Raw genomic sequence first — 60,948 nt, 5'->3', positions numbered from 1 at the left:
GAAGCTACAAGCAAGTCTGTAGGACAGTTCTCACATCCAAATCAATGATTTTCTTGACTGTGCACAAATCAGCCTTATCCTAGAGAAGATTACTCTTATCATGTCAGCCTTACATAAAATGAGGTCATTTTTGAAAGAGTTTGCTGATAAAATGAGAGAATCAAAAACTCTAATGACTTTAAATGACTTTAAATTATTTCTCAAGTTTGAGACAGGTCATATTTCATGAATTTTATAAGCAGTTCTTACAACAGGCCATGCTTTGTCCTTATGTGGCAACATGTACCTAGACAAAAAGACTAGAAATGGAAACCCCATTGGAAAACCAGATTATACAAATGTTGGCATCTTCAAGAATTCTAGAAAAGACTTTCTTAAAAAAGACAAATTGGGAGATGTTCAAAGAGCATTAGAACCATGGCTGATCTGAGTGACCAAGGGGAGAATCCATGAATAAACTTCAGAGCTTAAGCAGGAACTTGGTGGGGGAAGGGAGAGTAGGCAGTAATTATTAAAATACATAAGACTGTTCCAGTTTAAAAAACATTTTGATCCTCAAGTCTTCGCAAATCAGTATAAATTTAGCCTTATTTTACAGAAGAGAAAATTTGTATTGAAATATATTGAAAAATTCTTAAAGCTGCTTCAATGTTTATGTTCAATGTTTATGTTCAATGTTCCTTCAATGTTTATCAGCACTAACATGGATAAGAGTCACTGAACTACAAACAGCTAGGTTTCAAGCATTAAACATTTACTATCCTATTTTTATGCACACAATTTTTGCCCTAATTTCTAGGTATAGTTGAGAAATTCATTTTAATTATCTCTGTTCTCCTTTCTGTTGTTCTCAGCCCCATGCTACTCTGCGGTGTGAAACTGATAATGAGCAGAAAGCTGATAAAACATGTGGGAGCAGAAGCTGAAGATGGTGAACTCAAGATGGTGAACTCTTTCTGCAGACAAAATAACAATATAAATTTTAGCAAATTTGGGTTTGTTTTATTTTTAAGATTTTTTAAAAATAAATTTCTGTTCACGTTAGAACCAAAACACAGAACCATAATGAGATAACAGTCAAATCTGAACCAACAAGAGCTGCAGTTCAATGGGAGTCAATAAATACGGCATCTTGCTGCCCCTACCTGGTTACCATGGCAGGTTGTGCCTAAAATTGCCTGGAAAGATGTGCTGTCTTACACAAATTTGAAACAAAATCTTCTACACAACTTAACCCCCAAATATAAGCATCATCTTTACGTCAAGTTCACGATTTCTCTTGGGCACATTTTTTTTCAGTTTTTGTTTAAGCCCAGACCCTAGAAATTGACGAAACTAAGGGCTGGATTCCACCCCTGAGGCATATGATAAAAAGCTCTCCTGGAAGAGGAGAAAGGGTTAACATGAATTATTCTGGGGGTCCTCCAGAGTCTGCCACAGTTCAACAGTCCAGATATGTGTGTGGCAGGATCATTTTTTTTTATATTAACATATCTTCCCAAGTATATTTCCCCTATTTGGCTTTCAAACTATCCCACACACTCCACACACTTTCAAGCAGTTAGGTTACTTCCGTATGACGGTCTTAGTCCGTCCAGGCTACTATAATAGAATACCGTAGACTGGGGGTGGCTTGTAAACAGCAGTCCAGTATTTCATAACTCTGGAGGCTGAGAAGTTCAAGATCAAGGCACCAGCAGATTTGGTGTCTTGGGAAGGCCTGCTTCCTGGCTTACAGGTGGTCATCTTCTCACTGTGTGCTCAAAGAGCAGAAGAGATGAGGGAACCCTTTGGGGTCCCTTTAATAAGGGCACTAATGCTATTTGTGACGCCTCCATCTTCATGAGCTAATCACCTCCTAACAGCCCCACCTCTTAATACTATCACACTGGGGATTAGGATTTCAACATATGAACTTTGGAGGGAGATAAACATTCAGTCCATTGTAATGATTGTCTCAGAAGCAAAGTATGTCAAGGCAGAAAGTCTGAGCAAGTCTTCCTGGTTTTGATTTCCAAAAGGAAAATGAAGAGAACTTGGGACTTAGGCCAAACTTTTGAGAAAAATTGAAGATTAGAGACAGTGAAACTTACCTTTAAGTCTCCACAATATTCACCCAGGCTGGGAAGGGAATTGGGAGAAAGCAACAGGAAGAGAGGTAATGGAAATAAATATATTAGAGAGATTGGAGGATGGAGAAACCACTAAAGCAAAGGAGTACTCAGAAAGGCATATTCAAGCAACCAGGAGTTGTGCAGGACAAGTAAGTCATCATATCCATACCTTCAGTTGCTACATGACTGAGTGTGAATGTAACAGATAACTGACCTTCTCATCGGCCTTCTGATGGGAAGTCCCTCTGGTAACAGCCAGTATTTCACCAGCAGGAGCAACACCATCCATGACTTGAGAGTTGCCCAGTTTCTATCCAACTTATTCTACATGAACTAAACACTAAATATGTGCTTTGGTATAGACCAGAACAGAGTAAATCAGAGAGAGAGGAGGGTGGTGTCCTAGATACATAATGATCTGGTGAAGGGACTGTTATAGAAAATATCACTAGATACTTGTCTGGTAGGAACAGGGTCTAGAAAGAATAAGCTCCATTCTCCCTAGACTAGGATCCCTGACAACACTACTTGTCCTCTCAAACCATTCCTATCCCCTCTCCCCTCCCTGCCTTTGCTTACCTGTTGTGCAAGAAAAAATGTTATAACAACCAACATTTATTATGCTTTATAGTATACAAAAGGCTGTCTCACATGTAACTTCATTCATCTTCAAACAATTCTGTGAGATTGGCAGGTCAATTCCCATTGTTATCCCCAATTTACTGATGAGTGAGACTGAGGCTCTGAGAGGTTATGTAAGCTACCCAAGAGCACACAGGAACTAGAAGGTGGCAATAGTCCCAGTCTGTTCATTATCTGTGGTTCTATTGTTCCTTCACTACCATTTTGGCCCTGCTCCGAGGTAGAGCAAGCTGCTCGCTACAGTTTAAGGGGCCCTGAAGCCCTTCCCTCATGAAATGTTTCTTCCCGGACCTTCTTAAGTTCCAGAATACCCTGCCTTAGAGACATTACTCTAAGTTTAGGCAAGGTCTCCAGGAGGCCGTTGGTAAAATGAGACATTCAACCTGGGCTCCCTTAACTGAGACGTCTATGGGCCAGAACTACTGTTTAAGAAACTTAAATGAAAGAACAGCCAAGTGACTATCATGGAGTAAAGGCTCAATAAATAGTGGGTTTCTTTTTTCTAGTTAAAAAAATTTTCGGGAACTTTTTAACACCCATGACATAATTCCTCTGCTTTCCAAGTAAACAAATAAATAACATAGCCATGAATAATATAACTTCATGTAATTCCAATGGTAAAATAAAATCTCAGAAAGTTTTTTTTTTAAATCTCAACGAATCTTTCTGAAAATAATGAGCCCCCAAAATCATCATCCCGAAGGAAAACAGTTTGCTTACCTCTACTCTGAGTCGTAAAATACTCAAAATTATTTTCACAAAAATTACTGAATTTATCAGTTCCCCTAGCTCTGTGGCATACGAGCATAAAGAATAATACACCCTGGGACTATGTAAAAGCCTAGATTAATATTGAATGAACAGCTAAGGATAAACAGGACTCTCTGCTCTGCTCTCACTGAAGACAAACACAAACAGTAAGCAGAGAATCAGGCACGGATCAAGCCCATGAACGCACGCATTGGTTACTGCAATACCAACAGGGCTTTTAAAATGTCAAAGGAAAAATATACTTTAATAAAAATACATGAAAACTGTGTTGAAAAATTAATGTAGCACACTGTGTACGAATAAACCCCTACATGAATAGAAAGTTGAGATTATCTCCATGCATCAGTAAACCTCAGGTGAAAAATCACTGGTGACAATTTCTCCCCCCCTTTCAAATACGGTTAGGGGTCTTTGGGGGATTGTCGATGCATAACTGGGGTCAAAGATTTTAACTCAAACAACCTGGATATGCAGAGAAAATGTTTTGTTGTTGTTGTTTACGGTTTTCCACATGAGCCCCCATCCTCTGGTTAGAGCTAAAATTTTTAAATGAATATCTAACCCAGTTTAGACCTAGACTGATTTGACAGCTTAAATGGTCCTTTCAGGCAATATTCTCCCTAGGAGTGGGGAGGGAAGTCACTCAGATTTCTTCTGCCTCTCTCTACTCATCTCTGAAAGAAGGCAGTTGGGTGTATACGTGGGGAGAGAAGGAGAGGAGTGTGAAATGGGGAGATGAGTGACCTTGAGGGTGGTGTTCTGGTCTTCTAGTTGGTGTTGTCTTAATGCTGTCTTGGCATTCATGGCTGGAGTCTGTAACTGATCTCATTCTCCCAATTTGGTCATAACCCAGTTCATTCTCTGGCCAATTCGGTCTCACTTGGGCACCTCCTGGCTCCAAAACCCCGAGACTCCCTGCCAGCCTCCAAGGCCAACTCTGAGGTCAGCCCCCCATCTCCTTGGGAACTGATGGTGGTTCAGGAAAGCTAACCCTAGGAGGTTCTGGCTCCCCAACACCACCACACAACCAAAGGGATGGAGGTGTGTTCAGGGCTGGAAAAGTTAGAAAAGGTCTCTCTTCACAGAGCCCAAAAAGGGAGTCAGGGCCTATAGCCTTCTCCCTTCACCTCCTCGCAGCCCACACCCTGAATCTACCCTCACCGTCCGCCGAGGGGAAGCGGGGGCACACATCCAGTCAATGTGCTCCTTCCTTCTCTTCCTCTCTGGCCTCTCCCCATCCTCTTCCTCCAGAGTTGGGAATGAGGTGGGCTTTGCACTTTCTTCTACATTCTGTATCCATTAGGCACAGGGCTTTGCTATCATGGATGGAGGGGTACCTTCTCTGCGGGGGATCTTCCCGGTTTAGTACCTGATATGTTAGATATGTTAGACGGAAAAATAAAGAGATCTGGAAAAGGGTCTCTCAAGATCATAGTCTGGGTTATAATGCTTTTATTTCACTTTGTCCCTGTTTTTCATGTCAGAAGCTCTATATTATTCAATTTTCCTCTTCATCATTTTTACAGTAAATTCACTTCCCCTATCAGGCAGATGGTTGCTCAGATTGACTTGGGCAAAATCATGGACATTAGTAATTTCTAAAATCTTACCACTCACTCCCTTGTGCATATATATATGGTCCACTGTTCCTATACATTATATGTTTAAATCAGTGTAGATGAGTGTGCAAAGCTATCCCTTCACATAAACATTCTGTTACATGGCACTTATCAAAACACATTTATTTTTGTTATTTGTTTGTTTGTCTCTAACATAAAATATCTACTGGGGATTATTTCGATGACTATTATTTCTGTGGCATTACCACATAGAAAGATAAATTCCTAACTTTATGGCAAACGTGATAAATCCTGTGTTAACAAACATTTGTTTTACAGATAATTGGAGTAAATAGAATCATTTATCCTGATGTAGCAAACGTTGGGGCTGGAAGAATATGTATGAGGGAACAACATAGCTGCTGCCTTCAGATACATAGTGGTTTAGAAGTGGAAACCAAGTCTGATCCATGTGACTCCAAGGGGCAAAATTAAGATTATGGAAAGAGTTAATGGGAAAGGAAATTTGGTTTAGCTTTCTAATAATCAAAGCTGTCTAAATATGGAGTGGGTTGACACCTCAAGATTCAATGATTATTTCCTAACTGGGTTTATTCAAGCTGGGCCACGTGACCACTTAATACGGATGTCATGTTGATTATTTAAAGGTGTTAAGCATGCTGAGTTTCTATATTTCTTAAAGTCTTTAAGCTGAAGGTTTCAGATATTCAAGTACCTGATAAAAGATAAAGAACCATAGTAACATAGTAGTGCTGGCAGGAAAATCGTCCATGGCCATTTTTTGATGTTAATCACTGAGCTATTAAATAGGAAAAATTCAAATTACCTATCTGTGGTATAATCAGAGTTGAAAGCACAGTTTATGACAAAACTGGTGAAAATAAGGCCATAGGAGGGAGACCAGAAAGTTCTGGCAAAGGATGCTTCAAAGAATTAGAGGGAAATAAAGACCACTCTGGTTTGGTTAAGTAAGAGAGAAAAGCATCATTACAGTGATTCTATAAATAGGGGAAAAAAAGATATAAGGTATAAATGCTGAACTGGTGGTGGTGGTGGTGTTAAACTTAAGATGATGACATTTTTGAAGATTTAAATTATTTAATGAGTCCCAAGCAACCTCAGATTACATCTTTATTGATTCTTTCCTTCCCTTCTTTAGCATTTTGCCAAGAGTGGTAACAGGAGACAGTATGGCTGGGTACTGATTAACTGTTAACAGGCAATTAATAACAGGTATAGGAAAGAAAGGAGGAAGCAGAGAACACTTAGAAGGATGCAGATAGGGGCTGCATCACTGGTCATCCTTGTCATAATGTCATGACCCACAAACCCATATTCATTAAGGAAATGGCAGGGAAAGTGATAGAGTCAAACTAGACAAAAGGGGGTCTGCAGTGCCTGGAAAGTCAGTGCAGGATGAAGCAGACATGTCTCTGGGAGTGGAAGTCAGAAGAAAGGAGGTATATAGGCATTAAATGTGTACTAGGTGCCAGCCACTGCCATACGCACTTCATATCCTGTTAACTCATTCATTCTTCACTTCTACCCTCATAGGAAAGTATTCATAATCTCTTTTCACATTTAATGAAAATGAAAATGAGACTCAAATAGATTGCATACCCCAGGTCACACAGCCAGTTACGGGTTGCTGGGATTTAAAATCCCAAAGCTTATGGTCTTTCCATTACATCACACTAGCAAAATGTGCTCAGGCATGAGCAGATAAAGATAAGTGACAAGTGATGCCAGAGACTGGAGCCAGGTGGCAAAAATAAATCAAGCAGGAATGGATACATCAAGCAGATGGGGGGAGGGGCTTGGGGAATGCATGGGGAAGGCTGGGGGTGTCTAAGATTCACAGCCAGACTGTCCATTTGAATAAGCCAGAAATCCAGGAGCTAGAAAGATATCAAACACAGAAGAGGACAAGGGCATTCTCAAGAAAACACCCCAGACAAAATACTCCAAAACTTTTGGGTACTCTTACTACAATCTTGTCTTTTATTCTTCTTTCTTCTTTATTAGGGTTTTCCATCCCCTGAACAGAGGGGAAGAGGGAACTTTTGCTTTCCTCATTTCATTCTTCATTCTTACTTCACCAATGCTGTAAACTGTGATTATGAGCCAGCCAAGGTAAAGCTGTGTCAAGAGGTAAAGACTGAACTGAAAAGACTCAAGAGAGATTTTAGAAAGAAGTCACCACTCTGTTTCTTGTTGTCAAATTTTGGGGGATTCATTTTTCCAAAGAATCCATGAATCTCCTTACCGTGTGTGATCCACGAGTCATCAGTATCATCAGAACAAGTATAAAGGGAGAAAGAAGACAAAGTGAGCAAGGGGAATAAGCCTGCCACTTTACAGACTGCAGCTTGCATGGTCAGATTTAGCAATTTTTAATCAACTGAAAGCCCATTTTGCATTTGGACAAAAGCCCTATTTTGTAATTTTCCAAGTGAAAGCATGAAAAAAAATGTCTTGCAACTAAACAAGTGAAAGGATATACTATGTAAGACACTCTCAAAGAATACAGTAATTACCACAAATATAATGTATAGAAATATAATTGTGTCTCAGAAATAGATCTATTCAAAGAAGGCTTTCATATGTGTGATTATGCATGAGAGCCTAATGAAGCAGACATTAGCAAGGTTTGTCAATATGCAAATACTATTTCTACCAGTCCATTCTGATATGGTTTATCAAATGGCATTAAATATCTCAAAAGAAATGGACTTCTTGGGGCTTCCCTGGTGGCGCAGTGGTTGCGAGTCCGCCTGCCGATGCAGGGAACATGGGTTCGTGCCCCGGTCTGGGAAGATCCCACATGCCACGGAGCAGCTGGGCCCGTGAGCCATGGCCACTGAGCCTGCGTGTCCGGAGCCTGTGCTCCGCAACGGGAGAGGCCACAACAGTGAGAGGCCTGCATACCGAAAAAAAAACCCAGAAAGACACAGACATCTTTTATTTCCCTAACACATAGCAAACACCTCTTTTTCCATACATGTGAAGTAGTCTCTTCATCTATTGTAACACATTGCTCCCAATAATTAGACTTAATGTTCTTTGGATTCTGTTAAGGGTGAAATTTTTCACAGTTACTGTATGTTATTATAATCTAGGTAAAACTCATTTAAATGATTTGTGTTACTGAGAGAATAATAACACCCATTAGAAACTGTTTTGCTTGCCCAGGGAGTTAAAATACAATATAGTCTCAGACGTGCGATCAACATGCTCCTTGCCTTTTTAAGGCCACATTAACTCCTGAAATGAAAACATCTAGGTAAATGTGTATGTGCAAATACACACATACATCCACACCCACACATTTTCTCTCTCAGGAAATCCAGAGCATCTTTTACTAGGTTTCATTATAACTGAATGGCATATGATTGAAATATAAAGTTACCATTGCAAAGACCTCTCACAGACATCCTTCTAAGCTCCAGCATAAGGGTCCTGTGGCATATTTGTGCAGATCTACTCTGCTGGCTTTTCACAAATGGCTCTGTCAAAGCATAACATGTGACTTCCATAATTGAATGTTATTTACATCAGAATGAAAACAGACTGCGTAACTATTAGTGTGAGGTTCATGATTTTGGCGCTACAGACTGGAGAAATATCTTCTGTTTCCAGGAAAATCATTTCCTAATTTGTCCTACATTTGGTTAGTAATCTTACTCAGAGGCAGAGAGAGTCAGAGAGCCTTCGCTGCGCCCAGGCACGTTCAGCACTTAGCAAGCCCGGGAAGAAAAAAGACTGGGGCTTGGGCCTTGGCGACTTCAGCAACCCACTCTCAACACGGAGGGGCAGGGACCGCACTGAGAGAGCTCTCAAGGTGAGACCCCCTGCACAGGGCCAGGAATAGGAGAATAGGATCTTTGAAGTAGCATGGCGTCATATAGTGACTGCTTGTCAATGGGCACAAAAGAAAATTTCATCTGGAGCCTGTAGACTCCCACCTCCCAGATTTCCAGACTCAACTTGAGCACACAGGGCCAACACAAGAGGAAATCTCATTTAAAAAAAAAAAAAAAGAAAGAAAACCAACCTGAAGAATCTTAAAGGAACAACTCCCTCAAGTTCACAGGGGACCTCAAGATCTTCTAGGGGGAGCTCAAGTTGCCCAGAATTTGGAATATTACTCAAAGACAGGAACTGCAGCTTCTTAGTAGTCGTTAGTATGCCGCAGCAAATTAGAAAGTGTGTGTTTGTTTCAGAACCTCCCTGGAGCATCCTCCTTTGCATTATCCACTATACCTCTCTGTGTCTGCCTCCCAGTTTAACTCAACAAGTGTTTGTGAAACACCTACTATGTTCATGTCTCTGTGCTTGTTATTACAAGAACATGCCAGATGAAAAAAAAAAAATCTAGTCTCTGGCTTCGAAGAGTAGGTGGCCTGGTAAGAGAGACAGTCCTGCAAAGAACCTGTCTATCCAGTCTAGTAAAGGAGAGAGAGATTGTACAACTACTTATAGTAGAATAAGAAGCAGCTTGATTGACAGGCAATAGACAATGGAAATAGACCTCAGATTCCTGGCTCCATCACTGATGTGTTATTAGGGAAAATCACTAATATTTCTGGATTGTTTCTTTTTCTCTGAAATAGGAATGATCACACCTACCTTCCCCTTCCCAGTGTTGCCTTTGGAATCAAATGAAATGTATGGACAGAGTCTTTAGAGACTGGATGGTGATTCGTAGGTCTAACAGCTAGTAAGAGCTAATATTAATTAAATAGTCTGTGCCAAGCACTGTGTTAAGTCATGTAAATATTTTCTTTTTGAATCCTCATAACAACCCTGGAAGGTTAGGGGACATGCCTGAGATCACAGACTGACTCCTCACTACACTGTCATACTGTTAATTCTCTGCCACTTACAAGCTCAGTGACTTTAGACAAGTCCTTTAATCCCTTTTGATCCTCCATGTTTTCATCAGTAAAATTAAGGTGGTCTCAATGAAATTTGTTTTAATTGTGGTAACATACAACACGAGATCTATTCCCTTGACACAATTTTAAGTGCAAGGTACAGAATTGTTCACTAAAGACACAATGTGGTACAGCAGGTCTCTAGAACTTTTTCATCTGCCCGTTGATCATCAGCTCCCCATTGTCCCCTCTCTGCAGCCCCTGGCCGCCATCATTCCACCCTGATTCTATGAATTTGACTATTTTAGAGACCTCATATAAGTGGAATCATGCAGTATTTGTCCTTCTGTGACTGGTTAACTTCACTTAGCATAAGGTTCACTCTTGTTATGCATAGGGCGGGATTTCCTTTCTTAAGCCTGAATAATATTCCATTGTGTATATATAGCACACTTTCAATGAAATGTCTTGGACCAAACAGTCCAAAATGCTATAACAGAAGTATGAACACTTTCGAGAGCACAGAGGAGAAGTCATTAATCCCCAGTAGTCAGGAATTTATTGATGTGGAATAAGCTCCAACACATTACCCAACTTCCGGTGTGCCTGCTTCATCAGGTCAACTTTTTGTATTTTTATTCATACAAACTCTTAGTCCTACTGGCAACTGAGGCTTATTCATTTTTATCATCTTTCTGAGACCCTTACAAATGTTTGTAGAAATGACTGGATGGATGAGTGGATGGACGGCTCTTATCTGATAAGCTGGGCCAATATTGGTCTTCATTATCTTCCATCTTCTGATCACTTTCTTAGGTCCCCAAACTTCTGGACCAGGTCAAATCTCAATCCTATGTATCCCCATAACTTCCTCTACATGATTGTGATTGTCTGTGGATGTCTGCCTTCCCCATCAGGTTTTCAGTTTACTGCAATGAACACTATTTGTCTTGTTCACCACTGTGCCTCCAATTCCTAGCTCATAGCAGGTGACCATTAAATATTTAAAGAAGGGTGAATGACTGAATGAGTTTACTAAAGCCTCTGTTTGTCAATGACCTAGTTTTGGACCATCCAAAGATAAATTCTGCTCCTGAGAAACCTTACTGACCTGGCATTGCTGCTCTATTTAAGTTAAAACACTCAGTGTATTTGATTCAATAGTTGTAAATAGCAAAACACTATGTATGTATTATCCTTTTAATATATATTCATAAGATAACAGACAAGCATACACATGCGCACATACACAGCCTGATAAAAGGATGGTTTTTAAAAACTGCCTCAAAGCTCCCTCCAGAATAGGAATCATATTTAGTTATTCCATCTATAAATTCCATTTTAATATCAAGGTCCTAGATACCCTGAGAAATACTACAAGAATCTAAAACATCAAAAAGAGTAAACAAATGTAGTCTTACTAATGTAGGAGAAGAGAAAGAGATATTTCAGAAAGATTTCTAAAGATTTGAGTGTTTTCTGGTTACCCTTGAGTTATGCAGAATGAATCTGAACTTACTTCAGTATTCATCAAGCTTTATGCTTTGACTAAAGAAACCCAAGTAGCATTAAATATTTGAATCATACAACCAATTTCCCTTTATCTCATTCCCTGCCTGCTCTAGCATTCAAGATTCATCCAGGAAAACAGAAGACAGTACAAAGTACTTCATGGAGAAAATTGGTTATACAGATGTTGATGAGGAAAATACAGGGATTAGCAACATCAGGAAGCTACAAACACCATTGGGCTAGAAGGACAAGGGGAAGAGGGAGTGTTACTGGAGCCTACGCATCCAGCGCACTTGATGGAGAGCTAGGCAGGAGACTCAGCCACCACCAAAGAAGTCACCTAAGGCAGAGATGGATGAGAAAACATACACCACATTTCTTTCCTTCTGTCCTCAAATCTGAGGGGCACAGATGACAGGAATTAGCTCCCTGTGATACAGAGAAGATGAAGGGAAGGCAAGGAACCGATGTGAAGTGTGAGAGCACACAGGCCCAGCATCAGTATACCTACCTACCAGCCTACTGATCTGCCTACCCACGTAGCTTCAGGGTCACTGAAGCAAGTATCTGACTGTTTCGAAAGAGTCACAGATGTAGAAAACAAACTTATGGTAACGGGGGGGAGTAAGGGGAGGGGAGGGATAAATTGGGAGATTGGGATTGACATATGCACACTACTATATATAAAATAGATAACTGATAAGGACCTACTGTATATATAGCACAGGGAACTCTACTCAATACTCTGTAGTGACCTATATGGGAAAAGAATCTAAAAAAGAGTAGTTATATGTGTATGTATAACTGACTCACTTTGCTGTACACCTGAAACTAACACAATATTGTAAATCAACTCTACTCCAATAAAAATATTTTTTAAAGTATCTGACTGTTTTGAAAGCTTATTTCTTATTGGATGTTAATAAATTGATGTTCTGATTTAAAATATTTTATTGTTTTAAAAAACCTCTTCTAAAGTTGCTGTTCTTAGGTTCTACTATTTTATATTCATTTCACATTTAAAGTTTCTGTTTCAAAAGATAACGCTAACCAGTATGTTATTATTATGTAAAAGACATGTTATAAAAAAAATAAATACTCAGTGTTAAGGATTATTCAAAATAATAGTTAACAGCCAAGGAATTAGTGTTGCTTGTCATTTTGCTTCTTCAAAGTGAGAAGTGTGGGCAAAACTAAGATCTAAGGGAAGAATAAACAAAGGAGATGCATAATAAGACTCAAATGGTAGAATGCTAAAAAATTTTCAGATGAATCTCTGATGTCAAATAAGAATCCTTTTGGAAAACAATTTTTTTAAAAGCATGCCTAAAATCACTGTTGTCAGAAAAGTCTTACAGGAATTTAAATCCCTTGATTTTTCAGAAAATATATCTTGGAATATACAACATGCACAGAACCTGCCCAGCTCTCATGAAATATTCATTTTCATTGACCAACTCAGTCACTCCACTACAAAGCCCTGACTTGCCCACGGCGTTATTTCTTTGGTCCGTGACCTCATCAGATGGTGCAGGCCAAATAACCTCCAGGTGTGACCATTATTGTTTGGATGGAGCCTTTTCTACCTGTGGTAAATAATGGTATAGGAATTTGATACTACAGTAAGTGTGAGACAAACAGATGTGGTTTTCATGCTTTGTCCTTCCCCACTACAGCTGATCCTTCCAATATCAGGGGTCATTTTCTTTTCAAAACATCAGACAGCCTATGTTGTCATTAAAATCACCAAGAAGCCCTCTTAGGCATGCCTGGTACTGACTCTCTGCTGAGACAAGCCCAGTCTTGTGAGACATGTGAAATTCAGAGTTCTAACCACTAGTGCCCATTAAGGATCCTCCAGCAATTTTCATATGATTAGAAACAGCCAAAGTGTAATGGGGAAAAGTACATTCCTACGGCCTCCACACCCCCTGCAGTTTTAAATACATTTGATCTCTCCTGCTTTTCCTGCTTTAAAAAGGTAAATTAAGTAGTGCAGTTGGGCACTACTAACCAGCTACCGTGTTCCTTCCCAGGAGGGCAGACTTGAGGGGGAAGAGTCTCATTAATACAGCACAATCTTTAGACATGAATTGTCCCTAAACTAACCCAACAAACCAAGGAACAATGTTTACCTCCTTAGGAATATTTAACTCATTCTCCAGAAATTTTGAATACATAGATGAGGTCAGGGACAAATCAATTTTTCTCTAAGGTGTCTTATAATGCCTCTCACAGTCTTGCTACTTAGTATATTTTTAAACAGAAGAAGTGAGAAATGGATACTGTGGGATGGAAAGTACTCAAGTATAATAAAATTTCAACCTTGAGACTAATTTTAAAATGCCAACCCGGGCAGATGAGGAAGAGAAAATAGAATTGGAAGGAAGAATGAAATACTTAACTCTAGAAGTAAATATAGATGTGCCTATCACATGTCTTTATCTCTACTAGTTTCTGAATAATCCCTAAAATTTTCCACAAAACTGCTCCCATTTTTCTACTTTGGAAAAAAAAAGACTTAAAATTTGTACTTACCTCATGGTTACAAATGATATCTCATTTGTGGTATCAAACAACATTAAATTGCTTGAAACTAAGGTAGTTTCAAAAGAGCCAAAACTCAGGGTATAAAATGGAGAAACCCTCAGATCTCATACATTTTTAGTTCTTATGCTACCTGAAATGTCATTGACCAACAATTCTTTGCCCTAATTTCTCGATTAGAAATGTCCCAAATTGCATCATCGTACATTTTTCTCTATTTTAAGTGTCAATTCTAACATTTCCTGACTTAGCTATATACATTTATAACTATGTCCTTAGACACATAAACATTTTTTAAATATTACATTGATGCCATCCTTTGTATAAACCAAGCCATAGCACAATACAGACTTATTTTTAATTGTTTAAAATCTAAATGTACATTTAGTAAAGGTTCCATTTCTCCTTAGGATGTAGAAAACCACAAGACAGCATCACTCCTGACCTAAAACATAAAAAAGATCTACAAGATTATAACTTTTCCTAAACCCATCAGATGGTTGAGGTTGAAAGGCAAATATAGTAAATTTATTCGATGGACTACATTAATAATTACAAAGAGGGGGAAAACACTGATATACATAACATGGAAAAATCTGAAAATCATTATGCTGAGTGAAAAAAGTCAGACATAGAAGAATACATGCAGTATTTTTTTTTTAACATTTACATAGCCTTCTAGAAAGTTGTGGACTAATCTAGAGAGACAAAAATAGATCAGTGTTTGCCTGGGGTCTGTGTGAAGGGAAAGACGGACTGCAAAGGGGCACAGAAATCTAGAGTGATGGAAATGTTCTGTGTCATAATTGCAACAATTACCTCACATGTGTGTACATCTGTAAAAGCTCATCAAATTATAAATTTTAAATGGATTTATTTTACATAAATTGTACCTCAATAAAAATGACTTTTATGAAACCTCATTTTCATGGGAGGCTTAAGTCAATGCAATTAACTCAAAGTCTCCCAAGAAGTTTCTAAGCTTTCATTCTAATCAGATTTATCTTTCCTCAGTAGGGAGGACATCACAGGATCAACACCCCAAAAGCTAATAATCCAACTGCTATTTACATAAAGGATTCACTAACAAAGAGCAATAGCTCTTAATGAAAGCAATAGTCACTTCTGCTGGAGCAGGAGAACAAAAGCAGCAGGAAAGTCTAGTAGCATATCTTCTGATGGTCCTGACAGGGCAGCAACCCTCAAGAACTCCCAGGAGCACCTGAAATTGTCCCTGAGTCCCTCAGCTCAGCATTGCTACTATATATATATATATATATATATATATATATATATATATATATATATACACACACATATATATATTCTTCTTCAGATTCTCTTCCCTTGTAAGGTTATTACAAAATATTGAGTATAGTTCCCTACTGTGCTATACAATACGTCCTTATTGGTTATCTATTTTATATATAGTCGTGTGTATATGTTAATCTCAAGCTCCTAATTTATCCCTCCCCTCACTCTTTTTTGATACAGGACTATCTCTCAAACATACAAACAGGCCAGCCTAGAATTGCAGTATACTGCCATCATTTCACTTTGGAATGGTTTAAATAGAACTGGAAAAAGTCCAAAATTTATCTTCTAAAATACCCACCAAGTCAATTCCTAGATATTTTCTTGGGCCTCACAGATTCACCATACTTATATTCAAATTAACTAATCTCTTTTTAGATGAAAAATCACAAAAGAAAATTTAGTGCAGAGGTATCCTCAAAGTTTTCTTTTTCACTGAAATTAGGATGACATTTTTTTAAAAACAGCTTTTTTATTTTTATTTTTTTAAATCATTTCATGTTTTATTTTTTTAATGAAACTGTTGGATTATATTGAAGTCTGTGTGTGTGTTGGGGGGTGTGGATGTATGTGGAGAGGGTGGTATTTAAGTACACTGTTGTTTTATGGCTACCCATTTGTGATATAATTTGCTGATAGACTATAAAAAAGACCAAAAGGAATTCAACCTCACCTTGAAGACAGTGCATGCTTCTTTTTTTCTAGAGAATTTATGTTAGTATTATTTTGCTGTATCTGTTTGTCATTTAAAACATGAGATTCATGTAAAGTTTTATTGCTAGTGGCCTACTGTCAGCTCTCACAAAACTGGATGTACTGTGCTATTGCAAGCCTTGTATAGGTGAGAACTTTACAAAAGTAATTAACAAAGCACATTGAGTATAATAATCAATGCTAACAACAGTCATGTAAATAAAATTATTTGCATAAACAAAATATCTTAATTAGTATGAATTCTTTCTTGATGAAGCATGAGAACTATAGATGATAACCTTTTCAATATCTTTAATTCTCTGAAGCACTTCTAGTTCTGGTAATAGTTTCAGAAATGTCATAGCAACTACTTCGGGAGATTAACATCTCTAATGCCTTCTTTGTACTGGTAATGTTAAGTTTTCAATAACCATCTTTTGGATGGTTGCCACTTAACTCTATACTGCATGGAAATTTTTGTCAGTGTCTTTTAGATTGCTAATTCATTCAAAAAATATGAATGCATACTATATGTATCTACACATCAGAGATATAGCAGTGTTTTTTTTGTTTTGTTTTTCTTACTGTGCATAGTTTATTTTTATATATGCATTAGCAATATTTTAAAAACTGCTTTTAAAAGTGAACTGCCTACCTTTGGAGAAGAAACTATGAAATTTAGCTTTTTCATCTTCATGGTCTTTACAGAACCAAAACACCCTGATAGGGAATGAAGGAATTAGTTATTCAACTACTGACACAAAGCTTCTAGAATTTTTTCCAAATATCCCAAATTCTGTTATCCTAAAAGAGGAAGAATCTTTTAAATGATTTATTTTCACTTTAAGAAAAAAGTGATTTATTTTCCCTTTAAAAGCAGCTTTAGGATATTATGGATATCATCATGGAGCAGGATATGGCCTTAGTGAAATGCTCCATGTTTTAGAGCGTCTTCCTCCAGGATGTAACCTACAGTGTGGTTGGTTTTTCTAATTGCTCTGTCTGTCATAGTGATAACTCTCTCCTTCACTGCTTCCAAATGTGACCACCAGCATGGCTGAAATAACAATGAGTTTGAAACAGTCTATTGTATGCAGGAGCCCATGTTGAAAATTTCATAATTCATCTAAATTTTAGGTTAAATAAAAATGATTTCAGGGCTTCCCTGGTGGCGCAGTGGTTGAGAATCCGCCTGCCAACGCAGGGGACACGGGTTTGAGCCCTGGTCTAGGAAGTTCCCACATGTCGCCGAGCAACGAAGCCCGTGCACTACAACTACTGAGCCTGCGCTCTAGAGCCCGTGAGCCACAACTACTGAGCCCATGAACCACAACTACTGAAGCCTGAGCACCTAGAGCCCATGCTCCACAACAAGAGAAGCCACCGCAATGAGAGAAGCCCACACACAGCAAAGAAGAGTAGCCCCTGCTCACCACAACTAGGGAAAGCCCGCGCGCAGCAACAAAGACCCAACACAGCCAAAAATAAATAAATAAATAAAATTGATTCTTAAAAAAAAAAAAAAGAAATGACTTAAACCTTCAAATGGTTTTCTTCATAACTGTTTGAGGCTCAAACTCTAATAGACTATAAAATAATTAAGGGGAAAAATGCTAAAGGAAGCACACATTTTCTAAGAGGGAGAAAGGTGGAGAGATTGGATTGTACACACCAACAGGATCAAGGAAGGATGCTAAGTGATGGTAATGAATCTGCGTGCCTTATTCCTGCTTCCAAAGAAATTAAGTGTAAAAGGAAAGGGTTTCAATTAGAAATTCACATGATATCACCTAAGTAGACTTAAGACAAGGTATCCTTATCATACCAAAAAAATGGAAAAAAGAATATAAAAGTCTATTAAATGAAAATGTTTTGACAGACAGAGAGCAAGAAATGGTGCTTTTGCAATTCCAGAATGTTTGAATTATTCATCTTCTCCTTGAAAATGTGTCAATTGTAATAAAGTTTGCCAGAGCTTTCCACACGAAAATAATTTATGGGGCATTACACTGAGAACAAAAAGCAAAATAATATCCTTTATACAAAAGTATTTTTCCTTTAAATTGCTTTAAAAAACCAAAAATTATGCTTTTTAAATTAATAATTCTAACTTCTTTAACAACTTAGGCGCCAATATAGCTAAGAATTATCACTCTATCAGCAGTTTTTTAATAAAACATGGAAGTGAACATGCTGTCTAATAACAAACTGATAAGAATCTAAGTGGAAACGCATCAACTAGACTGCAAATGAATAGCATAAATCTAAACATGTCCCCCTGAAAAATTCAGAAACTGGCAAAACATCTGTTGGGCTGGCTGGCAGTCATCCTAAGTGATGATGCATGCCTTTTACTTCCTGGAGAAATAATTAAGCAGTAAGTTTAACAGTTTCTTCCAGCTCCTTCAAGAATTGGAAGTGCCAAGGACTCAGAAGTTTATTACCAAAAAAATTTTAACCTGGGACCTTGGGTATCCAGGCTGCTCAGACCAAAACAAGGCAGAAATGTGGGTGTGGTATAGAGCCCTGCTCAGTGAGTTAGGGCTCCCATTTTGGTGTTTTGGTTGTCACAAAGCCCTGAGTCCTGCAAAGATGACCCAGCATGCCAGGCTTCTCTCCAGCCTCTCAACTTCTCTCCTCCAAAGGGACCTGGAGGAAGCAGAGACCTGGATGGACCAGTCCTGACTCTGTGAGGTCCAGTTCCCTCTATGAATACATGTATTAGGAATACATGTATTCCTCTATGAATACAAAACATGTATTCAAACTACATGAGCTGAAGAAGCAAGAAGAGAACATTTGTCTCTTTTGCTTAGATTGCCCTAATTGACAAGACAAAACACACCTAAATAGCTCTAGTTCATGAGGAAGGCAAAGGAAAGGAATGGCACTTTTCTATGGTACCAAATCAAGTTTTTTAGTGGATAAATAGATAAAGTATCCTATCTCTGCTAGGCGCTAATATATTGGGCAGGGGGACACTCCATTAATGCACAATGTAAAAACAGAATTAAACCTATTAGGTGAAGGATTTATTCTACATTATCATTTAATTACCAACATGTCTCTATATTAAATTATAGTGCTATGGTTTCATTAGGCACTTTCACTGAGATTTTCTAATTAAAACCCTCCCAGGTAACTGATGCTCAGTAGATTTGATTAGCATTTTTATCTTTCTTTTTCTCATTGAAAGTAAAATAATCTATCTTTGCACTTACGTCAAAAACAGCAGCTTCTTCCCTAGGTCTCCTTTGCACAGACACTAGTCACAATTTCCTGCCAGATGCCTCAGGGGAGAATTTCACCTTGCACAATTCTACTGGAAGATGCTATGGCTTCCTATTGAACAGAATATTGAGTCTCCCTGCACTGATACAGTTTAGGAATTAAAAGACTTTGGAGTCATTAACCTGGTTTCAAACTTCGGCTCCTCTACTAACTAGTTGCACCTCTGGCAAATTACTTGACCTCTGTGACTATTTCGCATTCGCAAAACGGGGACTGTTATGAGGCATAAATGACAAAATGAGTGAAGTGTTTAACACAGCATCTGGCACGTAGTAAGTGGTAATTGTTACTGTCACTATTGTCATCTTTGCTGTTGCTGTTACAGGGTGTGGATAAGGAAGATATTTAATTAAGGTATGTGTTCCCAGGCAAGTTAGTTACTGGAGGCTGTGTCATAAGCATAGTTCTCCAGAGACTGGTCGGCATCCATCATTTAATATTAAGGTTTGAGAACGTTTCTAATTCTGCTTATTCTCTGATTGTACTGCCCATTCTGTTCTCTGCCCTTCCAAGTTCAGTTTTGTGTCATGACGGACTGTCCCACGCAGACTATCATCTGTGCTCTCCTGTTCTCTGGCTTCTGGTTGGACTTAGCCAATGGGAGGCATCACCAGGAAATCTGAGCATGAGAGAAGACAGGTCAGGAATATCTCGCTCACTGCCACTTGCTTTGGGGCCATAATTCTGGCAGTGGTCAGATGTCTCTGCAGCTACCCTGGAAGTCCCTTCACACCTCCAGCTTTCACTGGACTCTGTTAACAAGTCTATTTTCTCCCCTCATCCCTTCAGGCCTAGGAGTGGCATTAGCTTCTTTTGCTGGTAGCTAGAGCCTGAACATCCTTCATTGGTTTGCTTAACCATACTTTGTAAATAGTCCCTTCTCTAACTACTCATCAGAATTTCGTCTAAGTGCATCTCTGTTTCCCATTGGGACCATGAGTAATGTACCCCTTCAGATCAATATGTTTCCCTGTAGCCACCTGGGTTAATGTTTGTTTTACAATTTTTATTGAGTCCTTACTATGCACTAAACACTGGACTAAGTGCAAAGTGCAAGGGAAAAAAATTATATATATATGTATTTAAATACGTATACATGCCCTTCTCTTCAAAGATGTCAGTCTTTCAGTGTGACCTCAAATAAGAGGAGAAATTTAAGAGGCAGAAATGTAAGGAAGTGGCATTTCAAGCATAGAAGAGAATGTTTAAAAGTCATGATGACCTGAAGATACACAGTATATTTAGTGAACAGCAAAGTCATTCGGGGTAAGGAGAACATAACGCTAAGATTAGAATGGTGATGAGATGGGAGGATGCCATCATGAGGTATCGTTAAGTGGCTGGAGATTGGCCAGGTTTGGAAGGACATTACTGGAACTTGTGTAAAAGGGTTCATGCTGTGGAATGATTTTATACTAACTCAATTTTGACAGGTATTTATGGCAGCAACAATATTAGGGTGACCAGTTCAATGGATTGCAAGAATACAGAAGAAATACAAAAACAGTTGTTATTGGAGTTGAAAGCAGGGGACATACTCAACAAATATTTCACAGAGAATTATCAAGACTTCAAGACTTTTGAATATAGGAGTTGGAGGAGTATTAGCTATGGGTTCAATTTGAGGTGTCTGTTTAGACTACATCATAAATGGTGACTCTGTTAACTGAAACACGAAATAGAGGGAAGGGAGCAGATCGGGTAGGGGTAGATGAATTCCTTTTTGAAAAAAAACATCTGACCTGTTGGTGTTACAATAATTGGCTTAAAAAAGAGACCTGATCATCATTTTGAGAAAAGAGGAAATAATCTCATGATTAAAAAAAAATAAAATTCATGCTAGAACAGCACCAGATGATTAAAATTAGTGAGGCCCCTTAAATGTAAGAAATTTCAAAAGTAAATGCTTCAGAAGTTTCAAGTTGGACATTCGTATCTACTTTGGTGTCCTCCCTATATCACCAAGCACAGTTAGTGTCTGCCTATACTGCATTTCCACAGCATCACCTCTCTATTGTCTTGTTCATTACCTGTCTCTGTCTCCCTAACTTACTTTGACATATATCCATAATGACCTATACAGTGCTTGGCATGTGATAAGTGTACTTAATAATCAGTTTTTAGTATCATAAATTGGTGAAATGCCAAAATTATGAGACCACTTCTCTGCTTCAATATTCGATTCCAAAATAACAGGAGATGTGTTACTTTTTTTCTCATCAACTGTTTTAGTCGTTGTTTTTTTTAACCTGCAAGGATGCTTCCTCTCACTCATCACAAAAATAATTCAGATATCAGACAGATACTGTACTCAAGTACAATCAAGCTTTTATTTTTTACATCATTATTGTAGTATAATTGCTTTACAATGGTGTGTTAGTTTCTGCTTTACAACAAAGTGAATCAGTTATACATATACATATATATATATATATATATATGTATATGTATATGTATTCTCTTCCCTCTTGGGTCTCCCTCCCTCCCACCCTCCCTATCCCACCCCTCTAGGTGGTCACAAAGGACTGAGCTGAACTCCCTGTGCTATGCGGCTGCTTCCTACTAGCTATTTATTTTACGCTTGGTAGTGTATATATGTCCATGCCACTCTCTCACTTCGTCCCAGCTTACCCTTCCCCCTCCTCGTGTCCTCAAGCCCCTTAATTTTCTACATCTGCATCTTTATTCCTGTCCTGCCCCTAGGTTCTTCAGAACCTTTTTTTTTTTTTTTTAGATTCCATATATACGTGTTAGCGTACGGTATTTGTTTTTCTCTTTCTGACTTACTTCACTCTGTATGACAGACTCTAGGTCCATCCACCTTACTACAAATAATGCAATTTCGTTTCTTTTTATGGCTGAGTAATATTCCATTGTATATATGTGCCACATCTTCTTTATCCATTCATCTGTCAATGGACACTTAGGTTGCTTCCATGTCCTGGTTATTGTAAATAGTGCTGCAATGAACATTGTGTTACATGACTCTTTTTGAATTATGGTTTTCTCAGGGTATATGCCCAGTAGGGGATTGCTGGGTTGTATGGTAGTTCTATTTTTAGTTTTCTGAGGAATCTTCATACTGTTCTCTTTAGTGGCTGTATCAATTTACATTCCCACCAACAGTGCAAGAGGGCTCCCTTTACTCTTCACTCTCTCCTCCATTTATTGTTTGTAGATTTTCTGGTGATGCTCCTTCTGACTGGTGTGAGGTGATACCTCATTGTAGTTTTGATTTGCATTTCTCTAATGATTAGTGATGTTGAGCATCCTTTCATGTGTTTGTTGGCAATCTGTATATCTTCCTTGGAGAAATGTCAATTTAGGTCTTCTGCCCATTTTTGGGTTGGGTTGTTTGTTTTTTTGATATGGAGGTGCAAGGGCTGCTTGTGTATTTTGGAGATTAATCCTTTGTCAGTTGCTTCATTTGCAAATATTTTCTCCCATTCTGAAGGTTGTCTTTTGGTCTTGTTTATGGTTTCCTTTGCTATGCAAAAGCATTTAAGTTTCCTTAGGTCCCGTTTGTTTATTTTTGTTTTTATTTCCAATTCTCTAGGAGATGGGTCAAAAAGGATCTTGCTGTGATTTATGTCATAGAATGTTCTGCCTATGTTTTCCTCTAAGAGTTTTATAGTGTCTGGTCTTACATTTAGGTCTTTAATCCATTTTGAGTTTATTTTTGTGTATGGTGTTAGGGAGTGTTCTCATTTCATGCTTTTACATTTCCCAGCACCACTTATTGAAGAGGCTGCCTTTTCTTGATTGTATATTCTTGCCTCCTTTATCAAAGTTAAGGTTACCATATGTGCGTGGGTTTATTTCTGGGCTTTCTATCCATTGATCTATATTTCTGTTTTTGTGCCAGTACCATACTGTCTTGATTACTGTAGCTTTGTAGTGTCTGAAGTCCGGAAGCCTGATTCTTCCAGCTCCGTTTTTCTTTCTCAAGATTGCTTTGGCTATTCAGGGTCTTTTGTGTTTCCATACAAATTGTGAAATTTTTTGTTCTAGTTCTGTGAAAAATGCCCGTGGTAGCTTGATAGGGATTGCATTGAATCTGTAGATTGCTTTGGGTAGTATAGTCATTTTCACGATGTTGATTCTTCCAAACCAAGAACATGGTATATCTCTCCATCTGTTTGTATCATCTTTAATTACTTTCAACAGTGTCTTATAGTTTTCTTCATATACATCTTTTGTCTCCTTAGGTAGGTTTATTCCTAGGTATTTTATTCTTTTTTTTGCAATGGTAAATGGGAGTGGTTCTTTAATTTCTATTCCAGATTTCTTATATTTAGTGTACAGGAATGCAAGAGATTTCTATGCATCAATTTTGTATCCTGCTACTTTACCAAATTCATTGATTAGCTCTAGTAGTTTTCTGGGAGCATCTTTAGGATTCTCTATGTATAGTATCATGTCATCTGCAAACAGTGACAGATTTACTTCTTCTTTTCTGAGTTGGATTCCTTTTATTTCTTTTTCTTCTCTGGTTGATGTGGCTAAAACTTCCAAAACTATGTTGAATAACAATGGTGAGAATGGACAACCTTGTCTTCTACCTGATCTTAGAGGAAATGGTTTCAGTCTTTCACCATTGAGAACAATGTTGGCTGTGGGTTTGTCATATATGGCCTTTATTATGTTGAGGTAAGTTCCCTCTATGCCTACTTTCTGGAGAGTTTTTATCGTAAATAGGTGTTGAATTTTATTGAAAGCTTTTTCTGCATCTATTGAGATGATCGTATGGTTTTTATCCTTCAGTGTGTTAATATGGTTTATCACATTGATTGATTTGCATATATTAAAGAATCCTTGCATTCCTGGGATAAACCCCACTGATCATGGTGTATGAACCTTTTAATGTGCTGTTGGATTCTGTTTGTTGGTATCTTGTTGAGGATTTTGTTTTGTTTTGTTTTTGGTTTTTTTTTTTTGCAGTACGCGGGCCTCTCACTGTTGTGGCCTCTCCCGTTGCAGAACACAGGCTCCAGACACGCAGGCTCAGCAGCCATGGCTCACGGGCCCAGCCACTCCGCTGCATGTGGGATCTTCCCGGACCGGGGCACGAACCCGTGTCCCCTGCGTCGGCAGGCGAACTCTCAACAACTGCGCCACCAGGGAAGCACTTTTGCATCTATGTTCATCAGTGATATTGGCCTGTAGTTTTCTTTCTTTGTGACATCTTTGTCTGGTTTTGGTATCAGGGTGATGGTGGCCTCGTAGAATGGGTTTTGGAGTGTTCCTCCCTCTGCTATATTTTGGAAGAGTTTGAGAAGGATAGGTGTTAACTCTTTCTAAATATTTGATAGAATTCACCTGTGACCCATCTGGTCCTGGGCTTTTGTTTGTTGGAAGATTTTTAATCACGGTTTCAATTTCAGTGCTTGTGATTGGTCTGTATATATTTTCTATTTTTACCTTGTTCAATCTCAGAAGGTTGTGCTTTTCTAAGAATTTGTCCATTTCTTCCAGGTTGTCCATTTTATTGGCATAGAGTTTCTTCTAGTAATCTCTCATGATCCTTTGTATTTCTGCAGTATCAGCTTTTACTTTTCCTTTTCAATTTCTAATTCTCTTGATTTGCATCTTCTCCCTTTTTTTCTTAATGAGTCTGGCTAGTGGTTTATCAATTTTGTTTATCTTCTCAAAGAACCAGCTATTGGTCTTATTGATCTTTGCTTTTGTTTCCTTCATCTCTTTTTCATTTATTTCTGATCTGATCTTTATGATTTCTTTCTTTCTGCTAACTTTGGGGGTTTTTGTTCTTCTTTCTCTAATTGCTTTAGATGTAAGGTTAGGTTGTTTATTTGAGAGGTTTCTTGTTTCTTGAGGTAGGATCATATTGCTATAAACTTCCCTCTTAGAACTGCTTTTGCTGCATCCAATAGGTTTTGGGTCATCGTGTTTTCATTGTCATTTGTTTCTAGGTATTTTTTGATTTTCTCTTTGATTTCTTCAGTGATCACTTCGTTATTAAGTAGTGTATTGTTTAGCCTCCATGTGTTTGTATTTTTTACAGATTTTTTCCTCCAATTGATATCTAGTCTCATAGCACTGTTGTCAGAAAAGATACTTGATACAGTTTCAATTTTCTTAAATTTCTTCAGGCTTGATTTGTGACCCAAGATATGATCTATCCTGGAGAATGTTCCATGCGCACTTGAGAAGAAAGTGTATTTTGTTGTTTTGGGATGGAATGTCCTGTAAATAACAATTAAGTCCATCTTGTTTAATGTAGCATTTAAAGCTTGTGTTTCCTTGTTTGTTTTCAATTTGGATGATCTATCTATTGGTGCAAATGGGGTTTAAAGTCCTCTACTATGATTGTGTTACTGTGAATTTCCCCTTTTATAAGTGTTAACATTTGTGTTATGTATTGAGGTGCTCCTATGTTGAGTGCATAAATATTTACAATTGTTATATCTTCTTCTTAGATTGATCCCTTGATCATTATGTAGTGTCCTTCTCTGTCTCTTATAATAGTCTTTATTTTAAAGTCTATTTTGTCTGATATGAGAATTGCTACTCCTGCTTTCTTCTGATATCCATTTGCATGGAATATATTTTTCTATCCCATCACTTTCAGTCTGTATATGTACATAGGTCTGAAGTGAGTCTCTTGTAGACAGTATATATACAGGTCTTGTTTTTGTATCCATTTAGCCAGTCTATATCTTTTGGTTGGAGCATTTAATCCATTTACATTTAAGGTAGTTATCGATATGTATGTTCCTTTTACCATTTTCTTAATTGTTTTGGGTTTGCTTTTGTAGGTCTTTTCCTTCTCTTGTGTTTTTCCTACTTAGAGAAGTTCCTTTAGCACTTGTTGTAAAGCTGGTTTGGTGGTGCTGAATTGTCTTAGCTTTTGCTTGTCTGTAAAGTTTTAATTTCTCCGTCAAATCTGAATGAGATCCTTGCTGGGTACAGTAATCTTGGTTTTAGGTTTTTCCCCTTCATCACTTTAAATATGTCCTGCCACTCCCTTCTGGCTTGCAGAGTTTCTGCTGAAAGATCAGCTGTTAACCTTATGGGGATTCCCTTGTATGTTATTTGTTGTTTTTCCCTTGCAGCATTTAATATTTTTTCTTTGTATTTAATTTTTGATAGTTTGATTAATATGTGTCTTGGCATGTTTCTCCTTGGATTTATCTTGTATGGGACTCCCTGTGCTTCATGGAGTTGATTAACTATTTCCTTTCTCATATTAGGGAAGTTTTCAACTATAATCTCTTCAAATATTTTCTCCATCCCTTTCTTTTTCTCTTCTTCTTCTGGGACCCCTATAATTCGAATGTTGGTGCATTTAATGTTGTCCCAGAGGTCTCTGAGACTGCCCTCAACTATTTTCATTCTTTTTTCTTTATTTTGCTCTGTGGTAATTATTTCCACTATTTATCTTCCAGGTCACTTACCCGTTCTTCTGCCTCAGTTATTCTGCTATTTATTCCTTCTAGAGAATTTTTAATTTCATTTATTGTGTTGTTCATCATTGTTTGTTTGCTCTTTAGTTCTTCTAGGTCCTTTTTAAACATTTCTTGTATTTTCTCCATTCTATATCCAAGATTATTTTAGATCATCTTTTCTATCATTCTTTTTCAGGTAGACTGCCTATTTCCTCTTCATTTATTTGGTCTGGTGGGCTTTTACCTTGCTCCTTCATCTGCTGTTTCTTCAGCAGCTTGTAGTTCTGCTTGTTGTGTTTGCCCTGCAGGACCAGCTTCTCAAAGTACACATAGGCCATGGGTACTGTCACAGGGTCCAAAACACACTCCTGGGACAAGTTCTGCCTCTCTCATTTTCAACTCCTAATCTTGCTCAGCATCAGCTTGATGTGCGGGAACTTCTCCCAGAAGGTCTCCTTCATGTCCTTCTTGAGGTGGGAGAGCTTCACATACTCTATCACTGTGGTCATGTAGGATGCGAAGATGAGGACGTACTTGTGCTTGCCACAGGGTCACTGAGGGTCAGCCAGGAGGTTGGGATTGTACTACAGGGAATCCCCTGCATCGGCCACTAGTTCTGAGCCAGCTAGCACCACCCTGGGCAGGACAGGTTTGCATCTGGACCCCAGCAGAGCACAGGGCACTCTGAGTCATGGCTGAGGCAGTGGGCCAGCTTGAGCATGACCAGAGTGTTGGTGGGGTACAGGATCTTGGTAAGACACAACCTTTCCATCCTCCCCCAGCTCAACGTCTTCCAACTGGAAGACCATCTCAGAAGATATGGAAACATCGCCAGATGGATGCCTCTGCTTCTGACTGTCCACCCTCAGGTCACTCACGCACAGGCCTTCTCCACAGGGCAAGACAGAGAAGGCCACACACACGGATTGCTTGGCTCAGATGAGCATGATCCTGCTGTTCCTGGAGTCGTACTGCCTCATATTATTGATGAAGTGAGTCTTCTTCAGGCCTTTGTGTCTTGGGGATCCAGATGTATGTTTGGTTCTTTGAAGGGAGGCACATCCCACCGTGTCTTCCAGAAACTCGAAGGAAGTCCATCCAGGGAGATGTTGTTGAGGAAGAAGAGCACGGCCTGGCGGCGCTGCGAGTCCCCTCACCTCTGCAGTGGCTGCGATGCAGCCCAGACAGCAGGGCCAGGGGACTGGCCCAGGGATCCACCCGCCATGGCCGCGGCCATCCTCTGACTGAGCCCTACGACCACCAGCCACCCACAATCAAGCTTTTAAAAACAGGATCACTTATGACAAAAATGCTCAACCTGAAAACCCAACATTTTGCTCAAATAGTTCCTTAGTAAAATTCTTTGCAGCTACAACTGTCAGACATTAGGATCTCCACACATTATAATTATTGTTTTCTCCCCTCAGATTACCATGTTAAGAAATATCTTTGAATTTTTGAGACTGACAACATGAACGTTAAACCTCACTGTATTCTAGTGAATAGTGGTGAAGAATGTGTACACACACACACACACACACACACACACACAGATACACACACTCTCCAATATATTCCAACATAGCAACCACATCACCATGCTTTGGATCTTACACAGATATCCAGGGCTTTACTGCCAGGTGTCAGAAGGGTGTTATCACTAATAAATCTTAATTCTTCTAGTGTTTTCAAACACAATCAGACCTAATCAAGGGATCTACACGATGGAAATTTTGATTGCTAAATCAGGATAATACATCACTTCTCTAAGGGGATCTATAGAAGACAAAAAAAGCTAAGTGGACTCAGTAGGCTTGGTTCTTCTTAGTCTTTTAATTAAAACAAATACCAAAAACAAAATTATTCTTGACCCATTTTTGCCATCAAATTCCTTCACAGGTTTACTTTCTTATTTTCCTATTTAAAAGAGTCTAAACATTCTGTTTTTGTGACATCTTACTGAAGGAATTGAATTTGGTGTTCAAAAACCTACATTCACTTGAAAAAGAAGAGCAACAGTGAGGCAAGGGGATTGCTGGCCCAATTAGATATATAAGCATATCCTAAGGTCTCTATAATCAACACAGTGTGATCTTGGCATATGAGTAGCCAGGCAGGTCAATAAGAAAGAATAGAGAATCCAGAAATATATGCAATTGCTGGTAGTATTCAACAAAGGTGAAGTCACAAATCAAGTGGGAAATATGGGCATTTTAATAAATGGTGCTGGGATAACTGGATAAGTACATGAAAATAATAGATATTGAATTCATTTCTGACACCAGAAATCAGTGAAAATTCTAAAGGAATTAGAAATTTAAATATAAAAAATGAATTTACACAAGTACAAACATTTGTGAATACCCTTATAACTGAGAGGCAAGGAAAATTCTCTTCCTGCTCAAAATATTGAAGCAGTAGGGAAAATCATTAGTAAATTTGACTACATAAAGATTAAACATGCATGGCAGGGACTTCCCTGGTGGTCCAGTGGTTAGGACTCTGCACTTACACTGTGGGGGGCAAGGGTTCGACCCCTGGTAGAGGAACTAAGATCCCACATGCTGCATGGTGGCACAGCCAAAGAAAAAAAAGCATGGCAAATACAACTTCATAAACAAAATTAAAATAACAACAATGCTATTTATAAAACAGGCCAGACAGGGCATGGAAGCAACCTAAGTGTCCATCGACAGATGAATGGATAAAGAAGATGTGGCACATATATACAATGGGATATTACTCAGCCATAAAAAAAAATGAAATTGAGTTATCTGTAGTGAGGTGGATGGACCTAGAGTCTGTCATACAGAGTGAAGTCAGAAAGAGAAAAACAAATACCGTATGCTAACACGTATATATGGAATCTAAAAAAAAAAGGTTCTGAAGAACCTAGGGGCAGGACAGGAATAAAGATGCAGATGTAGAGAATGGACTTGAGGACACAGAGAGGGGGAAGGGTAAGCTGGGACGAAGTGAGAGAGTGGCATGGACATATATACACTACCAAATGTAAAATAGATAGCTAGTGGGAAGCAGCCACATAGCGCAGGGAGATCAGCTCAGTGCTTTGTGGCCACCTAGAGGGGTGGGATAGGGAGGGAGACGCAAGAAGGGGGAGATATGGGGATATATGTATATGTATAGCTGATTCACTTTGTTATAAAGCAGAAATTAACACACCATTGTAAAGCAATTATACTCCAATAAAGATGTTAAAAAAAAAAAAGAAAAACAGGCTAGAGATGTGAGTAGAAAAGGCAATACAGGCAATGCAGTTTCTCATACGTTTAGGACTCTATATGTCTCATAATTTAAAAAATAGTTCATAATAAGAGAAATACAAATTAATATTACACAGATATATCTTATTTATCACACTGACAAAAAATCAAGAGTGTGATCACACATTTAGTTGGTAAGACTAAGAGGAAACAGGCACATATGTGTTTCTAAAAAGAATGCAAAATGTTATGAACTCAATGGAGGGCAATTTGGCATTATTTAATGATTTTACATATGTTTTTATGTTTTGCCCTTCTCTAGGAATCTATCTAAAAGATAAACATGAAAATATGTATACACATGGATATTTACTGCATGATTTAAAAAGGTAAAAACCAGAAACAACCTAAATGTCCATTAATATATGATGAATTGAATTAACTTTGAGATACTTACTATGGAGCACCATACAGCTGGTTAAAAAAAAAAAAAAAAGAGTGCTTTCTAATATGTGATCTCCAGGATATATTGTTAAATGAAAACAACAAGTAGTATAAGCAACATGTATACTATATATTGTATTACCATTTATCTGAAAAAGGGAGTCTGTGTGTGTATATGTGTGTGTGTATATATGCACATACAATGGGAGATTAAGCTATATTTAAATAAAATTATTACTTATATGTGATGAGAGGTAACATGTAAAGGAGACAGATATAAAAGTCAGGGGCAGGCAATTTACAAGATGAATCTTAGTATTTTGTCATTCCAGAAAACAAGGAAGTTATCAAAAATTATTGGAATAGTGTCAAAAGGACTCATGAAACATCTTAAAGTGGCTCCCACTGCACAAAGATGAGTCATCCTCAGCACCAATAAGAGTAAAACCATCAGTGGGTTGAAATCAATAAAATACGTAAAAAATCCAGGAATTCCAATGATCATGTTTTAAAAAAAGATCACCTTTGGAGGATGCTAGGAAACCAACTCCTTGTTCTAAAAACTGATAAATAAAGGGAAAGAATCATACAGATTACTTGTTTTTATAGTAAAAACTATACCTCAGGGTATTCAAAAGTTGATGAGAAAAAATTCTTTCTATGGAGGTATTCCAACTACCATATAAAGATGTAATTACATAATTGGAATATTACCATTTTGCAAACCCCAAAGTAAACTCTGGACCTGGGAAATGATCCTCAGTGGCACCTAACGCCACAGCAGTAGATAACTGGACATTATGCCTCTCGATGGAAGTTTAGAACACCATTTATGAAGTAGTCTTGCCAAAAATGTAACCTAAATATGGATCCAGCCTCTTGATCTAACCACCAGTACAGGAAATACACGGGGAATAGAGAAAGAGGTTTTCTTTAAAAAATGAGAGTACAATCAGCGATATCCAGAAAGCAGGAAAGGTCACAAGACAAATTACTCAATTTTTTCAACAGATCAATCTCAAAATTTTTTTAATATAAGTTAAGGTAGCCTATGAAATTAAAATATCCATGAGACGTACTAACAGAATGCATTGGTGCACCCTGTTGGAATCCCAATTAGAACAAACCAGCAACATAATGTCTATAAACAAACAAAAATGAAATAAAACATGTATGAGAAAATACTGACTAGATATTTGATGATGTAAGACATAACTAGGTAAAGAAGATGTGGCACATATATACAATGGAATATTACTCAGCCATAAAAAGAAACGAAATTGAGCTATTTGTAATGAGGTGGATAGACCTAGAGTCTGTCATACAGAGTGAAGTAAGTCAGAAAGAAAAAGACAAATACCGTATGCTAACACATATATATGGAATTTAAGAAAAAAAATGTCATGAAGAACCTAGGGGTAAGGCAGGAATAAAGACGCAGACCTACTAGAGAAAGGACTTGAGGTTATGGGGAGGAGGAAGGGTGAGCTGTGACAGGGCGAGAGAGAGTCATGGACATATACACACTAACAAACGTAGTAAGGTAGATAGCTAGTGGGAAGCAGCCGCATGGCACAGGGATATTGGCTCGGTGCTTTGTGACTGCCTGGAGGGGTGGGATAGGGAAGGTGGGAGGGAGGGAGACGCAAGAGGGAAGACATATGGGAACATATGTATATGTATAACTGATTCACTTTGTTATAAAGCAGAAACTAACACACCATTGTAAAGCAATTATACCCCAATAAAGATGTTAAAAAAAAAAAAGACATAACTAGGTTTTCTTATGTATGAAAATGGCACCATGACTGGGTTCATTAACAAGAGTTTTTTTCTTTCAGAGACACATACTCAAATGTTTATGCGTGAAATATTATGTACGGGATTTGCTTCAAAACAATTCGGTATGCAGAGATGTAAAGGAAGTTTGATTAAATGCAAGTGTGGCTGTGAGCTAACGAGTGTTGGGGCTGAATAATGGGTACATGCAGATGCACTGTACTTTTCTGTCTACAATGAGTGCTTAAAATTACCCACAATACACAACTGGTGGGAATGTAAAATGATGCAGCTGCTATGGAAAATAGTATGAAGTTTCCTCAAAAAAATTTAAAAATAGAACTACCATATGATCCAGCAATCCCATTTCTGGGATTTAACCAAAATAATTAAAATCAAGATCTCAAAGATATATATGCGCTCCCATGTTCATTGCAGCATTATTCATAATAGCCAAAATGTGGAAATAACCTAAAGGTCTATCTATGGATAAACGGATAAAGAAAATGTGGCATATACATACAATGGAATATTATTCAACCTTAAAGGAGAAGGAAATCCTGCTATATGCAGCAATATGGATGAAACTGGAGGACATCGTGCTAATTGAAACAAGCTAGTCACAGAAGGACATGCATGATCCCCCTCATATGAGGTCTCTAAAATTGTCAAATTCCTGGAATCAAAGTGGAATTGTGGTGACCAGGGACTGCAGAGAGGGGGCAGTGGGGAACTGATCATCAACATGCATAAAATTTCAGTTAAGCAAGATATAAAAGTTCTAGATACCTGCTGTACAACATTGTGCCCATAGTTAACAATACTGTATTATGCACTTAAAAATTTGTTAACAGTGTAGATCTCATGTTAAGTGTTTATAACACAACCTTTTAAAAAAGAAAAGCGAAACTATATATATATATATATATATATATATATATATATATATCCATAATAAAGAGGTTAAAAAAGACCCACATACAAATTCTGGATCCATTTGTTTGCTTAATAACAAGCAAGTCACTTAACACATTTTAAGTCCCCATTTTCTCATATGTGAAATGGATATAATAATAACAATTTTATAGGTTGGTTTGCCATCTCTGTTTTTGGACCCTGATAATGGTTAGTTGAAAAGAGAAAGAGGTTTTGGAATTATTCTTACCAGCAGTGTATATGTATAATTATGTATAATTTTAAACACACATGGCAGAGAGAAAAGTACAATGCACCTGTTTGTACTCGTTATTTAGCCTCAACTCCCTTTTAAATACCTGGCTTAATTTTATGATACTAGGCAAGTACTTAACTTTTCTAGGTTCATTTTCTTTCATGTAAAATGGGGATCATACCATTGTTATGTGGACTACGTAAAGTTGGAACTTTATAAACAACACTTTCTCTCCTCCGTGAAGCCATTTGATTGCTAGTTGGAAATAGTAACTCTTCTGTTAGATTTACTTTGATTACTATTATACTAATAATCTCCCTTGAATTATTATTTAAATTTTTTTTATGAAAAGACTCTGGGTCCTTTGAAAACAGATTATTCATATCCTCTACCTCATGGAAGGCGTATGGCACATAGTTGGAGATCAATAAATTTTGATGAATTAAATCCCTTGAATAGATTAGATTAATCTAAAACTGATTAATCTTCTGCAACTACTGACACTGAATGCTCTGGCCATATATTACTTAAATCTTTTAAAACGCACGTAAGATTCCTGGGAAAATGTCAGATTGTTTCCTGGACAGACAGTAAATGAGTTTGTCATATGTCAAGAAATCACCCAGTTCATTGTGTTGATAAACCTGGGCTGCAAATCTGACTCTGCTTTTTACCTATCACATTTATGGTTTGTCCAGGTTTGGTCCTACAAACATGTCACAGATTCTTCAATAGAAAATTGTTTCTAGCATAAGGTTTCAGCTTTATTCCAAAAAGTGTGTCCCTATGAAGAACCACCTAGCACATATCCATGATGCTCCAAAGATAAGCAGTGATAATGGAAGGGTAGATTTCCATATATTGCCATTCCCCTTAAATCAGGTCAAAAACTAGCAGGAAAAATGAATGGAGTCTCCAAAAGATAGTGGTTCCGGAAAACTATTTGAAGCGACAAACAAACCAACCTTAAATGTAGTTCAAAATATTTCCACTTGAGATAAAACTCAGTTTCTGCATTCTGAACATGGTGACAGCATAGTTTTTACTTCTGAGTATTGTAAGGCCCTTTTCTCATAAAACCTGGAGAAAGCCAAAAGCAGTTCAATTAAAGTGTCTAAATGTGGTCATCTTTTATCTATAGCTCAGTGGGACAGCTCAGCTAGAGCCTATAGAGTTCAGCTATGCACTCTTCCCAGAATATTCCCTAATGCTTCTCTGAAGCTATTCATAGTACAGGTCACTGTAGTAAAAATCACACCTCAGCACTCTCCCTGGACGCCAACAAGCAAACACTAGAGTGCAGTGCAGAGTAAAGAAAGGGTTTGCCTCTGAGTAAAAGGAAGATCATGATCTGTAATTTCAAAGTCCATCAAACAGAGTCCTATAAGAAAACATATGAGTTATGCATGAAGTTATAGGATCTATATCCAAAAATAAAGAGAGACAAAAAGTTAAGTCAAGCTCCTTCCAAAGTGAGACATTTGAAAGGAGATCATTGCAACATCATAAGTTCACCGTAAAGTGATGCATTCATATTTTACAAGACAAGAACTGTACTAAAATCTTTAAAGTCTCTACACAATTGTGTTTGTCAAAACATATTTGGTGCCATAACTCACAAGTTTATTGACATTCTTAGTTTACATCAAATATTTTACTTATTGTGATACTGGAATTTTATTTCACTTCTTAGAAAATTTTATGCTTAAAAAGGGAGCAATCATAATATATTCCATAGAGTTTTCTCCAATTTACATCATCATATTCTAAAGTAAACTGAAATAAGCCAAGTCTTTATGTAACTAAATCTTTCTATTATTTTCATGGCTCGGAATGAGAAGGGGAATGAAGAATAAATCTGTAAGAGAACAAAATGTAAATTCATTGTGCTCACAATGTTGCATTAATCAGGAAAACTCTCTGTAAAATTGATTAAGAGGGAATCTGAACAAACGGCTGCATACATTCAAAAGAGGCTGCACTCACTAAAATAAACTAGAGTTTCATTTGTCCTTTAAAAAAAATCTATTAAAAGTCTAGATCAGGTTCTTCATCTGTGAAACAGATATCATAATTAATTCCTACCATATCTATCATAGAAAAATTGTGTGAGGTTTAAAAATGAGCTAATGTATGTGGGGGGTGGGGAGCTTTGTAAAAAGCAAAGGAGCTTAAAAATGTGAGTGATAATCAAGATGATTATTACCTGCTTATAGATAAAAATAGATAGCATTACACCCAGCATGCAACAAAGCACTTAGTACATACTAAGTGTTTACTATATGTTTTAACTAAAATATTAATAGGTATTAGACAGTCACATTGTCAAAAGTACTGATTTAAGCAAAATTAAACACAAAATAAACCCGGAGCATCTTGTAATGCCAGAATGTAAGGAAGTACTGTACTCAAACAAACAAACAAAACACAGTGATGAGGGAATGTCAAAGGAACAAAGGACCCAAATGAAAGAACTCCCAGGGGCCAAAAATGGAAAAATCTAAGCATCAAGATCAATGAAATAGAATTGGCTTACAACCCATAGTACAGAATAAATAGCTATAAGTCCACAGTGAAATTATTTAATTAATCAATTTGAGAATCAGTGGGGGAGGGACTTCCCTGGTGGCGCAGTGGTTAAGAATCTGCCTACCAATGCAGGGGACACGGATTTGAGCCCCGGTCTGGGAAGATCTTGCATGCCGCAGAACAACTAAACCCGTGTGCAACAACTACTGAGCCTGCTCTCTAGAGCCCACGATCTACAACTACTGAGCCCACGTGCCACAACTACTGACGCCCGTGCACCTGGAGCCTGTGCTCCGCAACGGAGAGTAGCCCCCGCTCACCGCAACTACAGAAATCCTGCGCACAGCAACGAAGACCCAACGCAGCCAAAAAAAAAAAAAAAAAAAAAAGAATCAGTGGGGGAGAATAAACAAATTTCCTCTGTAGAAGGATTCCAAATAATTTATGTAGCTATTTCATCCTCAAGGAGGATGCTGTGCACGGCAACTTCATTTCGAGGAGTACAAGCAGGAAAGCAATAGGAGGAACTTTACAGTGGAGAAATCTGATCAGCCAGGTGATCAAGGTCAACAGCAACAGCAATAAGTCATGTTGATAGTGTAAATCCTTGATATGATGTGATGAGAATGGCATTTTACCTCTGCGGTTTTCCTCTGCAAAATCCATAGCCCCAGTCTAATTATGAGAAAATTACCAGACAAATCCCAATTAAGGGATATAATGCAAAATATCTAAACAGTACTCAACAAAATTGTCAAAGTCATTGGAAACAAAGAAAATATGAGAAACTATCACAATCAAGAGAAGCCTGAGGAGACATAACAATGAAATGTAATGTGTTATACTGATCCTGAAACAGAAAAAGGACATTAGGTTAATACTAAGGAAATTTGAATAAATGATGGATGTTAGTTAATAATAATATATCGAGGTTGGTTCGTTAACTGTAGCAAGTGTACCACACTAATGCAAGTCATTAATAGCAAGGAGAACAAGATGTGGGGATGGAGGGGCAGGGAGTATTGGGGAATCCTCTGTTCTATCTGCTCATGTTTTCTGTAAATCTAAAATTTAAATTGAAAAAGAAAGAGGCTTACCAAATATGCCTTTTCTTTTCTTCTTTATAGGTAGTGCAAGGTACAGCAACTTGTCTTCCACCTTCGAGGAGATGTCTCAACACACTCCTGCCCATTGGGTTTCTAAATCTTCACTAAGATGGCAGTCTTCTGAAATTCTGTGGGGCTTATCTCCCACCCTCTGGTTCACATAGGTCTTACTCAGGCATGAAAAATACCCACTACTCTGTGCATATTATATTCAGTCAGCATAATGTCCTCAATGTAGTGGATTATTATAACATTTTGTCAAATATCAGTGCAATCATGGCCTCTGGAGACCATACTGTGGCAGAGAAAGCAGGAGGGTTGACACAGGCAGGCAACTTGGTGATGGTATATTGTTGTCTCTGCCAGGTAAAAGCAAACAGCTTCTGGTGGTCCTTAAGATACAGAGAAAAAGTCTTGACCAGGTCATAAATGTATATCAAGTGCCAGGAGATATGCTAATTTTCTTCAGTAAAAATACTACATACTGCAGATCTCCACCTGGTAAGGTTTACAAGGATCCACAGCCATTCTCCAAAATCAATTCAACCTCTGCATAGGACAAGCAGGCAAGTTAAGGAATGATATGATATGATACATATCACCACCTCTCATTTTTTAAGTCTTTGACAGTGTCACTAATATCTGAAAATCCCCCTAGAGATGTGACATTGCTACTGGTTTACTACCTTGGTAAGGAGCAGAAAAATTCAGAAGTTTCCATTTGCCCCTCCCACCATAATGGCTCTTACCCCATGACCCCAAGGCAAGTGTGGAGATTCTTCCAGGTGCCAAGTATTTCTAATCCAATTATACATCGAGATACTAGTGAAACAACACAGTGTGCCTATGAACTAACTGGGTACTCTGTGAGTCACATCTGCATTGTGAGGTACATCCATGTATATCACCTGACCACAGCCACCATGGTATTTTGGGTCATCGAAATTAGCAACAATCCAGAAGCAGTATTTAATAATTCCCAAAGGTCTGGGTATTTTTCCCTAGTGCACTTTCACTCTGCTAAATTTATGCAGGCTTGAAGATAGATTCACAGTGTATACTTATGACAATACTGCAGGTTTCTTCCTCAGGTGAACTTGACCTTCCCTTTAAGGATACCTGACCTTTCCTTTTCCTTCAATAAACCCAAGATACTCTGGGACTATGAACATGCTTAGTTTCAAGCAGTGTTCTTACAGACTTCCCATCTATTTTATTCCTAGGGACACTGTGATCAATTAGCTACAGTCAGTGGTCCCTATGGACCAAAGTGTTCGGATTACTATTATGTCCCTACTGGCCTTTCTAGGAAATGTGCCTACTTTGTCCTTGTCAGTTGGCCACTTGGTCTCTGATACTCTGGCATCCCATCATCTCTGTTAAAATCAGGGAACTCATATAAAGAGTGGTGTTAGCCACAGTCATACCTGGCTACAAAGGAGAGCAACCCCAGACCTTTTCAAGGATGCAGGTGGTCCCCTCAGTGTATGCATTAATATCTTCTCCAGTGAAGGGATTGAATTCTGAGCCTTTTAATTCTTTCTCCACATCATGCCACACGAGCACTGGATCTCAGCCTCATTAAAATAGGCCACTACTGACTTCAAGGTTTGGTTAACCAACCAAATAACTTGTTAGAGTCACCACCAACTCCATGAGCTAGCACATTAAATCCAGAATGTTCAGTAACTGCACCCATATCAATGCATTTGGCCCAGTTTTTCTAGTGTTATTTCCATGCTCCTTGGTCTAACTTCCTTAGAATCCACTTCCACATACATTATGGATAATATATATCAGCAAATTTTGCAATTCTATTTCCCCTTGAGTCATTCTCCATACCTGATTCCTGAAGCATACTGAGATTTGGCCCTAAGAAGATCGACCGAACTTCAGAGGTATGTGTCTTCATTTCAAAAGGTATGAAACCCAGACCTATGGACCTTCTGGATTCTGTTACTTTTCTCAGAAAAAAAATAGAATAAAATAAAATTAAAATAATAATAATGGTTTGTTGGTTGGTTTATTTGTTTTAGCAGATAGCTTAATTGGACTAAAACCCCCAAATTTGTCTTTCCTTTAAAGGGTGGAAGCTGAAATATTTGTTTAGGTTTTTTAGCCTTAGCTGGGCTGCTTGGCAGCCACATGCATAGTTCAGAGGTGAGCCAGAGATCAGAAAAGGGTTCATATGCAGAATGTAGGTCTTTAGCTCTCCAGCTCTCCTCCTTTTGGGGTTGAAATCCCCACTCTATCTGCTGTGGTCAATACAAATTCTATCCTCTGGTTTTTCAAGCCAGTAAGACCACATATTTCTATCAGAGTGTCAGTCATCCTGCATGGTGATAACAGGAGTCTGCACTCAGGCAAAGGTCCAACCAGTGTCATTCCCTTCTTGAAATGGTTGCGTTTTTTTTACTTTTAACTATTTAACTTTTATAACTGTTACCTGTAGGAAGGTTGGGGCAATAGGAATTGCTTTGCCATTCCTGGATATAAAACTTTTTCCAAACTGAGATTTTAAAAGGCTCAGCAAAAAATAGTATATGTCAAATCTGTTTCTCATAGCACTATGTGGCAGATTGTGTTTTCCTAAGTGACCACAACAACATCACCCCCATCCCTTTGGTTCTTTCCAAATTGGCTTTAGCACTTCTCCATCAAGAGTTGTCATTTATGTTTCTTATCCTCTTGAGTCTAGGTGAGGCTTGTGCCCTCTCTGACCAATAAAGTGCAGTGGATGTGATGTCATATGACTTCAAGGCTAGGTCAACAAGAGGGTATGCATCCACAAGGCTTCTCTTCTTGGATGGTAGCTCTTGGGGATTGAGCCAGCCAAAAACCAGCACCTACCACCAAACAAGTGGGTGAAAGAGCATTTTGATGATACCAGATTCCAACCTTCAAGTCTTCCAGCTGAGACCTCAGACATCATGCAGCAAAGAGAAGCTGGTCTCATTGTGCCTTCTCCAAATTACTGACACAGAGAATCTATGGTTGGCTTTTGCTACTGAGCTTTGGCGTAATTTGTTAAACAACAATAAATGGCCACAGCAAGTTAGATGTTAGGATTATCCAGCTATGACATCTGTAACAATAATGGTTTCCAGTTTATTTGGGTTGATATAGATGCTTAAAGAGATGCTCCCTTTCTCTCTCACAATTCCCTCCTAAATTGACAAGTTAAAAAAGGAAGTCAAATTTCCCATATAGAAGAGGACAGTTAAATGTGTTCCCTCATTAGGACCTTGTGTCCCTTGGAAATCTGAAGAGACTAGTAGTTATTTAAACCTGAATTCTTTGTTTCCAAGAATCAATAATTTAATTTTTATTTGGAGTATTTATGAGTTAATTATATTGCTTCCTGGAGTCACATATATGTAAGGTCAACTCTTCACTATACACAGAATTTCTTGAATTTTAAACAGGAGACTAATGCTCTTAGTACAGATTCAATAAAGGGAGAGTTAAGCAAATTCTCTCTACCTTTTTCAAATAATAAATAAAGCATGTATTAGGTAAACAGCTGCAAATAATAATAAAGGATAAGTGCACAGCTCCATACCCAGGAGTGGGAGGAGGGAGGGGAAGCTAAGTTATAGCTATAAACTTCCTTCTGAAGAAGACAATTTGAGAAGGGATTCAACATCAAGGGGAATTACATAGGACCTGTTATATAAAGGTAGACATGTATTTAAAGATAAAACTTCCATGCTATATTTCTTTTGAGTTGTTTGTATTTTCTTCAAAAGTCATTGATACACATGAGCTTTTCAAAGACAAATATGGTCTAAAATCTATCACTTATGATTACAGAAGAAAACAAGGGAGGTAGATAAAGATAATGGCAAATTAATGCCGGTGTAGTTAAGGTCAAACTCATTCATCACTAATGGCAATATAAATTGGTACAACGCTTTTGGAGAGCCACTTGGCAATGCCTATCAAGAGAAATAAAAATGTTCATATCCGATCACTCAGTGATCCCATTGTTGGGAATTTTTCCTAAGAATTACATTAAAAGCATAAAAGAGCTGTAAGTATGAAGGTTTTTATTTCATAAATTTTTAAAATCACTAAAAAACTGGAAACAATCTAAAGGATGAACAATTAGAGAATGATTTTGAAAAGCCAATGAACTCTTATGTAGTTATTAAAAATAATAACTTTAAAGGCTATGTAACATCCTGAAAAATATGCTAGTTTTTTGATATAATATTAAATGCTAATAGAACAATACAAATAGAAAATGCTACTATACTAAGTAAAAAAATAAATATAAAATGTGTGCAAGTACTGGATGGGAACACATAAAAATGTGTCGTTTTTAGGAGTTGTGAGCATCTTCAATTAATTTTACCTTTTTAACTGTTGATATCCTTTAATTTGTAAACAATGCTGATTGTACAAAAAATGATAATAGACCCATAATCCTTAAGACATTGTTGCTATTTATTTAGATGTCTGTCATCTCTTAGCGCATTAGTAAAAATTTACGCTAGCCATTCTAACAGGTGTGAGGTGATATCTCATTATGGTTTTAATTTCCATTTCCCTGATGATTAGTGATATTGAGCATATTTTCATGTACCTGCTGGCCATTTGTATGTCTTCTTTGGAAAAACATCTATTCAGTTCCTTTGCCCCATTTTTAACTGGATTTTTTGGGGGTAGGACAGGGGTTGTCAATGAGTTCTTCATATATTTTGGATATTAACCCATTATCAGATATGATTTGCAAACATTTCTCCCATTCTGTAACTTAACTTCTCATTCTGTTTATTGTTTCTTTTGCCGTGCAGAGGCTTTTTAGTTCCATGTAGTCCCTGTTAGAATAGCTATCATCAAAAAGATAAAGGATAACAAGTGTTGGTGAAGATGTGGAGAATAGGAAACCCTTGTGCACCATCGGTGGGAATGTAAATTAGTAAAGCCACTATGGAAAACAGTATGGAGCTTCCTCAAAAAATTAAAAGTACAACTGCCATATTATCCAGCAATCCCACCTTGGGGTATATATCCAAAGGATATCGAAAAGGTATTTGCATTTCCATGTTTTTTGCAACAATATTCACAATAACTGAGATTTGGAAACAAACTAAGCATCTGTCAATGGATAAATAGACAAAGAAGATGTGGTATATATACACAGTGGAATATTTAACTGGGCTGGGGTAGCTGGGGAAATGTTGGGCAAAGGGACAAACTTCCAAATAGAAAATGAATATGTTTTGGGAAACTTGTATATAAAATTTAAATAGATAGGTCTGGCTCTTCTTCCCAAATAGTCCTCATCTGGTCAAAAAAGGGGAAAAATATATACATAGGACTCCATAATATTCCTTTTTGTTTAATTTCATTCTTTCATCCCAAATGCAGACACACACATACACATACACATAAACATTTTAAGAGAGAAAGATATCCAATTGGCTGTTACATTTGCAAAATATTCTATATAACTGACTAAACACATACCAAAATTATCTATGGAAAATAGTGGGAGTTTACCTGGTAAGTCCCGGGGGCTGTTATGTTACTCCCCAGATCTTCTCTCTGTCCTAGGTTATCAGGATTCCCAGCTGGATCAGAGTGAAGTCAGCAGCACCGTCACCTGCCCTTCATCTCGCTCTCTCACCTCCTCTGATCATGCTTTTCCAGTCAATTGGCTTTTTGATATCTCAAATTTTATATGTCTTAAAAATAAGGCTTCCGGGGAATTCCCTGGTTGTCCAGTGGTTAGGACTCCACGCTTTCACTTCTGAGGGTCCAGGTTGGGGAACTAACCCCACAAGCCACTGCAGGGCCAAAAAAATAAATAAGGCTTCAGAAAGAAAAAAACTGAGGGTTGACAGTTCTGACTAAAAAAAAAACAACTTAGTCAAAGTAATCTATTTTTAAAATTTCATAATTACCAAGCAAAACCAACCAAACTAACTTGGGGAAGCCTTGGAGACTTATGTTTTTCCTGGTCCCCCATTCTCTCCATGGGTCTTTTATGTTGAGAACTCTGAATATTCTCATTCCTAAAGAAAATTTTAGAAAACTCAAAACACATAATGGGTTTAGCTTTGAAGAAATATAGAAAGGTTGGTGTCACTTTATCAGACAATGGGGAGCTACGTGCACCTTGAAACCTAAAATAGGAAAATTTTGAAAGATCAATAAAACATTGATTCAAACATATTTTATAACATTGAGAGTCATAAAGGAGACGTCATTACATTTTTTGTAGATTCTGAGTTAAATGAGCTCATCAGCACAACCCTGCAATGAAGTTAAACTAGTTCAAAACATTCTTTTTTCTGTCTCAGTAAAAATATCAGTCTGGCCAAAGTTGTCCCAAAACTGCTAAATATGTGTTGCAGATGATACTCATAATGGCAGTGGAGTGTGGTATACATTTGGAGTAAAAAAAGTATTTGGCCATTTAAATTATAACCTTCCACATTCCTAAGGTGTCACTTGGAGAATCAAAGAAATAGATTAAGGATTGGGAAGTATAGAGAATAATTACTTTTGCTGACTCTCGGTAACAAATTTCAAGAGACTCTCTGTGTTTGGGTCTTTATTTGGAAAACATTTAGAAAAAAATTTTAAAGCATGAAAATGGAGTCACCAGCAAAGAATTTCCCATACCGAATTCCTCACAAATATTTCTGGCATTGGTGTGACAACTCTAGAGTATATTATAAATTCTAGTCAAGAAAAAGACTTGAAAAGTTAAATGCATTTTTAACATTAGAGTTATATAAAATTACCTCAGTTATTTTTAACATCGTTATTGGAGTATAATTTCTTTACAATGGTGTGTTAGTTTCTGCTTTATAACAAAGTGAATCAGTTATACATATACATATGTTCCCATATCTCTTCCCTCTTGCATCTCCCTCCCTCCCACCCTCCCTATCCCACCCCTCTAGGTGGTCACAAAGCACCGAGCTGATCTCCCTGTGCTATGAGGCTGCTTCCCACTAGCTATCTATTTTAAGTTTGGTAGTGTATATATGTCCATGCCACTCTCTCACTTTGTCGCAGCTTACCCTTCCGCCTCCCCATATCCTCAAGTCCATTCTCTAGTAGGTCTGTGTCTTTATTCCCGTATTACACCTAGGTTCTTCATGACATTTTTTTTTCTTAGATTCTATATATATGTGTTAGCATATAGTTTGTCTTTCTCTTTCTGACTTACTTCACTCTGTATGACAGACTCTAGGTCCATCCACCTCACTACAAATAACTCAATTTCGTTTCTTTTTATGGCTGAGTAATATTCCATTGTATATATATGCCACATCTTCTTTACCCATTCATCCAATGATGGACACTTAGGTTGCTTCCATCTCCTGGCTATTGTAAATAGAGCTGCAATGAACATTTTGGTACATGACTCTTTTTGAATTATGGTTTTCTCAGGGTATATGCCCAGTAGTGGGATTGCTGGGTCCTATGGTAGTTCTATTTGTAGTTTTTTAAGGAACCTCCATACTGTTCTCCATAGTGGCTGTACCAATTCACATTCCCACCAGCTGTGCAAGAGTGTTCCCTTTTCTCCACACCCTCTCCAGCATTTATTGTTTCTAGATTTTTTGATGATGGCCATTCTGACCGGTGTGAGATGATATCTCACTGTAGTTTTGATTTGCATTTCTCTAATGATTAATGATGTTGAGCATTCTTTCATGTGTTTGTTGGCAATCTGTATATCTTCTTTGGAGAAATGTCTATGTAGGTCTTCTGCCCATTTTTGGATTGGGTTGTTTGTTTTTCTGTTATTGAGCTGCATGAGCTGCTTATAAATTTTGGAGATGAATCCTTTGTCAGTTGCTTCATTTGCAAATATTTTCTACCCTTATGAGGGTTGTCTTTTGGTCTTGTTTATGGTTTCCTTTGCTGGGCAAAAGCTTTGAAGTTTCATTAGGTCCCGTTTGTTTATTTTTGTTTTTATTTCCATTTCTCTAGGAGGTGGGTCAAAAAGGATCTTGATGTGATTTATGTCATAGAGTGTTGAGTGCCATGCAGATGTCTGTAATTAGCAAAGTTGTAAAATATTCTGAAAGCAAACAAGAGGTTGAGCGCATGAATGAAAGTTCTGTGTCTTTCCTGACTTATGACAACATGGCTATCCTGAAAATGCAAACTTTGGCTGTTACACTTCCAAAGATGTCTGGAACTAAACTGTGAAGACATAGGCAAGCAGGTTCAAATTGGAATAGGCTGACCAAATGTTAACTATACTATCAGGCTTGCCAGGTATGCTTTCACCTTTTTATAAGAAATAAGTTTTCTTTTAAGCTAATGGAACTAACTTCTCAACTGCACCTACCCAAATACACCCCAATTCTCAGAATTTCTTATAGCTGAATAATTCTTCTGGTCTTCTTCATAGCCACTGTTTTGCAATCAATGTGTTGGGACATTTAATTAAAAAGCAGACCTCAGTATGTTCTAAATGGAGAACAAAGGAATGACATGTGTGTATACAGAGGGTTACATCTAAAGAGCAGGACAAATGAGTCAAAGTCTTATCAGCTAGTTTGTGTATTTCACAAGAATAGCCCTTCTAACTTAACCTTGTTTAAATTACTTAATTTCTTTGTGTCTCAAGTTCTTTATGAATAAAATGCAGATATATCTTTTAAGGTTTCTGTGAGGATTTAATCAGCTAATATATGCACAAAACTTAGCCCAGGGACTAGCTCTCGGCAAGCTCTCAATAAATATTAGATACTGGGCTACCCTGGTGGCACAGTGGTTGAGAGTCCGCCTGCCGATGCAGGGGACATGGGTTCATGCCCCCGTCCAGGATGATCCCACATGCCACGGAGCGGCAGGGCCCGTGCGCCATGGCCGCTGAGCCTGCGCGTCCCAGAGCCTATGCTCCGCAACGGGAGAGGCCACAACAGTGAGAGGCCCGCGTACCGCAAAATAAATAAATAAATATTAGTTACTAATTTCAACACTTTAACTAGATCTACCTAGATTGCAAGTATTTAGGTCCCATGGGACTACTCTGTTTAACTAAACATTAACCATTAGAAAGAACTTCAACCTACAATAAAATATTAGCCAAATATTAAAAATTCTTTAACAGAACTATAAAATAAGTAGGGGAAATAATGTGAATAAATGTATGAGTTCATGGATGGATGGTGTGGAGGGGAAAAATGTTTCAAATTAATATAGTTTCCAGATTAGAATTCTGGGTTAGACAATTAGGATCTCTATCTGCATGGGGGGTTTGTTTGCTTGTTTTAACCTCCAAAAGCTTTCTGAACCAAAAAGCTTGTAAAGGCATATGTATATTAATTATTTTTAATTCTCCAAACAATTGTCTGATGCTTTGAGTGATTATATAAATTCGACCTTATATAAATCCTTTCTTTACAATTTTCCAGCATCTCAAGATATTAAAAGAAAAATTAGAAGGCAATTTAAGAACATAAAACATCCCACTTACAAAGATTCAGATGCTACCTTTAGCAGTAAGTACTAGTAGAGTAATTTATAAATCTGCTTTCTCAATGTACTAGTATCATTCTGAGTGATGGTTGTATAACTATATCTTTTTGAGCCCCAGGATTCCTTGGGGATAACTCAAGGGCAACATCAGGGGTGAGGAGAGTGGGCAGGTTTCTGGGTCTCCCATAATGCCTCCCTTTCCCACTCCCATTCAACCACAGTTCCAGTTTTATCGATTTTATGTGTGACGATAATTTTCCTTAAGAGAAAAAATGGTTTTACTCCTATTAAATATTTGAAAGTTCTAAATATTACCATGAAATTCATCTACAACAGCTAGAATTCAAAAGATGTCATTAAAGCCTTCAACTAAAATAGCAAAAGCATAAATATTTATCATTGTACAGAAGAGTACTAAGAATGAAAAATTAGCTAAAATAAGGTGGTGGAGGAAAGGATAAAAGAAAAGAAATAGACTAGTTTTATGATTGTTTATAGCAAGAAAGTAAAAGATAATGTCTAATGTATTAAATAATTAAGAAAATTATATAACCTAATAGTTCTAAAATAGCCACCGGAACACAAAGGCAAGCCTTCTTAAATACCACATTATTTAGGAATTGTACAGTAGAAGTAAAGTTAAAAATATGAACTAAATGTGATTTTTGAAAACAGCAAAAACATGAAGTATAATAATTAATTTCAAAGAACAAGATTCAAATATACCTGTCAGAAAAATATAAATGCGTTAAACTTATATCTTTAAGAAAGGAAAGAAAATAAAATCATGAACAGAGGTATACAAGGCAAATACAGAAAGAAAAGGAAGTCAGGGGAAAGGGGAGGGAGAAAGGAGGAAGGTAAAGAGAGGAGAGAAGAAGGAGAATGAAGGAAGGGAGGGGGAAAGGGAGAAAAGAAGGAAGAAAGAAGAAAGAAGGGAGGAAAAGAAAAAGTTGTAACCTGAATATCAGGCCATGTTGAATTCATGTTATAAAACATTAAATGAGACAAAAGGTCACTATATAATGTTAAAAGTAGATATTCACAGTGAAGATTTTTTTTAAAAGTCAAGATTGACAATGTACCAAAAGATATAACATCGATATTCACAAAGCAAAAACTATAGGAGTTATAAAGAAAAACACAAAGCAGTAGAATTTTACTCACCTCTCTTAGTCTTTGACAGATCAAGAAGGAAAAAAGTAAGAAATAATAAAGAAGACTTAAATGACATAATAAAGTAGTAGTAATTAATATAGATCAAGTTCTGTTCCCTGAAATAAAAACTACAACTTATTTTTATATAGAACCATCATAAAAATGGCCATTATATTAGGCTATAATGAAAATCATAACTAATTCCAAACTATTAAAGGAATACAGGCAACATTATCTGGTCACAATGCAATAAAACTAGAAATTAATAATAAAACTGAAAATAAAAATACATTTATTGATTGGGTGACTTTGTACAAGTTGTCTACCTTTTTTATTGCATCAACTGCAAAGTTAAAATAATACTTAAATCACAGGGTCATTGTGAAAATTTTATAAACTTTGAAACATTACACAAGTGTAAAATGCTATCCAAAAAGAATTATCTTCCTCCTCACACATGAGAAGTGATTTAATTTGGAAGCTCCAAAGATTTGAACTTAGTCTATACTGTTTACAAGTGGCTATTTAAATTAACTAAATTAAATTAAAAATTTAGTTCTTCAACACTAGCCTTATTTAAAGTACCCACTACATGTGGCTAGTGGCTACCATCTTGGACATCAGAATATTTCCATCATTATAAACATTCCATTATTCTATTGGATAGTCCTAGCTCTTATTGGGGAAATCAACCAAATATCTAGAGGTTCATGAGAATTATTTAAGTTTTACTTCAGCAAATTAACAGGGTCCTTCTAGTGAGAGTCTCAGATGATTTTTTTTCCCACTTCACTTCCTAATTATACTAAAAGATCATCCTCTCACTTAATATAATCCAAATACATTAAGGTGCTAATTGAATATGATGAGTAAGCTGTGCATACTAATTGTCACTAATAAGTTTAATGCTGATTGCTTAAGCCTATAATAGCTACTCACCTACAGAGTGGTTCAAGTCAACTTGATGTCCCTCATTCTTCATTAGGAAAATGTGTTTATTAAGTTGACATCATTATATGTGAGCCCAGAGGATTTTCCCCGTGGGTAGTCATTTTAATGTTGAAAAGTATACCATATGTGAACCCTGAACAAATTGCTCGTGCAGCTGAAGGTGACTCTGACAGCCACCCATTTTTCAGTGATGCTTAGAGCATTCCATTTTGGTAAGCCTGAATCAATAATAAGTATCTCTATGTCTACTACGTTTCTTCATTCATTTAGTATATTTTTAAATTCCTAGTCTCACTTACTAGTCTTGTGATCCTGGGCAGCTCACTTATCTTCTCTGGGCTTCAGAGTCTCCTTTCTTGAGTTGGGGAGTGAGAGGGGATGAGAAATGGCAGCCTAATCACAAGTTTATTTCCCCTTTTCCCTCCCAGTTGAGGAAACTCTACTTAAAAAATACTACAGCCTAGATCTAAATTGTCCTCACCACAAAAAGATATAATAATTATATGAAATGACAGAAGTGTAAGCTAACACTACAGCACTAATCATATTGCAATACATAAATGTATCAAATTAATAGGTACACCTTCAACTTATACAATGTTATATGTCAATTACATCTCAATTTAAAAAAATTAGGGCTTACTTGGGGAACTTGGAGAGGTCACAGATATACCTAAGAATTGATTTTTTTAAAATATCAAACCAATTAGCACTGACCAAGACATTTAGTATAAAAATAAGGGGGTAAAACCTTAATTCATGGCTCAAAAATTATAACCAAGGGTAAACAAAGTCAAAATAACCTATATTTTTAAAAATCATAATATTTTATCAAAGGATAGAGTGTAAAACATGAGTAAATAAGGCAAAATAAAAACAATAATTCTTCCCAAAATGACATATAAATTTAACGCAATTATAAGCAAAAATCCCATTAGTTTTTTTTTAACTAGATGAAATATATCTAACATTTGTATGGAAAAATAAAGGTATGAAGTCTGTCAAGAAATTATCAATAATGAAAATAATGACTGGATGTATATATTACTATCAAAACTTACTATGAAGCTATAGTGTGATAAAAGCACAGGAATAGACAAATACATCAGTAGAACAAATTCAAAAGCCAAGAAACAAATACAAATGTATGAAAAAACCTCATTTATGATAAAGGTAGCAAGTCAATTCATTGGGAGAAAAATAAATTATTCAACAAACAGTGCTGGAAAAATTGGCTCTCCAACTATTTACAATAGCCAGGACATGGAAGCAACCTAAATGTCTATCAACAGAGGAATGGATAAAGATGTGGTACATATATGCAATGGAATACTACTCAGTCATAAAAAAGAACAAAATAATGCCATTTGCAGCAACATGGCTGGACCTAGAGATTGTCATACTGAGTTAAGTAAGTCAGACACAGAAAGACAAATATCATATGACATTGCTTATATGTGTAATCTAAAAAAAGGGTACAAATAAACATTTAAAAAACAGAAGTTGAGTCACAGATGCAGAAAACAAACATAGTTACCAGGGGATGGGGTGGGGGATGGATAAATTGGGAGATTGGGATTGACATATACACACTACTATATATAAAATAGATAACTAATAAGAGCCTGGTGTATAGCACAGCAATACTCTGTAATGACCTACATGGGAAATGAATCTTACAAAAAAGTGTGTTTATGTGTATATGTATAACTGATTCTCTTTGCTGTTCACCTGAAACTAACACAACATTGTAAATCAACTATACTCCAATGAAATTTTTTTAAAAATTAGTTATCCATATGGAAGAAAATAATCATATAAGACACCATAAATAATCCTCAACTTCTGTTCAAATATATAAATGTAAAAGTAAAATAAAATATTAGAAGAAAATATTGGAGAATAATTTTATAATATTATGACAAAGATGACCATCCAAAACAACATATGAAATGTATAGGTATAAAGAAAAAATTGACAGATTTGATTATATAAATATTTTTAAAACTTCAGTATTGAAGGGAAAAAACCTGAACAAATCCACAAGATAACAATTTTAGTTATGATGGGGTAAGATCCTGTATGTTGTTAAGAAAAGAACAATCAACCTAATTTTTAAAAGGATAAATTATATAAATAAGCAATTCACCAAAGAGAAAATATGAAAAACTATACATTAAAAAAGATGTTCTAGGTCACTAAAAATCAGAGACTAGTAGCATAACATTTTCAGCCATCATTTGGCAAAATTTAAAATAACTGATAACATCCAGAATATTAAGAACATAATTTAAAGAATATTTGCTTACATTGTTGATAAAAGTAATCTGGTTAAAGAAATCAATATTTTAATGTATATACTATTTGACCCAACAATCCTACATTTATGAATGTATACTATTGAAATAAAAGCATTAATACATAATGCAACATTGATTGGTGACATCAACAACTTAAATGTTAGTCATCCAGGTGATGCCTTTTATATTATATAATATGTTATATTTTATAAATGTTTATATATGTTTGTATTCAAATACATATAATGTGACATTCTGTATGGCTCCTGCATCAATTCCTTTCCCAAGCAGCTCTAGTCTACTTACACTGTCTCCATCTCCAAAGAAGGGAGGGTCAGGAGCAGATCCACCTTTCCACGTTTAGAGCTTATAGAATTTTGGAGGCTCCAGTTACAGAAAAAAAACAAAACAAAAATTCCAAATACAAATTTAGATATTGATAATACTTTGTCAACAAATATGCATAGGAGTTTTGTCACTGGAACACTTGTTCCTTTAGGCCATTTTGCTGAGTGTGGTTTCATCTAGAACTGCCAGGCTTCATCTGGAAAAGATACATGAATACACTTAAGACTCAGTCCAATGCATCAGGATGCACGAAACATGCAACTTTATACACTGTGGTCATACAAGTTTGTGCCTTAGAAACAAGAATTCTGGTAGATTCTACTTCACATGATTTCTGTCAAAGAAAGGAGAGAAATAAAAGATACTTATACAGATAAAATTGCTGACGAGTGGGTTTCCGTTTTTCCTAGGCATATCTGAGCACTGAATCTTCCACCTCTAATTGTATACATCTGATGATCAGAAGACATTTTTCTAGACTAACTTCTAGCCCCATATATTTCAAACCTTATTTCTCCTCTAAACATCCCATTCCCAGACACAGTAGGGAATGCATCACATATCACAGATCGTGATGCAACTTCCGGTCCCACAATTTCTGATGATCCAGGTGAATTGGCCCAAAAGGTCCTGGGAGTACTCCTGGAAGTTGCACCAAACCAGAAAACTTACTGATAACTGTTACATGTGGAGAAGAATGAAAACCACCAAAATAATCCCACTAAACTCAAATCTATGCCCCACTAAATTTCTCAATAGATCCCCAAAATGCTTTGGCCGTTCTATTTCCACCCATCATAAGGGGAGGCAGGCCTGAAGGGAAGTTTAGTGGAACTGGACAGCAGCTCTCTTTGTGATTAAAATAGAATACTTTTGCAAATGAAGAAAGAACATACAATTACACACCACATTGCTAGGACTCCTCCCAGGATCTTGGAAACAAGTGAGGGTCTTAGAGACTGAGCTTAGTAAGCTTCACAGTGAATCCAACCCTGGGGAGAAGATAATATATTTTCACATTGTCAAATTTGTCCATTCATAAAATCTGCTTATTATCCACTCTTTATCCTTAGATTCATGTCCCATTATTAACAGCTCAAATGCCCAATTACCAACTAGCAATTTGTTGATATATCAACTAAGAGTTTCATGCTCTCTGAAAGGAAGCCAAAGTCTTTAGAGTTTGATTTCGTTTTTATTCCACACAGTATTTCTAAGAGGCAAGAGATCATTCAAAAAAAAACAAGGATCCAGACCTAGACGGAGCTAAGGGCAGGGTCTTCTGGTTTGAAGCTTGTTGGAAGGAGGGAGGACAGTGTCCCCAAGGGGGTCAGATGAGTGGGGACAAGGACAAAGGGACGGGTGATGGCAACAGGTCACAGTGGGCAGGAAAGGATAAAAGCAGACACGTAAGGTGGTTTAGGCAGAGTTGGAGGTTCCGGAGAGAGATAAGCAGTTTCAGGTTTGCAGTTGGCTGCTCGCCCTGTGAGATCAGAATGCAGAAACAGTAGTGAGTAGGTGTGTGCATCCCCCAGGGGAGGGCAGTCCCCAGCCCACCCCGTCTCACACCCTGGGCACACCACTTCTGGGTCCAGGCAACCAGAGTGTCCCTGGCACAAAAAGCTGAGTGGTTTGTAATTGGGGTCCCCCAACCTGTCTTTAGGCGCTCTGGGTCGCCCCTCCCTCCTGGGGGCTCCTGAGGCAGAAAGAGGACCTGCGGAAAGACCACATTCCACACCTGCCGGCCCAGAGCAATGGAGATGCCCTGCAAGCCGTTTTAATAGGTGTAGAGGAGCCTCAGGGGTTGTCTTGATAAGAGCCATGAACAGCACGGGGCATGATTACCTCCGTGGGGAAACCGTGGCCACCCTACGAGGGAGAGTATGCTATATTCAAGTAGCACCAAGGTCTGAGAGCACCTTTATCCAGCGAGAGAGAAGTGAGCAACGTGCGCCACCGGGTGTGAATGGTGACTGTGGCTGCCACAGGCACCCGCCCTGCCTCCCGTTCCCAGAAGTCACGCTACTGGTCCACCAGCTGCGAGCTGGGAACGAGCACCCAGGGAAAGCCTGCAAGCCTGAGAAGACCCTAGGAAGGCCCAGGCTGCTTCTCTGGAAGTCTGTAAAGACAGCCATTCGTGGCCGTGAAAAACGGCTCCGCCTCAAGCTTGTCACTGGCTTCTTTTTTACCTTTGGCGGTTCACCCCTTTAGAGGCAAGAGATCTTTTCATTTATTGAGAACAAAACTTGTTTACCTCCTGAGCCCAGCAATGGCAGTACGCCAGTACCCAGGCCATCCCATCTGGGGACATAGTGGACATACCTGTGTTTGAGGCAGAGGCACCTAGCAGTTATCTCAAAAACTGGAGAGGAGATCATCTAAGACTGGTTCAGAGTCTTCCAAGAGCCCCAGAAGACCCTCAAAGCCCATTTAACCACATTATCCCCAGGTTCTGAAAATAGGAAGCTCAGGGGATTGGCTTTTTATTAGAGAACATCAGAGCTGCCATACTGTATATGAGTCAGAGGTAGACATCGTGTCTAAGACTGTGGAAGCAGCATAGAGGTCACATGCAGCCAACAGAGCATGACAAGAGACAGAGATGGCTGGTACCATATAACTGAGACCAAGAAGACAGTAAACTTTGAGGCCCATCAGGAGGAACCAGGGCATGGGGACCAAGCTATTTCCAGCTCAGCTTTTTTAGTTTGAAATAAATCAAGCCATACAGTCTCAGAATGAAATGCTCCCTTTTTAAATTTACATATTCCATAGCACAGTGGTAACCTCACAGAGGGTTCTGTGATATCACTTGTCACAGAGTGTGACACAGAGTGTCACAACCTGACACTCTTCTCCAGGAAAGCAGAGACCCACCTCACACCCATGGTCCACAGAGCTGCCTCAACCACTGTTGGCCTTTGTTTCCCCTAGGCCATGACTGAAAGTCATCTTGTGGGCTAGGAAGCATCACCACTTCCTTCTTCAACTCCTCTTCTTCCCTCTGAATGTGCCCAAACATAAAATTAAATCCAGTCCACCAATTAAGCAAAAATAGGATTCATGTCCTCTCTGGATATTCAGGGATGGGAGGAGGGGGCATGGCAGCATTTGTTGGCAATCAGAAAGGCTACCGTCTAGATGCAGCAACTTCACTTTCAGGTATATACCCTGGAGGATAAAGTATAGTTTTAGGAATATATAATACTAACTCTCACACATGCTCTTTAGGAGACAACTGTAAGAATGTTTGTAGCCAAATAACTTATAAGAGCAAAACACTGGAAATAGCATCAATTGTCCATCAACTGTAAAACTGATGAATTATAACATATAGTGGGGTACCATACAATAATGGCAGCTACACTGGCATGGATGAATCTCGCTGTTGAGTATTGAAAGCAAGTCACGCAAGAACACGTGTTATAGTTCCTTTTATAGAATAGTTCAAAAGCAAGATCAAATTATTTACAGTATATACTTGGCAAAATTAAAGGAACAATTATCTCTAGAAAGGAGGGAGATGTACTCAGAGTTGTATACACAAATGTTTTAATAGTGTTGGGAATTGTTCTCCCTCATAGACAAGGTGGCAGGTATTCAAATATTTTTTAAGTATTGTCATGTTTTGACATTTCTGAAATCAGGAGGATCTTAAGAGATGTAGTTGTCATTTCATAGAAATCTTAACCAGTTTCTTCTAGCAATACCTTACTCTTTCTGTATTTAAAGTATGTCAAAATTAGAAGTCTGAGAAAAATTTGTAATAAATACAAAATAAAAATTCAGAAGAACAAGAAGAGATGTGTCCATAGGTCATGGTGTTAGATTTTCATTTCCATGGAAACGTCTGCATTTATTCCACTGTACATGACACATCTCACATCAAAGGGGGTCACCAAAAGTGTTTCCCTAGTTGTTTATAGCCTTGGATAGAGGCTTGGGGATAATCTTCAAAGACATTTTTGAGTATTCTTTTGGCATAAGTAGATAAATAAGTAGTTGAAGTATTGCTCTTTCTTCTGTCAGGCTTCCTAAAAATCTAAGCTTAATAAAAGAATTCTGAACATAGTGATCAAGTATTCACTAGAAAAATGCAAACCTGGTGACATCCAGCTGAAGGTCAGTTTTTTCAGAGCTTCACACACTGCCTATGCGGTATGAGTGAATTTCTGTGTTCCTAAGAACCTTCATTTCCCTGGCCACTATCCCCTATTACAATAAAGTTCTCCAATAAAATGTGAATAAAACTAATTCATCCAAGGATTCTTCTGCACACCAGGGTTAAAGAAAAAGAAAAATCAGAAGGACTTGTTTTCTTTAGCTCCAATGTGTTACTTAATGTCAACAAGATAAGCTAAAATCCCATTCCATATAATACCAATTGAAGTATAAAGACTCACTTCCTGGTATATTTAGGTCTGGTTTTCATTTATGGGAAAGATCCCTGGAGGAGTGGAAAGTAATTCTTTATACATTATAGTAAAAAAAAAAAAAAAAAAAGGATAAAGAGAGGTATAGATTTGGTGAAGAGGGATACAACTGGGAAAGTACAAGTGGGAGAATTAGTTTTGCTTTTTATAAAAGAATTGTTGATTTTCATTCAGAAATAATCTGGACATAAATCTGATACTTTCATTCACATGACCCACATCCCTGCACTCCCTAAATACAGCTATAGCAAGTAAGTATAAAGGTGAGCTGCCAAATTTCAAAACTAACCTGTTTTCAAAGTCAGAGGGGGGGATAATTGTGGAAAAAAGTGCTAGACTCTGTTTATAAGAAGTAGAGTGCTTACCTGCAGCAAGCAGTAACATCACACGGAAATAATACAGAAAGGCCAGTCACATAGCCAGCCTTATGTTAGCATTGAAAAGTCTGACCACCTGATCTTTTTTCTTTTTTTTTTTATTGAAGTAAATTTAATTTACAATGTTGTGCTAGTTTCCGGTGTAGAGCAAAGTGATTCAGTTATACATGTGTATGTCTATATTCTTTTTCAGATTTTTTTTCCATTAAAGTTTATTATAAGATATTGAATATAGCTCCCTGTGCTATTCAGTAAATCCTTGTTGTTTATCTATCTTATATATGGTAATTTGTATCTGCTAATCCTAAACTCCCGATTTATCCCTCCCCCTCCTTTCTCCTTTGGTAACCATAAGTTTGTTTTCTCTGTCTGTGAATCTGTTTCTGTTCTGTAAATAAGTTCATTTGTGTCACATTTTAGATTCCACGTATAAGTGATATTGTATGATATCTGTCTTTCTCAGTCTGACTTACTTCACTTAGTATGATAATCTCTAGGTCCATCTATGTTGCTGCAGATCTGACCACCAGATTTTATACAAAGAACCAGATCCCATTGTAGGAAGTGAACAGTTACTCAGAATCCAACACAGCTGCAGCAAAAGGGTTATCCTACCAGAAAGCAGAAAGTATTTATTGATCCTTTTTACCATAGATCATAGCAGTGAATAAGACTGAACTGCTCTCTCCGTCTCTGTTCTTCCAGCTCCTGCGACTATGCACTTCCTTCCTCTCTCTCTTAGCTGGCTTGCCCTTCTTCACAGTTTCTACTAGGACCTCTCATCTGATTTTGTGCTGTCTCCTTTTCAGATATCAAGCTCAGAGACTTCCAAGCAGTGGTGGAGGGAGCTGGGAATATAAGTGGATTCCAGGACTCTCCTCTTTGGGTCTTCAGGTAGTACTAATCAGTACATCTGTATGAGGTCTGTCGAAGGAAGAACCCCTGTGACTCACCCAAGGCTGGGAATGCTATATGCTCTCACCACCTAGGGTAGAAAACTTCATAGTACATGATGCAGCAGGTAGGATAGTCAGAAGCAATTGTCCCAATACTTAAAAAATAAAAAAAAAACATAAAATAAAAGCTGCATGGCTCCATCTTAAAAAAATGTAAATGCAAGACTTAAAAGGATCAAACTGTTTCCAAGGAACTTCATTTTGTCCCAGAAAGCTCAAAGGTATTCATGGACTACGAAACTATGCAGCATATAACAACGTAAAATTTACATTCAATGAAAGGCACATTCTGACATTTAATATAAAAATTACAAGGCATGCAAAGAAGCCACACAATATGATTCTTCAATTGATCTAGAAATAAAACAGATGATGAAATTAACAGGAAAGGACCTTAAAACAATTATAACTGTATCCCATGCATTCAAAAAAACAGAGGAATGATTGATCATGTTAAGTAGGGAAATAGATGATCTAATAATGACCCATATCAAACTTGTGAAGATGAAAAATATGCCTGAGATAAAAATTACAGTGGATGGATTAACAGCATATTAAGAAAAGATCAGTGAACCTGAAAACACAGCAATAAAAACAATTCAAAATGAAACAAAGAGAGAAAAAATAAATAAACAAAGCTCCAGAGATGTGGACCACTTCAAATTAAGGGAAACAAATGATGTGAGCCCTATGATTACCTCAGCTGACTGAGGTATTTGAAGAAATGACTGATGATTTTTTTGTGTGTAATTTGATGAAAAATATAAACTCACATATCCAAGAATCTAAAGCATGAATAAAACTACAAGGGACATCAAAATCAAAACACTTAAAATTATGACAAAGAGAAACATCTTAAAAGTAGCCAAAGGAAAAAAGACACCATTACCTACAATGAATAAAGGATAATCACAGACTTTTCAGAAACTATGCAAGCCAGCAGATGTGGAGAAAGATTTTTAAAGTACTGAATTCTGAAAATAACATTAAAAGAAAGCAACACTTATAGAGATGGAGAAAAGATTAATGGTTCACTGGGGCTAAGGACAGGACAGATCAGAGGCATGTGTGTGGCTATAAAGGGATAACATGAGGGGTATTTGTGGTTACATGGGATACATGTGATAAAACTGCATTGAATAATACACTCACACAGGTGCATGCAAAACTAGTGAAAATATTAATAAGGTATATGGATTGTATCAATGCCAAGTTCCTGATTTTAATATTGTACTATAGTTATGCACAATGTTATCTTTAAGTGAACCTGGGTGAAGGGTATATGGAAGCTCTTTGTACTATTCTTTGCAACTTTCTGCAGTTTGTAGTTATTTCAAAATAAAAATGTTTAAAAAAATAAGAGAATATACAAAAACTAAAAGAATTCAAAATCAACAGAAATGCACTATCAAGCAAAGAAAATCATTTAACAGAAAGAAAACCATGCTAGATGGAAATCTAGATCTGCACAAAGGAATGACGAGCCCCAGAAATAGAATATGTGTCCATTTTAGATGTAGTTCTTATATTTGCATATCTTTAAATAACTGACTGCCTAAAGGAAAAATAATAACAATCTATTGTGAGATATGTGACATGAGTTGCATATCAAATGTACATTTAAAAACCCCAAAGACTAGAAAGGAGGAAATGGGAATGTATTGTTTTAAGCTCTATACCACACATGACATAATATAATATTACTTAAAGACAGCTTGTGTTAAATTAAAGAAGTATACTGTAATATATAAAAATCAATTTTTTAAAAAAGGTTAGTAAAAATATGCCAAAAAGGAAAATAAAAAATGCTTAGGGCTTCCCTGGTGGCGCGGTGGTTGCGAGTCCGCCTGCCAATGCAGGGGATACGGGTTCGTGCCTGGTCTGGGAAGATCCCACATGCCGCGGAGCGGCTAGGCCCCTGAGCCATGGCCGCTGAGCCTGTGCATCAGGAGCCTGTGCTCCGCAACGGGAGAGGCCACAACAGTGAGAGGCCCGCGTACCATAAAAAAAAAAAAAAAAAAAATGCTTAGCTCAAAATAAGGCAAAAGTAAAGGAAATAAGGAAAAACTTAAATCCTCACATTGTGTTCTCTTCGTGTGAACCTCTATGCCAAAATTTCCCCTATTTATAAGGATATAAGTCACACTAGATTAGGGGCCCATACTACTTCAATATGACCTCATCTTAATAATTACATCTAGGGAGCTTCCCTGGTGGTGCAGCGGTTGAAAGTCCACCTGCCGATGCAGGGGACACGGGCTCGTGCCCCGGTCCGGGAAGATCCCACATGCCGCGGAGCGGCTGGGCCCGTGAGCCATGGCCGCTGAGCCTGCGCATCCGGAGCCTGTGCTCCGCAACGGGAGAGGCCACAACAGTGAGAGGCCCGCGTAACGCAAAAAAAAAAAAAAAAAAAAAAAAATTACATCTATAACAACCTTATTTCCAAATAAGGTCACATTCTGAGGTACTTAGGACTTTGGTAGGAAGAAACAATTCAATCCATAACAGCACCTATTAGAAGAGCCAAAATCCTCTGTTTTCCTAGACATCTTGTTTTTTTAAATTAATAGAGTAAAAGGACTTTTCTGACATTTTTGCTTAGAGGACTGGATTAAGAAGTATGCCATTTACATTTGGTACATTTAATTAAATGTTTGGCATGAGTTTATAAGGAACTTTTATTTATTTTAGTCAGTCCAGATTGCAATAGATGATTAAAAATTCCAGTAGTGATAACCGTTGACATGATGATTTTTAAAAGTATATCTAATCGTATAAAGCCTCTCTGTTACCAAATTTTCAACTCTTCTTGATATATCTTTTTAGTTGAAGAATGTTTAAATCTCATCATCTCTTAGTAGCTTCCCAATTTTGGAATTTATGACTCAGATAATTCTGTTTAATCAGTGGGTGAGACTAACAAACACAAGCTCATTCTCACTAAAAAATAAAGACCAACATTAAAAACAACTGACTATGCCAAGTGCTGGGGAGTGTGGGAAATGATTGGGATTCTCATACACTGTTGCTGGGAATGTAAATTGTACAACAACTTGGGAAAACAGATGGGAAGTTTCTTAAAAAGTTACACATGTTTCTACCATATGACCTAGCTATTCCTTCACTAGGTATTTACTCAAAACAAATGACAACATGTGCCCATGCAAAGATGTACAAAAAATATTCACTATAGCTTTAGTCATACTAGTAAAACTAGAAACAATTCATGTCCAACAACGGCTAATGGATAAAACACTGTGGTATATCCATACAATGGAATACTACTCAGCTATAGAAGGAAATTACTACTGATACATGACAACTTGAACGGATATCAAAATAGTCATGCTGAGTAAAAGAAGCGATACAAAAAGTAGTGCAGACTATGTTATCTCATTTGTGTACAATTCTAAAAAATGCCAACTAGTCTACAGGGGGGACAACCCAAATCAGTGGCTGACTGAGGACAGGAGGAAGAGGGACAGAAGAAGGATTACAAAAGGAGACAAGGAAACTTTTGAAGGTGACGAACATCGTTCATTATCTGGATTGTGGTGATAATTTTGCAGGTATACATCTATGTAAAAATTTATCAAAATGAACACTTTAAAGAAGTTCAGTCTATTTCATGTCACCTATACCTCAATAAAGCTATAAAAGAAAATCCTCTGACTCACTCGGAACACCATTATATTTTTCATATGTCTACAAAGTACCTAGCACAAAGCCAGATACACAGAAAGTACTCACTGTAAACTTGAGGACTGAAAAGAATCCTAATTAAATACTATGAGGAAATATTTTAACTACCCTCAAAAATCATGCATTTATTAAGCATTTACTAGTCTGTACAGATACATAGTATAAAGGAAAGTATAAAACAATATAACTTCAGTTTCTAAAAGCACCACTTACACAAAAATTACCTGATACATATAATTGATTTGTATCTGTTTATTAAAATAG

General features: G+C 37.4%; 1 pseudogene; it reads right to left on the bottom strand.

Annotated features, from left to right (window-relative positions):
- Positions 1 to 861: 861 nt before the first annotated feature.
- On the bottom strand, positions 862 to 37,754 carry LOC137210096 (CDK5 and ABL1 enzyme substrate 2-like; annotated as a pseudogene).
- Between the last annotated feature and the right edge of the window lie 23,194 nt (positions 37,755 to 60,948).

The sequence above is a fragment of the Pseudorca crassidens genome, chromosome 17 (assembly GCF_039906515.1).
Source record: "Pseudorca crassidens isolate mPseCra1 chromosome 17, mPseCra1.hap1, whole genome shotgun sequence".
Lineage (NCBI taxonomy): Eukaryota > Metazoa > Chordata > Mammalia > Artiodactyla > Delphinidae > Pseudorca > Pseudorca crassidens.
This window is presented reverse-complemented; position numbering and strand designations above follow the sequence as displayed.